This window comes from Esox lucius, chromosome 11, assembly GCF_011004845.1.
Source record: "Esox lucius isolate fEsoLuc1 chromosome 11, fEsoLuc1.pri, whole genome shotgun sequence".
Classification (NCBI taxonomy): domain Eukaryota; kingdom Metazoa; phylum Chordata; class Actinopteri; order Esociformes; family Esocidae; genus Esox; species Esox lucius.
In genome coordinates, this window is record NC_047579.1 from 14694154 (window position 1) to 14766242 (window position 72089).

Genomic DNA, 72089 nt, shown 5'->3' on the forward strand with positions numbered 1-72089 from the left:
TGGTTATTTTCAGGTCGGAGAGATTCCCTGGCTGCTGCCAAATGTTGTAAGTTGGACTGACCAGGAGATGAAGGTCAGAGACGCAACAGATTGTTACTGAATGTAATTGCTGAAGAAATGAGAAGGGAGGAATAAGAACTAAGAAAGAGATAGTGGAAGAGCTTGTTAGGAAACAGCTGAAGGTGAAAGGAGAATCCATGGAATCAAATCTTTTCTGGGACAGTTGGAAAGCACTAAACAAACAACACAAATAGCTACGAGGCTTTCTAAAATGGAAATGTATGGATAAAACGTTGCGCCAGCAGCCCCATAGCAGCCCCATTATAGAACACCGAAAAGAAATGATTATTTACAAGACTTAAGCTCACACTACCCATAAAAAAGGAGGAGGAAGAAGAGCTGCACTTCCAAGTCTCCAAGAGTACTACCAGAGATGCACTGTTCCCTTAAGATCATGCAGACCCAAAAATATTACAAACACAAATCAAACAAAGCTATTTTATGTGAAGTATGCGTATGAAGTCACAGAAGCACAATTTGGGATCCATTGCAGTGAGCAAAAACTACATTTTAAACACAGTCAGTATTTACCTAGTTATTCTCTTTCCCCAGCCTTTCATACTTTAACTATTTGCACGTTACAACATTACAAAATGTAATTCTCCTTTCGAAACAAATGTTTCCTAGCCTAAGAAACAAGAGAACGGGAGCAATATGTCAAGGCTATTTTTTATCTAACTTTCTAATGGCTGTGCATCGATTTAACAGTAAAAGAAGACAGGGATGACCCTGGATGATCTAGGTCTCCCTCTCCCCTCTAACTCCTACTAAATACATAAGACACAAACTGAGGCCCCTTTCAGCAGTCAGAAAGAAACACTGGCCAGTAGTCCTTGAAATGCAGTCTCTCCAGTCTCCCCAGTCTCTCCTGTCTCTCCTTCTTCTCTCTTTCCCTCTCCTCCCTCTCTCTCTGGAGGTCCTTACCTTCCACGCGCATATTTCTATTTTACATTGAATTCATTTACTTCACTATTTCTGTTGTTGCGCCATCGCAAGGGAACCAGCAAGTAAACATTGTGTTGAATGACCACTGTGTGTATTATGTTCATGTAATTGGCTGAAACTGGAAGCATTTCCACACACAGTGTCAGTCCTCGCTGCTGTACCAGGTTCATTGTACCAAGTTCAATTTATTTATTTTCGTGTTCACCTTTGTGTTCATTTCTGTGTTTTCTAAATTGAGTGAAAAACATACCAGACAGACTCCCGGTGGGTTTATAACTCACTGTCTTAGTGTGGAGATTTTTCAGGTACGGCTACTTTACTCAATCGACTGCATTGTTTAGGGGGCGAAGCACGAGTATTTTGTCACACCCGCAAATACATCTGCTTTGGTGTGTTTGCAACCAGTGAAATATTGAAACACACACAAACAGACACACGTGCACACACACAGACCGAGCGCAGCCCTGCATCACGGGTGTGAGAGACGTCAGGGGACCTCCCTGTGGCTGATGGCGCATCGTAACGGTCAGACTGCTCCGGGACACCAGAGATAACACTCACCCACTAATTGGGCTATTTCTCCTCGCTAACAAGGGCTAGTGTGTCTTTGTGAGTTTTACTTAACCATGTTTTCCACTGGTCGGTCAGTAGCTACAAAAAAGCGGATGTTAAGCACATGGAGACGTCCTTATAATGCACAGACCCATTTCAGTAATTCAGTCATGAGTCAAGAGTGAAATAGCGAGACAAGGACTACCTGTACGTTAATCTGTATGGACCCCATAGGGAACACATTCTTGTCTGGGAGCCTGCTGGAGACAAGGACAGTTGACCCATTCATGCTAACTGGATGAGAACGGAAAATCTATGAAGGAAACACACACACACGCACACGCACACAAGTAGATTGCATTCAATGGAAGGGCGCAATTTTGAGTAGACTAATGGTTCTGGCTAGCTAAAACGTTTTCCTATGTACAGAACTTGTATTGTACATATTTTTGCCCTAGGTCCATTAATCTCTGGCCCCTTTCAAAAAAGGGATGAAAATGGTTGCAGTGTGAGAACTACAGTATTGTGGAAAAGTCTTATGCTCTTTATCTGGGCAGTTAATGTTTATGTGCTTGTAAAAACACTATAAAAACAGTACAGATAAGCAATAGTAGATAACAAAAAGTTGTTTTTTAAAAGGTATTTCTGAGATCGAGAAAAAAAAAGAAATTTGAAGAAAGTTGTCAACAATACTTAAAGATCAACTCCTTGAAGGACAAAAGGAAATTCGGTGAAGTGCTTGCTCAGCATCTGGCAGAGTTATCTGGTACAACTTCGACTGTACAAGAAATGGCGATCATTGGCAAAAAGATAATGACCCCAAACACCCTGAAAATACACTTAGAACCGACTTGGAACGGAGGTCTCCAAAAAAGCAACCAAAAGTCAAAAGAAAGTCTTACGGCAAAACGTGTGTGAAACCTGAAAGCATTTACCACAGGACGACTAGTAAAACAAAATCCACGACAGTCTAACAAAACAAATCGCTTCAGTTTTGCATTCTGAGTTGGGCCACACGAAAACCTTGTTTTGAAACCACTGGCCAGGCGGTCTGAGCTCCCCACTCCGGACCACACATGCCACCTGGCGACAGGGGTCAGAGACATGGCTCTGATGACCGTCTGCACCCATCCTCTGCGTCTCCCTGTCCCCTGTTTCCTACAATCATATCATTAAGAATCATTAAAAAAATAAACCCTGAAAATGTTTTTGTTACTTCTCATTGTATTAATGTTTCATTGTGTTTATTTCGATGGTACACAGGGGTTTCCCCCCCACCAAACAAATCACAGCTTCTCTGAAAAATGGCTTTATACAATTCTCAGGTGGCCCGAGACGTTTTGCGCAACACTCTATCTCCGTGTAAACTGAGGTTAGCACCAACCCCTGACCGCACACACACACACACACACACACACACACACACGTACATGGATACAAACAGGCTGCCTCCTTAACCTCCCTTTCCCAAATCACTGTAATTCAAAACAACAACGTGGTCATTTCCTAAGGCAGGGAGCGCATGCCTGGAGAACTGTTGATTACGGCCTTGTTGTAGACTTATAAAGACTGTGGTTTCCTGAAGGGAGACCGCATCAGCTGTCACATTTATAATCACAGCCTTGCTCTCTGCTATTTCTGTCATAATCGTGTCATTATATAAGGACACATCTCTGCTATTTCTATCAATCGTATAATTATATGATTTGGCCGGTCCCGTGCGTCGTCCAAATGGAACCTTGTTCCCCACGTAGGGCACTACTTTAGAGCGGAATAGTACAGGCTGTAGGGGATAGGGTGTCATTTAGGACACGATCGAAGGCTAACACGAACCTCTACTTTTTATGCAATTTCCTACTTTTTCTCTCAAGCTAGCATGTGAAAAATTCATAACAGCCCATTCAATGTCCGTGTTGTCTTTTCTTTCCTTGGTCATCTGGCCGCAAGGCTCCTTGTAGAGGAGGCGGTTTAACTAAGTTTACTAGGAACCCCTGAGGGCCAGAGACAAAACGGCTACGTTCAATTAAAACCTTGTCACAGTGTTCGTGCAGGACATCCATTTCCACGGTTCAGACAAACTCAGGCTGGTCTTAGGGCGCAGTATGAAACCCCACAATTAGTACCAGCTCACAGGTATGCTTATCCATTTTTATTACTTGCCGTTTTGTCACGTGATGTACATTGTAAACGAAGAGACTGCGTAAAAATGGCTTCAGCCGTTTTGAATAAATTCCAGCCAGTGTTCCCAAAGCCACCCGATTGCCTACATATTGCCCTATTTTAGGCCCTAGTATATTAAGCCCAGGCCAAGAGGAATAGGGCACCATTTGACACTCTTACATCGAAAAAAAGCTGCACACTAGCACACGTGGCACATCAAAGAAATTCACATTTTATCAGGCTTAAAATTGTGTGTAAACCCATCAGCTGGATCGAGCGTGGATGAAGGCTGGATCTAGGGGAATGTACTTGAAAAGCACTTTTCAGTTTGGAAAGTTTGATTTCTTCAGCGTGACCAGGCCTGAGACGTATGTTGGTATCATAATGTCTTCGTTGGGCCTTTATTTGTTTGGCAGCTGGGAAAGTCTGAGTTATGGCAAACAGATTATTGCTCTGGGTTTAGGTGGACCTGTCGGTTGGCAGTAGCAGGGTTCTAATAAAGTTTGGTTACGGCCCAGGTCCTCTCTAATAGCTGTAAACGCTGGATAATTAGACCTTGCTAACCAACCTGGGATCATTACACACAGGCTAACGAGTTGACGATGCCATGTCTACTGCACCAGGTGCTAGAAAATAATAGGCCTACACGCACACGCGCACACACACACACACACTTGTGAGCCTAACACACATGTAGACACGCACAAATGCATGCAGATCTATTGTACTCAAGCGGGGGCGCTCACACACTCTCACAGACACACACACACTCTCACAAACACAGACACACACTCTCACAGACACTCACACACTCTCACAGACACACACACACACACAAACTCACACACACACACACTCACAGACACACACACACACACACACAAACTCACACACACACACACACACTCACAGACACACACACACACTCTCACAGACACACACACACAAACAAACTCACACACACACACACTCTCACAGACACACACACACAAACAAACTCACACACACACACACACTCTCATAGACACACACACACGCACACGCATAGGAAGTCTCAGCAGGGGCAACACGTGAGGATAATCACCCACCCCTCCACCTCCTTCATCTGTCACAGACGGGCCAGGCCACTCTCCACCTCCTTCATCTGTCACAGCCAGGCCAGGCCACTCTCCACCTCCTTCATCTGTCACAGACGGGCCAGGCCACCCTCCACCTCCTTCATCTGTCACAGACGGGCCAGGCCACTCTCCACCTCCTTCATCTGTCACAGCCAGGCCAGGCCACTCTCCACCTCCTTCATCTGTCACAGACAGGCCAGGCCACTCTCCACCTCCTTCATCTGTTACAGCCAGGCCAGGCCAGGCCACCCTCCACCTCCTTCATCTGTCACAGCCAGGCCAGGCCAGGCCAACCTCCACCTCCTTCATCTGTTACAGCCGGGCCAGGCCAGGCCACCCTCCACCTCCTTCATCTGTCACAGACAGGCCAGGCCACCCTCCACCTCCTTCATCTGTCACAGACAGGCCAGGCCAATCCCCACCTCCTTCATCTGTCACAGCTAGGCTAGGTCACCCTCCACCTCCTTTATCTGTCACAGCCGGGCCAGGCCAGGCCACCCTCCACCTCCTTCATCTGTCACAGCCAGGCCAGGCCACCCTCCACCTCCTTCATCTGTCACAGCCAGGCCAGGCCACCCTCCACCTCCTTCATCTGTCACAGCCAGGCCAGGCCACCCTCCACCTCCTTCATCTGTCACAGCCGAGCCAGGCCACCCTCCACCTCCTTCATCTGTCACAGCCAGGCCAGGCCACCCTCCACCTCCTTCATCTGTCACAGCCGAGCCACAGCCAGGCCACCCTCCACCTCCTTCATCCGGGCAAGGCCACACATGAGTGAACCTCTGGCCTCATCCCAAATGGCACCCTATTCTCTGAACAGTGCACTTCTTTTGGCCCTAGGGTCCCCTTATAAAGTACAACAATACATACAGTTATGGATGCCTTTTATGAAGCAGACATGGTCTCAGCCTTCGGATCCCACTACAGGGGCCAAGACCATTAGTCACTCACAGTCCACTTGAGTTTTATTGGGACCAGAAGAACTGTAATGTTATGGCCCGATTGGGCTGAGTCTGTGGGAATGATGCACGAGACACTTCACATGGTAGATATAACAATAGCCAGGCGCTGTGAAGACCACGCTAGTTGCAAGCTATGTTTTTGTCCATTTAATAAGGAAGCCAAACGCTAATCAATGCAGTGCCCTACAAAATATGATTCAGTGTTATGCAGGTTGGAAGGGATTCGTATTGACAATCAGAAGCTGTGCGTCCATGGACATTACTTTATTTAATAACCAGGAGGATGTATGGATCTTTAGTGAAGATAATCACATCATAGTAAAATGCCCAGTGGGGCAGAAATGTCCTAGCACAAACAGTGCTTGTCCCCACAGTAAGACCAGCATCTTTCGAGAAGGTAATGGGTGGTAAGAAAGAAATGAGTTTGATTAATCCCGCTTTTGTTTTCCTGATAAAAATCTCTGAATCATATGAGCACAATTCTAACTTCTCTTTCTCTCTCGCTATAACTGTCTCTCTCACTAAAATGTCAATATAAAGGGCTTCATGTGCATGGAAAACATTTGTTGACATTGCCAAAGAAATTGGAGCGGAAAACTGTAATATATAACAGAAGTCCAAATAAAATAAACAAATCCACAACTTTAAGTAGACGTCACATATGTTTTAAAAGAATAAAGGTATTTTAAATGTTCTATTAGAGACTATTTAAGGTGATAAACTAGCAAACATTTGCAAGTATTTACAAGTTAATATGGCAAAGAATAATAAAAACATTTATATGGGATATTTACACTGTTTATGCCCCACTGGCTGACCTTTCAGAAATCATGCTGCTGTGAATGGATGCTGTGCTGTTTTGACTAAGAAATATGGGACTTTCCTCATGTTAGATTTCTAATTACTTGTGGGTCTGTATGGTCTGAGGTAAATAGTTGGCTGTAACATGGTCATTAATTTGGAAGTGCATCTCTGTTTCCACCTCACATTGCATGGAGTGTGCACAAAGTCTGTCTTCTCACAAGAGCCAGGTCTGCCTTTGGAGGCCTCTCTCAAGCAAGGCCATGTTCACTGCGTCTGGTCAGGTATTCTGCCACTGATTCATCTTTGTTCAGGCCAAGAAAGCATTTCAATTTGATTGTTGTTTGGGGGATTCTTTCCAGTGTGTCAAATTTGTTGTTTTTCATTTTAGTTTTCTTGTGAGTTATTTTCATTCATTTGAATAGTAACTCCTGAGAGAGAGAGTGAGAGAGAGAGAGAGAGTGAAGTTGGTTTCTGAACAACACAAGGTCTCCCATTGTTCTCTTCCTACAGACCAGGCTCCTCTACAGACCCACACTGAAATGACCCAGGAGCTTACAGAGATATGACAAGAATTGAACATCATCTGTTCATTTCTCCTGTTATGCTGCCATGCAATGTGTGCATCAGGCTCAAAACTTCCCACTAACCAAGCCATTTTCCCAATGTGACTGATCACATATCAGTTATTGCATTAACCAAAAAGACTAAAATATTTACATTTTACAACTCGTTCATTACTTAGTCCATAATATGTCCATTGCTATGGTCACTAGTTAATCCTGTGATAATCAGAACACTGGAAAGTGCAAAGGAGGTATTTCCTAACATCACACCAAAGTACCACAGAGACTCATTGAGACCCCCCCCCCCACCATCAACCCCCTCTACCCGATTCTAAAAGGCCACCATTGTGCCAAAGCCATTGCCATGGCTACTGCCTGCGAACTGTAAACCTTCTAGATTTATCAGCATTCCTGCCTGCTTCGGAGCAGACCAGTAGCAAATCCGCTCAGTTCACCACCAACATGAGTGCATTATAAACACGCAGCGTTCATATAAAAAAAAAGAAACACGGGGATTATAGCATGGAATTGATTAAAGGAGAATTACCCGGGGGGGGTACGGAGAGATGGAGGGGAGGTGGGGCAAATACTGTACCTCTTCCTGACCGTACTCAACACCCAGGGAGGTTGGTGGGAACAAGCTGGTATACGTGTAACTCGGCAGTGCAGGGCGGCTTTCTTTCTCTGCTTTGTGCGCGTTGGAGTTGGATCGGGTCACCTGTTACCAGGCAGAGTAAAGGAAGAACCTGCTCACTGACTAAAGACAGACTACCTCCGGAGGAGCCAGCTGGTATTGAACCGTAGTGCATGCCGGCCGTCCAAGCGTATACGGAATATATATTTATATATTTTTATTTTATGTGTGTGTGTGTATTGGGGGGGGGGGGGGGGCATCACAACCAAGGCCCTGTGTCAGGGGTGGCGCCATTTCAAATTTTATAACACAGACAACATTTTCACATTACTTAATATGCTGCTACGATACAGATTTGATTGAGAGGAATTGAACGGTGCGTGGTTTGTCACTTGGAGACAATATACCTGACTGTTCCATCAGGACACCCAATTACAAATGAATGAAACATCTAAAATTCCACCGCCACACAGAATGAAGAAGCTGACCTCTCTGGGGGAAACAGCACACGGGCATCCCAGTGGATAACATCTGTCTTCACTGGGATTTCATAAATAACATGAAACTAACTCAACTGAAACCTTTTATGCAATGTGAGGAGGATTCCTGGCCTAAGGGATTCAGCTATAAAAAGACAAATAGCACACCTTTGTTGTTAGAAAGAGGTAAAAAGACAGGTAGAGAGACAGAGAGAAACCTACATTTACGAGTAGAGAGACAGCGAGAGAAAGCTCTCTGAGACAATTTGCCTGAAGTTGCGGCCTAACGAGCGAGAAGAGTATATTTCAGTATATTTCATGTATTTCACAGACGTATGTTGCCCCCTGCTGGAAGAATTACTGAATGGGGTCTTCAAAGTATACAGGGCCCCTATGGCTTGTTCTCGAGTAAATATGTATCGTGTCCCTTAGTTATCTTTCCATCACCAGGGGCGCCCATTATTCTTGACAGGTGGAGCACGGACGGGGCTAGGTGGAGCACCAGGGCACCGATGACTTGTGTACTGACTGGAGTCAACTGATGTGCAACAGATTGGCGTGAGCTCAACAGATATGCGTTGACACACTCCTGAATCATCCTTGGGGGTGCTAACAGGGGCGCTGGGCTTATTCTTAGGGGTGCTTGAGTCCCATCTTGACCTGGTATGGTGCCTTCAATGCTTTCGTTAGTGCAAGCTGTATGATGACTGATCATTTTCATAGAAAACACAAAAATGAACAAAATACTTTAGCAGAACCAGAGGATTACTGTGGCTGACCACAGAAATGGGATTCGCAAATGTAATGTTTTCAACTGTCAGAAAATATAAGCAACTTTATAAAAGCCCAACTCAGACGTGCAGACAGAAGACCACCAGATGGGGCCCCTGAGTGACATAACAGTTTAAATTGCTAATGATGCCTGGGGGTCCAGAAGAAGGCAGCGCAATTTGACTCAGTGCTGCCCAGGCTAGACTGTTGGTAGTCGGAGAGGGCTGCCTTATCACATTGCAATGTAGCGACACCTTGTGGTGGGTGGGGCATCTATGAGTGCAACCATTGTCAAGAAAATAGTTAGGCACTAGTGGAAACTTCCTGGTTGAGCAACCAGTACTTTAAGAATTAGAAGTGCTTAGAAAATGCCTAGATCTCCAACTATTGTGAACCTGCAATGGAGATGACGCCACGGTGCAAGGCCTTAATTGTGAATTGGACATCACGAAATTGGAAAGAAAATCTCTTTCAAATATGGTATGAAAACACAGAGTTGAAGACAGGCAGGACAGAGAAGCCAGTCCAGCAGTCTGACAGAGGAACAGCATAATATATTGGCTAGGCCTCATGTAGAAAGTTCCCCGGAGACCTCTCATATTTCTAACCACCAAGAAATTGATATTTATTCTGTAGTCATAACAAAGGAGGAACAACACACACACACACACTCCTAAAGGACAGGGGTTATGGTTGGGCAGTCATGTGCTGGAGTATTTTCCCAGGCCAGTCAAGCCATGGTGGATGAACCACAAGCGGATGTAAGAATACTGGCTTCATCCCATTGGTCATCAGAACACTGGCTCCTTCCCATTGGTCATCAGAACACTGGCTTCATCCCATTCGTCATCAGCACATTAGCGCCATCCCATTGGTCATCAGCACAATAGCGCCATCCCATTGGTCATCAGAACACTGCCTCCATCCCATTAGACATCAGAACACAGTGTCGTCCCATCCAGAAAACAACATCTGGTCCGTGAATGGCTCCCGATGGCACCCTATTCTGTTATTAAAGGTGTATTCTGGTCACATGATCATCCATCTGAAATCTCTTCGAAACTGAAAAATGCCACCTCACAAACAAATCATTGATTTAGAAGAGAAAATAGGAGGCATCTGATTCTATGGAATGGGAAACCACTATTGACACAGATGGTAACGTGAAAGCATTATCCAATCCTATTTAACATACATGGCCAGAATTAGAGGGTTATTTAGAGTTGGTCTTCAGGGAGCAGTCCTAGAGGTCAGGGCTGTTTCTATTCCCCAAGGTGTGACATGAACCCAGTTCAAACAGACTACCTATCAACATGAGAAAAAACACATGTGGACAAGGAAGAACTCTCCCATGACAGGAGTTGGATTAACAAAGACAAATCATGGCTAATTTTTTATTCTAATTTTTCACCAAGGACTGAAACCAAACTCCAGTAGCATCGCGGGGAAAGATTTGTTCTAATGTATAATCAGAGTCTCATTAGTGGCTACATCCCAGATAGCAGCCAATTTTCCGTAGAGGGAACTACTTTTGGACATAGTCCTATGAATCTGGGTAAATAGTAAGAAACTATGGCGAAAGGTGACATTTTGACACTTGAAAGACATTCAGTCTTTGTTGGACTTCATTTGTTATTAAAGTTGTTACCAGCCTGGCTAGGTCTTCCACTAACATTACACACTGCAGAGGTACATTCTTCCACTGAGAAACTACCATTTCTGTCACTCTCATCTTTTGTTTGCACCACCTAGACTTTGAGTTTCAGTTATTGCATTTGGTGCCATAGGGCTTGGATGTTGCATTGAGGACCTTTTGTATCTAGGGCAAAGACTGTTATTGTAATTACAGGGTGATACAACTCTAAGCGTCCACTCAGTTGCTCAGTCACTCTCAATCCTGGGATGCATGGACTTCTGCAGGACATCCCCTGGGAACATGCTGGAAATTAGGTGGTGGAATTGAAAGGTTCTGGGATGGCTGAATATCAGGATTTTAAAGGGACATCCGTGAACTTCACGTCTGGAGAAATCACCATCAAACACCTGACGAAGCAGTTCTGTTGGAAGTATGAGGCAGAGTATATGATTGGTGGGAAAATACCAATCTTTAAGCAGACACTGGAAGCGCTTGGTCAGTCATTGTTTCCTAAGGGGAGGGTCTGGACTGATTTCTTTCAGTTTTTCAGTCATGTTTCTATGTTTTTTGATGCATTCTCAAAACCATGTAAAATAGTAATATAAAATATCCCGGCCTGGAACCAGCCACACAGTTTTGTGAAGAGAAAGAGAGTGGAGATGATACCAAAATGAATAACTTACTTGATTGTACTAGACTTTCAATATAACCATCCCATCCAGCAGCTATCACTAAAACCCTGTTTATAACTGGTCCTAACATGCATCATTTGTCCACATTCTGATTTAAACAGGCGTAAAAAGATAAAAAGAAGCATTGTGATCTGACTGTGATCAAAAATCTAAAGAATGTAAATTGACAACATCAGGATGCTAAAGGCAGGAATAAACAGAGCTCATGATTTAAACTGAAAACAAACAGGGCATTAGCTTTTGTTTCGGCGATGATTATGACACTCTGTGGGTGACAGTTGTCTGTGTGTTCAGAGGACCACTGGTTCGAGCCTGGTGTGGGCTGGTCAGACATCGGAGGAAGCCGTGCTGTTACCCCACCAGATTGTATGTGAAACCATGTGACTCTCTGATATGTGACATACACCTCCACTTCCATCCACAGACCCATTATCACAACCTGAAATCACCTGTGAGTTGAACGGTAACCACAGCGACACTTCGATGCAGCATTGAGGGTCCGGAAGTAAAGTAACGATGGTTTAATCACCATGGAGACTCGTCTAGCCAGGACCAGACTGGACCGTCCTTTGGCCTCGACTCCCCAGAGTCAGACAACTATACACATGAGGTCAAAAAACCCAGGAATTCGACCTGTAGTAGCAGACTGCCACACAGGTAGTCAAGATCTGGGAAACATAGACAGTAATGTTCCAGTAGAGTGGCACATCGGCTTCATGGAATCCCACTGCAGGCTGAAATATTGGCCCCTTGCATGCTTCCTCCATTGGGCAAATACACCTCGCCTCATCAGCTCCATGTTGGCCTACACGGCATTAACCCAGTGTGGGCTGCAAATATCTGGTGAGGGCACTTTAATTGAAAGAAACCTCACAAACTGTAACAACACTAAGTAACGGCTTCTCAAAAATAACATTGCAACTTAGAATAATGAGGCTCTATCTGAAAAGCAATGATTCAGAGATAATTGACTTTTTCATTGGTTTGAATGGATTTATTTTTAACTTTTGGGAACATGAATTGGGGGTTTTAGCAAAACAAGCATCCCAATATTCCAATGAATCCATGCAAATGTTTTTTAAATAACTTGGTTTGCTGTGAGCTAACCCTTGCTGGGCTTTTCAGGGCAAGACAATGTTGAGTTAATGTTGGCTAGCCCATGTTGAAATGGTGTGGGCTTTGTGTGGTCTGGGGGACAACTGTGTCATGTTTCCTGGGAAGGATTAGGGTTTTGTGAGTGTTTAATTTTCACTGACCATGTGTCTGGACCTGTGTGTTTCTATTCATATGTCTTCATTAGTATTATGCCTGTAAAAGTCTTGCTGTTGTCAGTCTTAGCTCCTGATGTGGTCCTTTTCTTCAAGAGGCTTCGGAAGGGTAAGCCTATGTTTTGGGATACCTTATGGTTGTAGGGACATTGTATTTGTTTCATTGGAGTTGGTTGAAAGCAAATTCGTCACTTAATCTCAAATTCCTTTTCAGGTGATTTTTAACCTCACTGTGAATCCTTCATGTTTTACTGAACATGTTGCTTTTTAAAAATACTTGGGGATTTGGGTTACATGCGATAACAACTAATAGGAATACATTACAACTTTGCAAAAGTATAGGCTGTTTTTAGGTTACCTGCATGCAGGATTTAAAACCAAACAGTTGTGTAATACAGTAGATAGCACAAATATTAAGTAAAAAAAAAGATTTGTTGTTTGAATCCTGTTGCACAAAATATGCTGAAAGAAGAACTCATGGCTTCAAATTCAGGACATGGAAGCAATTCTTTGAATTGCAATGTTTCAACTGGATTGTACGGTAGTGCCTGGTAAAGTAGTTAAGGTGGAGTTGTACAATGCTATTTACATTATCCCCTGCTTTTGTATATTTGCCCACTGACAAAGAAATTATCAGTCTATAATTTTAATGGTAGGTTTATTTGAACAGCGAGAGACAGAATAACAAAAAATCCAGAAAAATGCATGTCATGAATTGTCAATGCAGGTGTCTTTTATACAGATAACGAGCTGTATAAAACATTATGATTTGGGGGTGTTTTTGTGCTAAGGGGACAGGACAACCGCATTAAAGGGACGATGAATGGGGCCATGTTCCGTCAAATCTTGGGCGAGAACCTCCTTCCCTCAGCCAGGGCATTGAAAATGGGTCGTGGATGGGTATTCCAGCATGACAATGACCCAAAACACACGGCCAAGGCAACAAAGGAGTAGCTCAAGAAGAAGCACATTAAGGTCCTGGAGTGGTCTAGCCAGTCTCCAGACCTTAATCCCATAGAAAATCTGAGGAAGGAGCTGAAGGTTTGAGTTGCCAAACTTCAGCCTCGAAACCTTAATGACTTGGAAAACATCTGCAAAGAAGAGTGGGACAAAATCCCTCCTGAGATGTGTGCAAACCTGGTGGCCAACTACAAGAAACATCTGACCTCTATGATTACCTACAAGGGTTTTGCCACCAAGTACTAAGTCACGTTTTGCAGATGGGTTGAATACTTATTTCACTCATTAAAATGGGTTTCTTTGTTGTTATTCTTTTTCTCACTGCTCAAATAAACCTACCATTAAAATTATAGACTGATAATTTCTTCGTCAGTGGGCAAACTTATAAAATCAGCAGGGGATCAAATAATGTTTTCCCTCACTGTACCTCCATTGACCTACTGTAGTTAATAACCAAACCAGTTAAGAGCTGAGCTAGCTAATGTTACTCTAAGTTATAAATTTAGGCTTTAACATTAGATAGTTTAGCTAATAACTAAATAAATATGGCTTGTTGTTACCCTAATACGAACCTCATCAATTTCAATTCTTCCAAGGCAAAATCCTATTCTGACGACAAGAAACTGACTACAGAGGAATTTATTTGCTTTTAGTCCAACTGAAATTGTTAAGATATAGAGAAAAGTTTATGAAAACATGTTTCCACTGTAAGCCCACTGTAATTTAACAGGGTGAACATTTGCAAGAACGTGTATCAGGTCTGTGGATTAATTAGATACTATACAGTACACATTTCACAGTACGGGGCATTGTTTCCATTAAATATATATTTACAATAAATGGATCGTTTTCTCCAAGAGAGGGCTTATGGGTGGACACCAACAAATTTTACTTTCACTTTTAGTGAAAAAAAAAGAGCATGCTATAAGCAGCCCTTGAAATAGTGTATGCATAGAATCCGTTACCTACCATATCAACATTTGACACATTTATTTAAAAACCAACAAGTATGCCTAATCTCATCACAACGTTGATCTTATTATGTCTGGCCATGACTGTGTTCTCCATAACAGGTAAGAGAGGGTTTTAATATGAATGAATATGCAGCCGAAACAGGCATACAGCACAGCACTGTACTAGCTCAGCAAATATTGTAATAGCTTGCTCTGTGAAAATCACCATAAAGTGCCTTTGAGACTTCATAATTTCCAAAATAAAAAGCTGGGATTTTCTATTTAACCCCTTATTCATTGTATAAAGTAGACCTTAGGCTGTTAGAAATGCATGTTGGTCAAGCTCCAACACTTCTAATAAATTAACAGCACTCAGACAATGTAGGTGCAAACTGCAACATGTGTCCATATCCTGTCATGGACAAATTCAAAGTAGAGTAAACATATTTTAATTGCACAGTGATTATAAAATATAGATTTTCAGAAAGATATTTAGTCCCTTTCGCAACAATATATTTTAGTTAATGGGAAGGTTTGATAATAATGACATTACTGAAAAAAATATTTGTTTCCCTATAAAATTTGTGTTAGTAGCACTTATCTAAATAAATTCTATCAACAAAGATATGTGGTCTAACGTTCAAACAATTCCATTTGGCCCTCATTTGTTTATAAAGAAATCCCAAAAGGTTTTGCCAACTTGTGAAAATAATTGGTTTATTTTCATAAAACATGAAGATGACTGGGTGAACAACAACATGATAGGGTGGACAACATTATGACAGGGAGGACAACATCTTGACAGGGAGGACAACAACATGAAAGGGAGGAAAACAACATGAAAGGGAGGACAACAACATGAAAGGGAGGACAACAACATGAAAGGGAGGACAACATCTTGACAGGGAGGACAACAACATGAAAGGGAGGACAACAACATGAAAGGGAGGACAACAACATGACAGGGTAGACCTTGGCATGACAGGGTTGGACAAACGCTTTAATGGGGGAGCTAGAAAATAATCCATAATTGATTAAAGCACAGGAAAATCTTAAGCAATATAAATAATTATTTCAGGAGTACATTTTCGACATTACTGTACTTGCTCTTCCAATTACTTCCAAACAGACCCCTCAATCTGTTGAGAGCGCCTGTTCAGAGCTTGAGGTTCTGACATTAGGCAAAGTATCTGCCCATCATGGTACCAACTGATGTCCTCCTGGGGACCTGGACAAAATAACTTGTTTGTGCCATTGTGGTGCAAACACTTGACTTTCACACCGTGCCCTTCAACATCCATGATGACACCTGGGTCACCTTCGTTGTCATAATTAACAATGCACCACTGTCCAATGTGTTTTCACTCAATCATTTCTGGTCTGCTTTGTTTATCTGGTGTCTTTTCACATGCTTGGGACAGATCATATGAAAGAGGAACATCAGATAGGGTGACCTCCTGAAGCTTAAAACCTCCTGAAGCTTAAGCATACCTCGGTTGTAACGAGTGGTTACTTCAGTCAAAGTTGCTCTTCTATCAGCTTGAATCAGTCGGCCCATTCTCCTCTAACCTCTAGCATCAACAAGGCATTTTCGCCCACAGGACTGCTGCATACTGGATGTTTTTTTCCCTTTTCACACCATTCTTTGTAAACCCTAGAAATGGTTGTGCGTGAAAATCCCAGTAACTGAGCAGATTGTGAAATACTCAGACCGGCCCATCTGGCACCAACAACCATGCCACGCTCAAAATTGCTTAAATCACCTTTCTTTCCCATTCTGACATTCAGTTTGGAGTTCAGGAGATTGTCTTGACCAGGATCACACCCCTAAATGCATTGAAGCAACTGCCATGTGATTGGTTGATTAGATAATTGCATTAATGAGAAATTGAACAGGTGTTCCTAATAATCCTTTAAGTGAGTGTAGATCATAAGGTGTGCCCAGGTGGCTACAGGGTCATGTCTTCTGGAGGGTGATATAGATCATAAGGTCTGCCCTGGTGGCTACAGGGTCATGTTTTCTGGAGGGTGATATGGATCATAAGGTGTGCCCTGGTGGCTACAGGGTCATGTCTTCTGGAGGGTGATTTGGAGCATGTGTGCGGCACCTTTTCACCTCCTGTGTACAGCACTCCCTGGTGTGAGCCTCCAAAATGCACAGACTGGATTTCTTTACTGTACTTGCATGAGTAATTGTCACTAAAACCCACATGAAGGAGGCACTTGTTGCGCTTCAGCTTCCTCCTGAGCTCCCTGTAGACGTCAAACTGCTACTTAATGTTAGAAACATGGCGTCTGAAATGGAGAAGCTTCATGGAGTAGGAATGGGCTACTTGGTGATGTACTTCCCATTTCCAATAACACTGCTCGCCAGAAAAATATATTTAAGAATGTATCTTTTATAAACAAGAAATATTCAGACCATTGCTCTGTACCTCGTGCACCTCATCTCCTAAATTCAATGGGGTTATTAATATGCATAGCTTCCCGTTTGACGTTGAGTTGAAGAAGCAGTGGTTAGGGCAAATACACCAGGACCACTTCACTATATTACAGTCCAATCTAAAATATGCAGCAGGCATTTCACCACAGACCAGCTAGGTCTGGGCTACCCAACCCTGTTCCTGGAGTCTACTGTCCTGTAGGTTCTCTCCAACTCTAATTTAGCACACCTGATTCCAATAAATGCAAAGTAAAAGAGGAGGGTAACTGATGGAAAAGTCAGTAATCGTCACCTACATTGACAGTTAATGTATCAATGTCATTGGCGACTGAAGGAAAAATGACCGTTGTTGTGGCATGAAATGACATAGCTTTGGCAGTGTAAAGTTCGTCTTCAGTCTCGCTCGCAATTGCAATTCTTATGACTATTCCAAGTAGTAAGATACTATTACTGGCTATAAGCCATTAAACTTCAGAGAAACGTTAGTCAGTTTAACTATGCTTAATGTTGTTTAGCTAAATATTCAAACTTGGCGTTATGTTAATGCGTGACAAAATTCTCATGTTGAGACGGAATTGTATGACGAGTGAATGTGTCCCAATCGGTCAAAATACTGGTATACTAATGAATGGGTAGAGAGGCTGGTTCCTATCGTGGAGCAGGCGTGTTATAAGGGAGACGAACTCCCAGTAAGGCAAGGCGAAGGACAGTTGTACAGGCTAGGGTCAGAATCATGAGATACGAAACAATACAAAATCACAGGGCTAGACACAATGTCGAGGAGCAGATCAGTCGAAGGTCAAAACACGAGAATCGATATCAGGACAACACTCGGTAACGGCGAAACCAGACCGTTTGTTACAGAATTGTTTGTCACTCAATAATGAGTGACAAACAATACCTCACAAAGAGCAGGGAGAACTGAACCAAACTAAATAGGGGCATAAACTAGACACAGGTGGAGGCACAGGTGCTCAGAATGAGGGTGATGGGATCCGATGACTGGGGTGCGTTCGTGTGCCGTGGAGCTAGGGGTGCGTTCATGAGAGGTGGAGCGCGGAAGAGGGTCTACGCCGGCGGAGGACGTCACATATACTAGCTTACTATATACTAAACAGTACGTACTTCACCATCATCCGCGAAGTACGTATTTGCAGTTTGTAGTATGCAAATTGAGATTCATCATTTATCTGGATCATGACTACTGTGCTGTCCCCGATCCAGCTTCACTGGTTATAATTTCAAGAAAATGAGTATCTTTGTAACTGTTCATGTTTGTCAATAAATACGTCTTAAATCTGTTCTCCAACTTGCAAATACGATTAACATTGTTCATTTTAGGTAACCCTTGTAAACACAACTTGAATAAATGAGCACCATTATTTTAATAACATAGCGGCACAAGCTGAAATGCAGGAGCAGTATTAAGGAGAACGCAGAAGCGGTTGTGCAGGGAGCCCATTGTGTGTTTGGGTCTTCTTGTGTTGTTATTTCCTATTTTACTGTGATTGTTGACATTTTCTCATCCTTCATGATCTTCTCCATTGAGATAAACAAATGTTCTCTTGCCCAGGAGGTTTCAGTATCGGGTGACCAGTGTGGAAGCATTCCCTGGCTGCACTCACCGTTAGCACAGACCTTGGCTTTGAGGTCGCACATGGTTCCTTCAGACATTTCCTCAATATTTCTTGAAGACAGCAACCCATGGTTCAGCAAAAGCACTGGCCATAAATTGCAAGTTGTCATGTTTTTTGCATAGACGTGTCACAGTCAGAGGAAGAGCGGTTAACCACTCATAAGGGTCTGGGACGGCAGAAGGAGGTGTATGATATGTGGTAAAGGTGGTTAGAGATAAACTTCCTATGCAAGTTTCTCATTGTATCAGTAAGAAACTTCTTCTGCATCTTGTTCTTCACCCATGTGACTGTTTGTTTTTCGGCCGGTCGTCATTCGACTGACATCTATTAGAAGAAAAACGTGTGCATCAAAAGAAGAGCTCTTTTGATGGGTGAATTCACTTTTTGATGGCCCAACAAAGCATTGACTGTGGCATGGGGCGATTTGGATGCACTTTCTTTCTTGGCTCTATGGAACCTCTTCTTATATTTTTCAGGGTTTTAGTGTTCTCTTTTGCCAGCTGTGCCTCCAATTTTTCAATCAGTTTTTTCAGTTTCCTCATCAAACTCCATCGAATGCTTTCCCCTTGATGCTGTTGCCTGAAAAACTAAATATTATGATTTTCAGTAAGATTTTATGGAGCTAGTTATAAATATGTCATTTTATGGGAAAAGTAACAGTTAGTAATTATCCTTCAAACACATCTAAACTTTCTAATACATCCAATAGCTATAGCTAACTCATTTCTGGAAAAAAGTTAAAAACATTCCCTTTCAAACTGCGGAGTCCCCCTTTAATTGGGGGTCCGGCTAAACTAGGCTAGCCTAGTCTTGTTCATTTACATCTGTACAGATGTATTTTTTCAAACAAGCAATGAAATCCATGTACTTTGTTATGCTTACAGTCCGTTGTTTTTAATACCTTGAAAACAAATTTGTAAAATATCGTCAAATTATCGTCAAAAAGCCATGCTGATACTGATACTGCCAAAAAAGTCCATATCGCCCACTCCTATGTATAGCATATACTGTTATAATATGTGTGTAATAACTGTTGTAATATGTGTAACATTATCAGAATGTGGCAAAAACTACCCACTTATCGTCCCTGTCATGTACCTCGCCCACCCTGTCATGTACCACGCCAACCCTGTCATGGACCACGCCCACCCTATCATGGACCACGCCCACCCTGTCATGTACCACGCCCACCCTGTCATGGACCACGCCCACCCTGTCATGTACCACGCCCACCCTGTCATGGACCACGTCCACCCTGTCATGTACCACGCCCACCCTGTCATGGACCACGCCCACCCTGTCATGGACCACGCCCACCCTGTCATGTACCACGCCCACCCTGTCATGGACCACGTCCACCCTGTCATGTACCACGCCCACCCTGTCATGGACCACGCCCACCCTGTCATGTACCACGTCCACCCTGTCATGGACCACGCCCACCCTGTCATGGACCACGTCTTCCCTTTCATATACCACGCCCACCCTGTCATGGACCACATCCACCCTGTCATGGACCACGCCCACCCTGTCATGTACCACGCCCACCCTGTCATGTACCACGCCCACCCTGTCATGGACCACGTCCACCCTGTCATGGACCACGCCCACCCTGTCATGTACCACGTCCACCCTGTCATGTACCACGCCCACCCTGTCATGTACCACACCCACCCTGTCATGTACCACGCCCACCCTGTCATGGACCACGCCCACCCTTTCATGTACCACGCCCACCCTGTCATGTACCACGCCCACCCTGTCATGGAAGGTTTGGTGACAGGGTGGACATTTTGGACTAAAGTAGGCATTTAAAGAACACATGGCGGACCTTCAGTTAGCAAAGTGATTCATTGTTGAATGTGACTGTGTACTGTTAAAAATATATATTTTACATTTCTGAAATGTCCATATTATTCATATTTCACAATGGCAGGGTGGACATATGAAGTTTGACAACTTCTAACTACAAACACAATGGGGGTATTTTAGAAAGCAGGGTTAACATGCTCTAAGTAGAAACCACAACTCAGAGTTGACGGTTTCAGAACAGGTGGTAAAAATTGGTTCTGTCAACTCTGAGTTAAGTTAACCCCAAGTAAAGCACGTGCACAATGAGATAAAAAGCTCTCATCAATGGAACGCAGATAACTTGATTCATCATGGCAACAGAAGAAAAATGTCACGGACCCCATACTTATGCTCAGCATCACCAATGTTATACAGAAAACTGCAACACAAAGAATTTATTTCCGAACTGAGAGCATGTCCACCATGTATCATAGGAACGATATGAGGGCTGAGAATATTGTTCAGATGAATCATCGATTATGCAGAAAAACTGTAATGCTTAAACAGATAATCATTAGGGAATGATAAAAAAAAAAACATGTGGGGTCTGATTACTCTCTCCTGACGGAGATTTTTCGAAGAGCCAGGAAGTATTTTGCTTCCTGGCTCTTTGAAAAAAGGACATGCCCTGTTTGACATATTCAGATGGCAGGTTTCAATTTAAGAGTAGAACAAACTGGCTCTTTGAAACCGTGAACCCAGCATTTCCATCAACTCTGGGTCAACTAACTCTGAATTTTCACTAAACCTGCTTTCTGAAATACCCCAATTATGATGAAAATGTTGAAATATAAGTGTAGATACTTACTGAACTTGCAGCAGTTATTTTAACCTCCACTGAAGAAAGACAAGAGAGTGGTGATTAAATCAGCTGGTTTCTTAAAGGGGCAGTTACCCCATAATTACAGGCTGGACAGCATTTTCAGGGACACGTAATATGTTTAATATTAATATGAAAATATAAAATAGATGATCAAAATCTATTGTTTTATCAAATAACTGAGGACAATAAGAACATTTTAAAATGAATTAACCACCTGTTACACTCATTGAAGTTAGCAGAGCAGCGTGTGGGACATGATAAAATTAGGTACACCCAATCAAACAAAATGGTATAAAATCGGGGAAACACATTTCAAAAGACCTATCATTGTACTGATATGTGTGTTTAAATGTTGGCCATATTTTGCAATATGTTCATGATGACTGAGTGATTCTGAGGACACCAAAGGCACTTTTTAGTGAGTTTGATCCAGCTAGATACTTTTAACCATTGTAATTCTTTACCAAAGGTTTATAATGTTACGGAAACATTTATAGCGACATTACATAAAATGAAGTTTTTCATGTTCACCATATAATGTCCAAATGTTGTTATTATTTCATAAAACCGGGCCACACCCAAAGTGAGTCATACAGTAAATGAGCTAGCTAGCTATCCTAGAGAAGGCTTAATCCCTATTAAATTCCATTTACAACCTCAATCTGTTCACACTTGGATGTACTGTACATTAAAGTAATGCAAATAAACTAAGGTGTAAAAAGTACAGAGAGATTACAGGGGAGAATAGAGGTGGGCAACTAGCTTCCTGCATGTACCTCTCCATCAACAGCCCCCACATCAATGAGCAGAACTGTTGGAGAGCTTTGGTAATAATTAAGTAATTGGACATGGTTTGCAGGTGTATGTCAGGGGGCTAATATTCTCTAAATTTTTATTTAATTAGACCAGAGGACATTTCTTCAAAAAGTACAATCTTTGTCCCCATGTGCAGTTGGAAACCATAATCTGTTTTATGGCATTTTTGGGCAGTGGCTTCTTCCTTACTGATCGGTCTTTTAGGTTATATTGATATAGGACTCGTTTTACTCTGGCTATAGATACTTTTGTACCTGTTTCTTCCAGCATCTTCAGCACCTTTACTGTTGTTCTGGGATTGATTTGCACATTTGCATTGTGGGTATATCATCACAAACTTCAGCACTTATTATCGCTCCTGCAGGATTCTGCATAATCTGTGAATCCCAACACCTTTCCTAGCCATTTTCTTGGCTGTTGTTAAAGACCTTGTGCCAAACTACAATGGCCAGACAACAACTATAGGAGTGATCATTGCTTAAATTGAGGCGTAGCAGTGTTAGGATTTTGAAAAGTTATGGTGTACACTTAATGACACATTTTTACATTAAAGACAATTAGCATACACACATCCGACTGTTGTATAAATCATCTTGCATCATAAATAACAAATCATTATGTCATCATCAGCCAGTAACAACTTACCAGTGATATTTTATGGTTTTGATCCTCTTTATTAAGGCAATGGATTGGCATTTTGGATGCACTATGACTCAGGGAGGATTCACAGTGACATCTTCTGAGGCTATTTATTAAAAAATATCCACCTGGATTACATTGATGATTGGACAGAATACATAGAAATAGAATTACTAAAACACTACACTCCAGCCAAGTAAATGATTCATATGTTTTTTTCACTCCATCCTGTATTTGTAATCTGAGTAGATACATTCTGAAAACTAGGGTGAAAATTAAGGATCCATTCCCACTACAGAGGTCAGGGGAAACTTCCTATGACAAGTGTGAAGCTCAGAAAGTTAATGTCACTTTAATGTCACTTTCAATGCCAATGGAAAAACATATTTATACCTTTCAAATAGTGTTACCTGATTTCTAACATGGATACTATAATATATGAAATGTTTTTTCCAGAGAATGTTCTTTGTAAATTGGGAGGTGATGTTGTGTTGATGCCAGACTCTGTGACACACTCCCCCATCCAATGGAGGTTGTACCAGAACAAGGTGACAGAGTTTGACTTAGATTTTGGCCTTGACGTAATCTACTATGGTGAATTCAAAGGACGCACAACCCTCAATACAACAACTGGAGAGCTGAGAATTACCGATTTGAGGAAAACAGATGAAGGAGTTTACTCTGTGGAGTTTAACAGCAAAACCCTTGAGAAGACATATACATTATCTGTTCTCAGTAAGTGATTATTTGTTTGCTTGTCACGGCAAGTGGCTTGAACAAAACTACAGGTTAAACAGTGTCTTACAGAAATGTTCTGACAATTCCTTAATTTGATCCCTTCTCTCATAGAAACAGTCCCCAAACCAAAAATCATTGTTACCTGCCAAGATTACCAAATCTCCTGCATTCTGACCTGTGAAGGTGACACATCTGATGCTGAACAAGTGACCTACTGGTGGAAAGTGGGAGAGGGAAACTGGGAAAAGACTGACAAGTTACTGGATGTCACTAAGAGTGACAGTAAACTGTATCAAAACGGTTACAAGTACACCTGCAAGTTGGAGAACTCTGTTAGTGAGGAAGTCAGTGATCCAGTTGGACCATTTGTCTCACGTGAGTGGACACTCATAAGTTTGATATTATCTAACTATGAATTATGTAATTAACACAGCTTATTTTTACAGTATCTCACAAAAGTGTGTACACCCTTCACATTTTTGCAATTATGATGGCTGTCAACAAAATGTCAAAATTGGGCCCAATTAGCCATGTTGCCTCCCCGGTGTCATGTGACTTGTTAGTGTTACAAGGTCTCAGGTGAGAATGGGGAGCAGGTATGTTACATTTGGTGTCATCGCTCACACATTCCCTTATACTGGTCACTGGAAGTTCAACATGGCACCTCATGGCAAAGAACTCTGAGGATCTGAAAAAAAGAATTGTTGCTCTACATAAAGATGGCCTAGGCTATGAGAAGATCGCCAAGACCCTGAAACTGAGCTGCAGCACGGTGGCCAAGACCATACAGCGGTTTAACAGGACAGGTTCCACTCAAAACAGGCCTTGCCATGGTCCACCAAAGAAGATGAGTGCCCATGCTCAGCGTCATATCCAGAGGTTGTCTTTGGGAAATAGACATATGAGTGCTGCCAGCATTGCTGCAGAGATTGAAGGGATGGGGGGTCAGCCTGTCAGTGCTCAGACCATACGCCGCACACTGCATCAAATTGGTCTGCATGCCTGTCATCCCAGAAGGAAGCCTCTTCTAAAGATGATGCATAAGAAAGCCTGCAAACAGTTTGCTGAAGACAAGCAGACTAAGGACATGGATTACTGGAACCATGTCCTGTGGTCTGATGAGACCAAGATAAACGTATTTAGTTCAGATGGTGTCAAGTGTGTGTGGTGGAAGCCAGGTGAGGAGTACAAAGACAAGTGTGTCTTGCCTACAGTCAAGCATGATTGTGGGAGTGTCATGGTCTGGGGCTGCATGAGTGCTGCCGGCACTGGTTGAGCTACAGTTAATTGAGGGAACCATGAATGCCAACATGTACTGTGACATTCTGAAGCAGAGCATGATCCCCTCCCTTCGGAGACTGGGCCGCATGGCAGTATTCCAACATGATAACGACCCCAAACACACCTCCAAGATGACCACTGTCTTGCTAAAGAAGCTGAGGGTAAAGGAGATGGCCTGGCCATGCATGTCTCCAGCCCTAAACACCATTGAGCATCTGTGGGACATCCTCAAACAGAAGGTGGAGTGCAAGGTCTGTAACATCCACCAACTCTGTGATGTTGTCATTGAGGTGTGGAAACGGACTCCAGTGGGAACCTGTGAAGCTCTGGTGAACTCCATGCCCAAGAGGGTTAAGGCAGTGCTGGAAAATAATGGTGGCCACACAAAATATTGACACTTTGGGCCCAATTTGTAAATTTTCACTTTTGTTGCCAGCGGTTTAGACATTAATGGCTGTGTGTTGAGTTATTTTGAGGGGACAGCAAATTTACATTTATACAAGCTGTACACTCACTACTTTACATTGTAGCAAAGTGTCATTTCTTCAGTGTTGTCACATGAAAAGATATAATCAAATATTAGCAAAAATGTGAGGGGTGTACTCACATTTGTGAGATACTGTAAGTGATTTCCAGAGGGATTTAATTATTAATAAATTATGACTTTTCAGAGTTTTCTGAAGTCGTTGGTGTTGTTATACGCAGCTTACTTGGCAGTGGTGCAATTGCCATCTCAGGTAAGAACATCCCATCTTTAGTTACAGAGTACTTCACATAGAACCAGATTAGTTAAGTGAAGAATATCTGTTTTTCTGTAATATATATGTAATGTAAATGGCCATTAAACTGAATGAACCAAATGTTACCAAATAACCTTTTTTGGTTGATAATTTTCACTGAATAATTAATGACACTGAATTCTTATTTATTTTACCAGAGTGTTTAGATTTCCTACTTCTCACACCTTTATTTTGAAATCTGTGAAAGTGCAGCGGCGTAGTGTGTACGCGGACGCCTTTTCTCTATCCTGATTAACGTTACCTGAGAGGAGAAATGTATGTTCTGTTACACGCTGTGCAAACGTAGAAAAGGTTTATTTACAACTTTTAGCTCCTGGCTGCTGAAGGGCAAAAGGAAGAGTTTTAACTTTATTCCGTGAGGTAAACTTTGAGGAACTTAAAAGTTTATCAATTTACTCAAAAGATGTTTGCTAACGTTAGTGTGTCGTTAGTATAGGTTTTGAATATCAGCGATGACAATTTAATTTGCTTATGTTCTTACGCATAGTGTGTGTAATGAATTTAGTTTAGTTTTTAATCACAACATTGCATTGTTGTGATTAAAAACAATTAATATTATTCAGGCTTGCTACAGTATAGTAAAACAATGTTATTACATTAGCCTTTATATTAGAATGTGATTTTATTATCACACTGTTTATGGTGTAGGCTAAATAGATTGCACAGGTGCATTCTGTTGTTTGTAAGTTTATGGGTATTTGCATGCAATATGCCTGAAGTTTGTCTGTTTGTTCATACAGGTCGTACGGTGTTTTATGGAAATTAAATCCTTTTATAAACATCAGTTCCTAAGAGTAAATTGCATCTGTTCAGCCGGGAATGTTACATGTAATATATGTATTCTGTATTATCTGTATTTAGCAACAATGGTGATCTGACTGCTGGTTTTAGCACCAGATGAACAATCAGAATTCCAGGGAATGATATCTGCCAGAGTGGGCGTGGCCAGGTGCCTGTGTGTGTTGTGCTGGGGAGAGAGGTGAGCACCAGAGGGAGACGTGGCTCTTAGTGTTAAAGTGAAACTTCAAAAAACGACATTCATCATTAGATGTTTTGGTAGCTCTAACAGTTAATGTAACTGATTGATTCCTAAATGTGAAATATATATTATACTGGATTATCAGTAAAGGAGTGTTTCATGCAATTTATCTGATTAGCATAATCTTGCATTTTTGTTAGCAGCTGAGGTCAATGGATTCAACAACTCTATGGCTAAATAATCTAATGATGAGAACATATGTACTGTATGTGGCATTTCTTTGGATTTTGAATGTTGTTGATTACCTTTTCGAAAATTCATAAACCAGGAAATTCCTTTTTCATTGTTGTAGCTTTCAATCTGTTTGTGAAGGGAGGCTAAAATGTGTACATGTTTTACTATTAGAAGTGTTAAACCCATGGCAAATCTGGTGAGGAGTGGACATTTTGCCAGTCCTCATGTATACAAAACGATCCTGTGTAATTCAGTTGGTATTGCATTTGGTTGCAATGCCCTCACTAATTTTGTTTGCTCGGGATAATAGCTAATGATTTATATTTGAATATGAAACGTTTAGGCTTGGGGTTAAAGTTTGGGTAAGAGTTGTATTAAGTTTAGGGTTATAAAGTGTGCAACCTTATTTGGAATACATTTTGGACCCAAAAGAAATCCTCACAAGAAAAGTTAAACAAGCATGGGTCTCAGATTAAATCTATGTTGTGTTTGCCTGCAGAACAAAACCAATTCATTTCAGAAGACAAGGTGTAGATGATCCAGTATTTCAGGATGGTAAGTAGCCAAACCAATGATACATTGACAAGTCCTTAGTCTCAGTGCTTAGTTTTAAGCTGTTATAGTTTTGAGTCGGGGGACTAGGGTCATTCTGTCCTGTTTTAGGGACAATTGTCTATGTTGCATAGGTTTATCTGACTGGGACAAGGGTCAGTCTGTCCCATCTTAAGTCCATATTGTTTATTTTGCATTCGTTTATTTGATGGGGTTCAAGGGTCAGTCTGAATCATATTCTCAGGTACCTTTTTGGATCCAAGGAATGCTCCCTCAAAATATTCTGCTGTTCTGTTTAACCTTAGGAGGACATGAGCCCTTGGACAACGCCTCAAGACTACCTGGCCTGACTACTCATAGTCCTTGTCCCAAGTCCTCCTGTTTGTGTTGCTGATTTAGTGACTCCTGCTGCCACTGCCTACAGCCCACCTGGTTGTCCCATGTCCTTGTCCACCTGGGCGTCCTTGTCCACCTGGTTGTGCAGCTGATCTGGATTCTGTCTAAAGACTCTGGATACAGCCAATCTGCATTTATTTCCCTGCTGGTGATCTGAATATAAGATCTGAACACTTATAATCGTCAACTGGCACAGCCAGAAGAAGACTGGCCACCCATCAGTCTGGCTCCTCTTTAATTTAAATTAGTAAAATTAGTTTATTTCCTCTAGCTTTCTATAAGCTAGCCAGTTAGCAATGTTAGCAGTTCAGTCAGGTACGTCACTCACTACGTGACTTGAGGTAGTTGTTTTCCTTGCTCCAGAAGGTCCTCTGCAGTTATCATTGTGATGAGAGGTTCACTGGTTCGGGCCCCACATGGGACAGTAGTAGAGCTGGGGATGCAATGCTGTTACACACAAACCAATTAAGTAAACTGAACATATTTTTGGCAAATAAGGCAATTATTTTCCAGTATTGAAGATCACATCTGCTAGAGCTTCTTTTTTAACTGGTAGGAGTGAAACCCAATGAGGTTGTGTGCAGAAACAAGACATTAATAATAAGGATGGTTGGGTTGTGCATGCCGTTCTGCACATGTTTTTTTGCACTGTTATTATTAATGAAAAGAATGAGCCTCTGTATGTAAGACAATAATTCTCTTCTGTTTATTTATAAAAAGCAGATTTATAGGAAAGTGTGTGCTTCAATAAATCACTGCTTGGTGAAGCAAGTAATTCAGTTTCTTCACAACCATGTACCGTTTAGTGATTCATCAGTCTTCAAATACTCAATAAACCAGTATTATAACCCCTAACTTGGTAAGACAACGGGTTCATACATGTGAATGCTAGTTCAATGCTAACTGTCACTAGCTTCAGTTCTCAAGCCAGTTCACTGGGGAAGATCCACACACTTCAGAAGTAATGTACAGATAATCAAATCAGGTTTTTAGACACATACTCACTCAAAAACATGTTGCAAAACGTACATTCAATCATAAACAGACGGCATGTATTTAATGGTTTAGTAAGAGGGGATTAGGTAAATTGAGACACAACCTTATAAATTATACATATTATAGACAAATGAAACAGTAAAATGTCCACTGGTTTTTAGATAATTTGGAGAGTTGGGATAGATTTCTTACTATTACATATTTTTTTACTTATTTTTAGAGTATTGTATTTCATCATCTAAATCATTTTATAATTTTTATTTGATTAGTAGGAAATCTGTTTCCTTTTTATAAAAATGTTCTGTCCATGAGCATAACAGTTAACCCTATTTGTTCCTGTTAATTGTGCTGTGTTAAACTGTCTGATAAATGACTAAAATGTTAAGGGTTCAGAGGTAGGGGATCTGGTACAAATGACTTTCAGCATCCCTAGCAAGGAAAGACTGTCTTTCATAGATAATCCTGAAGAGGAAGACTCCCCTCATAGATGATTTTCAAGAGGAAGACAAGCATTGGGTCAATATTGAGAGGTAATACATGTTTAACATTGTTTCATTTGAGTCTTTGGAATTACACATCATCCAAGAATTTTGAAAAGGTTTCACAATTCTGCTGATTAGAAAATCTGTAAAGATTTTAGAAATACAATTTACATCCACAGCTTCATTAATCAGAAGTGTTATCACACAAACATCTGTTACATGCATAAATTTTAAAGTCTTTGTTGTCAGCATTTAAAAAGTTTATACATGAAGTTGTTTAGAGTATATGTTTCAACTCCTTATGACACCAATTGCGGCCAATCATCAGATGTGTTCCTGACGATTTCCATATGCTTGTTCAGATTATAAAAATGCTTTATACTGGCATGGTCTTGGTTATAAAAACGTCTACAACCATCAAATACACTCTTGCAAGCTTTGTGCATCAACTGTTTAATCATTAAAGCCACATAGGATTTGTTTAGATAAATGTAAACACAACAACTGAAGTTAGCCAAACTTAGACAGCAGTCTCTTTGCTTTCGTCGCACCAAGACGCTAATGCTCTGGTTCGGGTGGTCCACTTCACATCCGATGTATGCTTTGTGGAGTATAGCCGCAACAGCGTTTTCCATGATGACAACCAATGTTGCTTTGATAATCTTTAAAACCTGTGGTGCAAGTCTTTTGTCCATTTTGTGATTACTCTTGTCAGCATTTGTAAGGTATGATAGATTAAGAGATCCTAGCCGAGCACCAAGCCGGTCAAGACAATGCTAGTTTCTTGTTGGGTAAAACAGTCGGGTCAAGCTGTCAGGGTCTGGGGTACCATAGCAGGGTTCAGCATTTTAATCCTAGGCGTCACACAGCCAGTCCACACCCTTGGGTTCTTCAAACTCCGATTGGTTGTATTCTTGAGAAGTTTCATAAAGTCTACAGGCAGCTTGATACTCACAGACTGTCTGTTTTAATGCTGTGCTGAGGACTCTGTTAGCTTAAGGCGGGGCTTCAGGGTTGTACGTCCGTCGAACAGTCCGCAGTCGCAGGCACACTCTAACACCGACATTGTCAGGAAATAGTTCCAATCCGACAGAGTCACACTATTCAATTCCGTCAATTACTTTAAACAGTACATCTACCGTATTATGTGTCCTGTTTTGGGTCCAAATAAAACACTTTTGAAAGGTGTTCCATAAACTGGCATTAAAGACCATGCGATCAGTCAAACCAGCCTTAAACTCTTGGCCTTTGGATAATTCATCAAATGCAACCTCCAGTATCTCAGGATTGAAAATGTATCTACCGATCCGCCCATCTTCCAACTTCCACTCCTGTGCCAACATATCCTGGTGTAGTTGATGAATTTGGGTTGAACTCGTTATTTCGGGGCTGGCATGTTGATCACGTCTTTGCCCTTCCATTTGTAATCTCTTGCCGACTCACTGAGCAGCGGTTAAGCAGGTAGCTTTCAGCTGTTTCACCCAAAACTTTTATCGCTGCACACTCCGCCATGGTGTATAATGTGTACGTAAGTTTACTCTGGCAGGACTGAATGACCATCACCGGGGTCTGCGTGGTTTAAATACATAGACCACACCAACCACCTATCACCTCATGAAACATGAAAAGTTAACACCCACTGGTTGTAAGACATCTGTTGTAGCACTTAGTACTTAGTATTGCTGACACATTTGTTAAACATCAAACATCTTACTACTGTTAACACTTGTCTGGGGTGTTTATCAATTATTGTAAAACATCAAACATGAGCCCATCAATGCAATCATAAATTACAAAGTCACCGGACATGCATACGTCATTCCGGAAGTTCCACTCAAACACACGTCATACAGGAAGTACATATATCACACAGGAAGCCCCACCCAGCAAACTGGAAGTCCCACCCCCCTGTCAAATATAACCAGAAGCCCCGCCCACCAGGGTCATATATCAGTGACAGAACATACCCTACATTTACTACTAGCATTCACGTCTTCATAGAGATGCACTATACATTTAAATGCACATTTCTCCAAAATGCTACAGTAAAATTGCTTATTTTATGGTGTACACAGAGGGGACCGGCTTTCACTCAAATCAAGTGGAATCCTTAAGTAATTATGGGAATTGAGGCAGTAATGTAGCTTTCAGTGTGACAACATCCACATCTCCACAGAGGCACTTTGCCTTTACATGCAAATTTCTCAAAAATGCTACAGTAAATATTATGCATATGTTATGTACACATATGTAAATACATTTATTTTGAAAAATGCCACGTTGTATGTTGTCATATCCCGGTTGGTGATGGAGGCATTCTCATTCATTCTTTCACAACGAGCAGTGTGTAGGCTGGCTGTGTGCATTACTATATGTTTGTTTTTCACGATAAGTACATTTTCATAACTATAGAACAAACTGACAGGATAAATAAAGCTCTCTTCTATCTAGAAATGTTTAGCTGGCTTTATTTTCAAGGTTTTATCTAACAAGTTAGACCTTGGTTGCTAGCACTGAGTAGTAGTGATTTGTTGTTCACAAATGATTTGTTCTTTTTGAAGGAATCATTTTGGTGAATCGTTATTCATGATTCATCTCAGAAGAATCTTCGGAACTTTGAATCTTGTTCACTGGAAGGAACTATGAACAAAATTAACGGTGATCATAGCTCTTTCGGAATCTCATTCACCGGACAGAATGATGAATTAAATGAATGATGATCCACGGATCTTCTAATCTGGCTCACGGAATGGAAAAATTAACAAAATAAACGATGATCCATGGTGACACTAGATGCTTTGAGGTAGCTTGTTTCACTTTTATTTGACAGTGGGCTGCATATAATATAGCTACTTCAACTAAATGTGCCTTAATCTCAGTACAAATAACTTGTTTTATAGATTAGTCTTACATCCATTCAAACTGTTTTGGACCAGAATGTTAATGTGTCCTTCATCAGAGTATAATTAAATACTCATACAATGTTAATTTGTCTTAAAAACATACATTCTAGATTTAACTGATTCTGGCATAATTAGCTTTTTTAATTTAACAAATGGACCAGGAGATTCAGGTTAAACAGAGAATGTGCTTTGTGTAAACTATACACTTAGTCAGAAATTAAAAGATGTATTTAAGATTATTAATATTGTGTTCTCAGGCAATAGAAACTGAGACTACAGACAGCTCAAGCTGGACAGCTGTACAATCTTTTTTTTATGTAACCTTTATTTAACCAGGTAAGCACGTTGAGAACAGTTTCTCATTTGAAACGTCGACCTGGCCAAGATAAAGCGCCAAGGTGCAGAAGACAGAGTTACACATGAATACACAACATAGTAATAAACAAATTAAGGGTTTGTACAGTTAGTGCAACAAATGGCATCATATGGAGGTAGATATTTTGTAAGTATAACGGCATGGCAATATACTATACAGTAAATGACACAGAGTCTGGGAGAGAGAGAGGTAGATTTATGTTAGTACAAAGTGGCAGTACAAAAATAAAACTAGAGTAGGTAGCATAATAAGACTATGGGCAAGGCAATGTGCAAAACATACAAAGACAGCTGTATGGTTGAGTGTGCAAAATGCGCTAACGGCACATGAACAATGGTCTGTCAACAGATTTGATAAAATAACTTGGAAGGTAGTTAAAGGGAAATAGAGTCAAGCTTCAATGATTTCTGCAGTGCGTTCCAATCGTTAGCAGCAGAGAATCGGAAGGAGAGGCGGCCGAAGGAGGTGCAGGCTTTTGAGGCAATCAGAGAGTTATACCTACTTGAACGCAGATTTAGGGAGGGTGTAGCTCTGGAGATGAATGATTTTAGGTAAGGTGGGGTTTTGCCTAGTAGACACTTGTAAATGAGGTGATACCAGTGTGATTGTCGCCAGGTGTGTAGTGAAGTCCATCCGATTAGACTATAGAGGTTGCAGTGATGAGTGTTATATTGGTGACAAACCGGATGGCGCTGTGGTTCACAACATCTCATTTTCTAAAGAGAGAATTGGATGCAGATCTGTAAATTACATCACCAAAGTCTAGTATAGGGAGGATGGTCATTTTCACGCATGCTTGGCAGGAAGAGTGAAGGAGGCTTTATTACGGAATAGGAAGCCAATCCTGGATTTAATTTTGGAGTGGAGCTGGTTGATGTGGGTCTGGAAGGAAAGTGAAGAGTCTAACCAGACCCCTGGGTATTTGGAGTTTTCTACATATTCAAGTACAGACCAGTCGAGTGTGGTGACGCTTGTTGGGCAGGCAGGTGCAGAGTGTGATCGATTGAAGAGTATACATTTTGTTTTGCTAGAGTTTAAAAGTAATTGGAGACCAAGGAAGGAATGTTGTATGTTATCAAAGCTTTCTTGGAGATTTTTTAACACAGTGTCCAACATCTGGCCGGACGTATAGAGAATGGTGTCATCTGCAGCAAAGTGCGACATCATTGATATATACAGAAAATAGAGTCGGCCCGAGAATTGAACCCATAGAGACAGCCAGAGGGCAGGCCCTCCGACTTAACACAGTGGAATCTGTCTGAGAAATAATTTGTGAACCAGGCCATGCAGTCCTTTGAAAAACCCAGGCTCTTTAATATGCCAATGAGGATGTGGTGACTATCAGAGTTGAAGGCCTTGGCGATGAAATTTGCTGCGCAGTAATATTTTTGATCAATGGTAATTATGATATCGTTTAGGACTTTGAGTGTGGCTGAAGTGCACCTGCGACCAGATCGAAAACCGGATTGCATGTCAGAGAGACTGCGATAGGATTCGAAATGGTTGACGATTTGCTTATTAACACGGCTTTTCGAAGACCTTTGAGAGGCAAGACAGGATGGAAATCGGTCAGTAGCAGTTTGGGTCTAAGCTGTCCCCCCCTTTGAATAGGGGGATAACTGCAGCCGCTTTCCAATCTTTAGGGATCTCGGATGAGTCAAAGAAGAGGTTGAAAAGGCTGGTGATGGGGGCAGCAATAATATCCGCAGACAGTTTTAGAAATGAAGGGTCCAGATTGTCTAAACCAGCAGATTTGAACGGGTCAAGGTTTTGCAGCTCCCTCAGAACATCGGCTGTCTGGATATGGGCAAAGGAGAAATGTGGGGTGCTTTGTCTGGATGCTGCAGAGGGTGAGCCAGTAATAACATCTATTGTAGGCTTGGACTGAGTCCCCCACCTTTAAGATTTTACAATCCACCCTTGCTGTGTTGACCAGATCAGTTTATTTCCAACCCTGCTCCAGGAGGAACCCCTGTATGTTTTAGATCTCTCCCTGCTCGATCACACCTGATTCAAATGATCAGCTCATTATCAAGTCTCTCTGAACTACATCGTGGCAACTGCTGATGTAAAAAGGGGTTTATGAAATAAAGTTAATTGGTTGAACTAAGCATTTCTGTGAATGGAGAGAGGAAGGTGCCTGTGTAACAGGGTTTCCTTTTGACATTGTACTCACGGTCACACAGACAAAGGTGAGTAAGAGATCCCAGTAGCTCCTCTTCTGGACACTTTTCCCTCTTTTACCATTCATTTATTTCAGAGTTTGCCCCCACCTGGTATGTGTGATTAGAGATGAAAGTATCCCTCTCTTTGATAATTGATATTGCAGTGACTTTTTTTTATATTTGTCATTTAGAAACACCTCTTGCCAGGAATGTTTTGTGCACCCATGTAAACACTGTTTTTATAATTCTACTGTGGTTTCAGACTCTGAAAGTTCAGGAAATAATTAACCACACTATCATTATTACTACTAAAACTGAATAAGAAAAAACAACATGAAGGATTACTGAAATTAATAATATTATTAATAACATTTAGAATTACAGATCAGGTAGACCCGCTGGTAAACACACTGGATATGGCATTTCTGACATCTGAAAATCCCTTTGAGAAGAATCGCTTCTTTGATTTCTTCGAAGATACATTCTCTGTATTGCCAGTGTTTTGATCGTTGACATTTGCTTAAAAATAATAAAATGAATCTCTAATAAATCCAGTTACCTTGGATATTAAACATAACTTCCTAATTTAGGCACATGTAATTCAGTAAAATGTAGAATTTTAAGTATATGATGGAAGTTACATCTTTAACATGGGACAACAAGTATATTTAAGGCGTTGACAGACCTTTATTGACTGCAGGGTCTGGTTCTGGGAGGGTCTTGGAGCACAGTGGACCTTCTTTGAATGCTGTATAAATGTCAATTGCAAGGTTGGTGGAATTGCACACAAAAAAAGGTGTAGAATTAAGGTTAACCATCACACTACATAATTAAACTGTTTTTATAATTAGTGTTATCTCAAATACCTTTGAGAAGAGAGGAAACCTAACCGGGTTGGTCTTGTCATTTCCAAGTGCATTTTCTGCATTCATCTTGGTCACGGAGGGACGTGAAGAGCTGGCCTTGGTGCATTTCTTTAAACGTTCCCTGGTTAATGACTTCACCAAGGCATTGTGAAATGCAAAATCCTTTGACTCCAATGCCACCTGGAGCAACTGTTTTGACCCAAATTCTTTAAGAATTATATCAATAATGATTTACAAATGAGGTAAAAAAAATAAACTTACAGGGTCCATATTACCAACTTGTAACACCTCACATTGCCTGCAGAAAGAAAATATAATTTAGCACAAACATGAACCCAAAAACCCAAAGATGCAGACCATCACACAACTAAACACAAAAGAAGCTTGGACTTACTCCACTGTTAATATTTCAAGAAAACGGACAATAACAGAAAAATCTGGATTGAAGGTACAGAGTTCTGACTGGAGCCGGGAGTCTGGCTGGTGCCGGGGGTCTGGCTGGAGCCGGGAGTCTGACTGGTGCCGGGAGTCTGGCTGGTGCCGGGGGTCTGGCTGGAGCCGGGAGTCTGACTGGTGCCGGGAGTCTGGCTGGAGCCGGGGGTCTGGCTGGTGCCGGGAGTCTGGCTGGTGCCGGGGGTCTGGCTGGTGCCGGGGGTCTGGCTGGTGCCGGGGGTCTGGCTGGAGCCGGGGGTCTGGCTGGAGCCGGGGGTCTGGCTGGTGCCGGGAGTCTGGCTGGTGCCGGGGGTCTGGCTGGTGCCGGGGGTCTGATTCAGGACATTCCCAGATTGTACATGTTGAGCTCCAATTCCAAGTGATCCTTTAGATGTGGAGGGACCTGTGTGCAAAGTAGCATTTACTGGGTAAATATGTTATAATCATGTGACCTGAAGCAAGTATGTGCCAACTTTGAGCCTGGCAATTTTAGGTATCTAATAAAAGGATAACATTTACTCTACTATTATGGCTCTGCTCAAATCATATCACTAAATCACATTTAAATGCAAGTGGATTACCTGCAGTTGAAGGAGAGTTTAACTTTGGACCTCGATCTCTGTCTGCCTTCATCCTCTTGGTCTTCAGTCAATACAGTCAATTACGTTCCATTTGAAGACAGTTCAATACAGCCCCTTTAGGAGAGCAGTAAGATTGATTATTTCATATAACAAAAAAAGATGTATAGTATGGACAATTTACTGTCCCCAGAACAACTTGTCAAGACTGAAAATGCATCACAAAAATATCCATGTCACCTCCAATCTGTTTTCTCACCTTGACTCTCTTTTTCTTGAAAACCTTCTGCTCAGTCTGAGGCAAATCCTCCTCCACCTTACAATGAGCTCCTGGTCCTCCCACACCACTTCCAACATAATCTGTCCTCCCTGAGAAAATAACCAGAGTTTTAACTTGTGTAGTTCCACAGGAGAGTTTGTGACACTACACACTGAGCCACCGCTGAACTTCACTCATGGCTGTAGTAGCCTACTGAAATTGGTATTAAGGTGTTCAGTAAACGCTGTGATGCGTACTGAAAGACTTATTGCTTTAGTTGATAGAAGATGTTTATGGTTACTACCAACTACACTAACTTCCAACAAAGTGACGCCACTCATTCAATGTTGTTGGTATTGCACCTGGTTATCAATACCTGAGTCAACAGGGACATCTGTTGGACACAATCTAATATGACATGTTTGGTTTAGACGTTTTGTATTTAGCCCGGAGCGGTGTATTCGAAGTAATGTTAAGGATGAATGAATAATGAAGACCAGTGATATGGGTAACCACAATAAAACAGGAATTTGTGGAGGGAGAAAGGATGGATTATGCCTTCAAAAAAATCCTATTGACTGCAATAGGGAGAATTTAACCTGTGACCACGTAAACAGCCTGTGACCACGTAAACTTTGATATTTGGTCATTTGTGCCATGTGGGATGGCACAAATGACCATCATGTCATGCTAAACTATCCCATTCATATAATTTAAATAATGATTGAGCAATTTTAGTCAACAAAACCCAATTATGTTCATGCAGTTTAATTTAAACGGATGGCAATATCAGTTTGAAATGTAACAACGAGGGGCGAATAGAAGATAAAAAAATGTTTTGATAGTTTACAAGTTAGGGTATAGCCACGTTTCCAGGCACCATACCACAGCCTTTCCCTATTCGTATATATTGGGATGAGACGCTTTCAGTCTTTTGATCACATCTGAAAGCATCTTGAAAAACAAGAAACCAGGAAAGCCTAATTCAGCTGGCCCCCAATAGAATGTGTTGATCGTGGCTGTCCTCTCAAGAATCAAACCCGGGTCACCCACATGAAAGGCTGTGTCATTAACCACTATGCCACAGAGCTGTGCATTTGCCAGGTGTCAGTATAGTGTCTTGACATTATATAATTGTTTCACTCATCACACCAAGTTTGAATATTTCGTTAGACACCATTAACCATTGTGTTAAACTGAGTAATGTTTATTATCTATGAACTGTATAATGTTTGCCACTGGCTGTTTTAAAATCTTTTTAGCAAGTAATATGTCGCTAGATGCCATTAAGCATTGTGTAAAACTGATGCGTCTCTAACCACTACGCTATTTAACAAGGGGTACTCAGTCAGTCAGTAAGATCCATTTGCTCTTCTAGGCTGGCTCCAATTATGCGGTCCGGCAAAAACACAGAGAACCTCTCTTTTCAAAAACCTCCTTTCCAACTATGGTAGTTAAAAAAGAATATTGTCACAAAGATAATTTTGTCTAGTCTCGCCTCTAAAAAATAGGTATTTAACCTGTTATAAATCAGGCAATAAATGTCAATTTCCGCCTAAAAATATGTACCAAAATCTAAATGCTTGTAGCTTATTACCTGAATATAGTAGAAACATATGTTTGGTTCCATTTGAAAGGAGACACTGTGTAGTTTGTAGGAATTTTAAATGAATGAAGGAAAGTATAACAATTGATTTGGCAGAAGAACAAACCAAAAACAATTTTGTAAAAAAATAAAGATCATCATCATGTTTGAAATGCAGAGGGGAAGGCCAAACACATTGTATGAAGCTGGAGACACTTCCACTAGATCCACTAGATGGCAGCAGAGTCTGGGTAAAATGTTGTGACCTACATACTCATTTGTAAAGCAAGACCAAAGTGTCCTTTACAATTTGGCCACTTTATGAATTTTCTAATTCATACCTACACAGAACATACAACAATGCAAAGTGATTAAAAATCAGGGTTACACACTCCCAGGAATGTTACACATGATGGAAAATTAGCTTTCCTACATAAAGGTACAGGAGGCGCGACAAAGAGGCAGATCCAATTCCTCCTTACACATAGATTTTACAATAAGGGCCAAGTTAGCAGCCAACAGTGATCTAACATCAAATGTGCAAACACCACAGTCAACACACAAAGTGGAAACAATACTATTTACACACCATTTACATTTACACTATTTAGATTGTTCTAATGATTCCAAGTCCCACAGCCGTGTCTTTCTGTACTGTCTTTTCTCACTGGTAAGCAAACAGTTGGCAGGAGTAGAAAGGAAAAGAGTAGCAAGGAATACACACAAAAAATGGAGGTATGAAACAAGAAAAGTTCTGTACTTAAAAGGTACAATTCTGATTTTTATGGGGACAGAAGAGCACCTTTTGACTAACAGAAATTATAAGTGAATTAAAACAAAAGAAAGAACACTAAAAGGTACACAATTGTCTCTCAAAAAGGTACCCCCCCAGCGACAAGCATTTGTACCCTTTTAAGTACACCCCGGTCCTTCTGTTTCTGAGTGTAGGAGAAAGAGGGGGGAGATTTATTGACTTCTGAGAAAGCTCTGAAATGGCCAGCCAGGTGATGACATCACAGTAGGGTGGGGGGTCAAGAGCTAGAGAGACCCCCTGAATCACTGTTAAGGACGACCCAAGACGCTCAGAAACCATATGACTCGCTTAGCCTAATATGTTCATGCTAATATAGCATATTAGGCTACACTCGTGGCTACGCTCGATGTCTATGCTGACGTGATGTGAAGCATATAGGCAACGTAGAAGGATAAAGTATGTCCCAATCCCAATGTCCCCCCTTAACCCTATGCCCTGAACCCTCAGATTTAACTGATGTCACCTGATAAGTGACTGAGCAAAATTCCCTCAGGCAAATTCAGCAGAAATGCATATGGGCCCAAAATGTCTGCGAGAGAGCCCTTGCACACGATTTGACAGTGAGACAGCCCTAAGCCACTTAGCTAGAACACACGTCAAAGTCTGTGAGTCTGTGGGTGTGGACATTGGGCCTATGTCTGGTTAAATGCTAGAGACTCTCTTTTTTTCAGAAATACCCATTATTGCTGGGTTAAAAGAGTTTTGAATATCATGAATAGTTTTGCTCCAAGTTGATCGAGCTGGATTTCGTTCTACAATGCTGTGAAGAACATGAATTGTTTTCGATTATAAAACCAGATGTCATCAAACAAAACAAGGCTTTATCTCTGGGACCATCAAGATAAGAAATCAGAAGAAGGCTCATTCTAAGTACAAAACTTACCATCAGACCTGAAACTAGCAACCCCGGTGCCCTACTAAATGTGTTGTGTGGTTGTTGACCACACTCAAACACTTGCATAGCACTTAGTCAACGATATTTTAAATTGTATACTGCAGTTAGATTAACGAGATTCTAATCTTTCTGTGCATATATTAAAAAGGTCTCCTTTATAAGGGCACCACATAAAGAATTTTTACTGAACCATTTTTCAGAAATGTGCATAAAAAGGGATAGTGCATTTTCATGGAGACGTAGATGCTGTCACACTTAAAGCTACATTACAGGCGCAATTCCTATAATGAATGAATCCACTTGATTTCTTTTAAAGGTCTCCTTTATATGTACAGTGGGGAGAACAAGTATTTGATACACTGCTGATTTTGCAGGTTTTCCCACTTACAAAGCATGTACAGGGCTGATTTGTATCATAGGTACTCTTCAACTGTGAGTGACGGAATCTAAAACAAAAATCCAGAAAATCAGATTTTTAAATAATTAATATGTATTTGTATTTGACATAAGTATTTGATCACCTACCAACCAGTAAGAATTCCGGCTCTCACAGACCTGTTCGTTTTTCTTTAAGAAGCCCTCCTGTTCTCCACTCATTACCTGTATTAACTGCACCTGTTTGAACTCATTACCTGTATAAAAGACACCTGTCCACACACTCAATCAAACTGACTCCAACCTCTCCACAATGGCCAAGACCTGTGTAAGGATGTCAGGGATACAATTGTAGACCTGCACAAGGCTGGGATGGGCTACAGGACAATAGGCAAGCAGCTTGGTGAGAAGGCAACAACTGTTGGCGCAATTATTAGAAAATGGAAGAAGTTCAAGATAACGGTCAATCTCCCTCAGTCTGGGGCTCCATGCAAGATCTCACCTCGAGGGGCATTAATGATCATGAGAAAGGTGAGGGATCAGCCCAGAACTACATGACCTGGTCAATGAACTGAAGAGAACTGGGACCACAGTCTCAAAGAAAACCATTAGTAACACACTATGCCGTCATGGATTAAAATCCTGTAAGTAGGAAACACTGCCGATTTTGCAGGTTATAAAATACTTGTTCTCCCCACTGTACACCACATGAAGAATTCTTGCTGTAGAATTGATGAGAATTACATTTAAAGGTATAGTGCATCTCTATAGTCCAGAGACGTGGATGCTGCCACACTTGAAGCTACATTACAGACTCCATTCCCATAATTAGTTGATGATTATACTATATTTGGGTTAAGGTACAGTGGATATAAAGTCTACACACCCCAGTTAAAATGCCAGGTTTGTGTGATGTAAACGATTGAGACAAAGAGAGTTCATGTCAGAACTTCTTCCACTTTTAATGTGACCTATAATGTGAACAATTTTGAAGGGGGAAATGAAAAATAAAAACCTTACAATAACCTGGTTTCATAAGTGTGCACACCTTCAATTATTTGAAGCACCATTTGATTTTATTACAGCACTCAGTCTTTTTGGGTAGGAGTCTATTAGCATGGCACATCTTGACATGGCAATATTTGCCACATCAAGGGGTATGTGGACTTTTTATATCCATTGTAAGTCCCCTCTATATGTACACCACATATAGAACAATTTTACTGTAGAATTTTGGAGAGATTCACATTCAAAGTATGATGCATGTCTATGGCTCCTACACTTAAAGCAGCATCACAGGCTCAGTTCCAATAATTAGTTGATGATTATATTAGATTTGGGTTAAGGTTGGTCCCCTCTAGATATACAACACATAGAGAATTCTTACTGGATCATTGTTGATAACTAGTTAATTAATCCTCCTGAGTTGAGTTAAGGTAGGTGCCCTCAATAAGAACACCACAAAGAGCAATTTTAATGTAGCATTTTAGAGAAATCTACATTGAAAGGTATGACTCTATGGCGATCTGAATGCTGCTACTGTACACTTAAAGCTTAAGGAAATGCTCAATTCCCATAATTAGTTGACAGTTCTTCTTGATATGAATTAAGGTAGGTGCCCTCTATTTGCACACCACATAGAGCAATTTTACTTTAGCATTTTTGAGAAATTCACATTTAAAGGTATATCTCTATTGAGACGTGGCTGTTGTCACACTTGAATATACATTACATGCTAAAATCCCATAATTAAAGATTCTACTTGATTTGAGTTTGAGCCATTTAGCACTTAACCCTTATGTTATGTTAGGGTCAAGTTCACCTGTTTTAAGACTTTGTTTTGTCTGAAATAGCATTTAGGTTTTTTGATCTGAATGAAACTTAGTTGTCACTATGATCATAATATTTAGACATATTATTAAGCAGAACATTGTCTAGAAAATAAAAAAGTATTGTTTAAATAACTTCTCATCCGGTCAATGCCAGTGAAGGACGTTATGTGTCCTTCACTGGCACTTGCCTATTTTTATCAAAATGAACTGCCACCTTAACGTGGTGGAGGGGTTTTAGTACCCGAGTGACCCTAGGAGCTATGTTGTCTGGGGCTATATGCCCCTGGTAGGGTCTCCCAAGGCAAACAGGTCCTAGGCGACGGGTCAGATTAAGAGCGGTTCAAAACCCCTTAATGGAAAATGTTGAGGTCCGTGACGTCGCCCGGTATGGCGCAGCCGGGGCCCCACCCTGGAGCCAGGCCCGGGGTTGGGTCACGTACGCGAGCGCCTGGTGGCCGGGCCTTTCCCCATGGGGCCCGGCCGGGCTCAGCCCGAAGGAGCGACGTGGGGCCGCCTTCCTGTGGGCTCACCACCCATAGGAGGGACCATTGCGGAGAGGATCAGGCGGTAGTCGAAGGCGGGGGCCTAGACAACCCGATCCCTGGACACGGAAACTAGCTCTATGGACGTGGAACGTCACCTCGCTGGCGGGGAAGGAGTCTGAGATCACCAAGCTCCAGGCCAAGGTTTAAACTAGACTTAGGTTTCTCTACCATAATCGTTAATCATTTTAACCTGATCTGCTGAACTCACCCTGATTCAGAAGGACAATGAAGTCAATTCACCAATCAAAAGCAGTATTGGTGTAGAACCTGCACTTCCAACTTTGATGTGTTAAAGTAACAGATTCAATAATGACAGATATCACAATGACTGCAGTGCAACCATGAAATAAATACAGCTCTGGAAAAAATGAAGAGACCACTGCACCTTTTCTTTCCTTTCCAAAAAAGGCAAAAAGGAAGGTTTTGAGTAAGGAACAGAAGGGTTAAAATTTAGAGACCACTGCAAATTGAACGCTTCTGTTCCTCACTCAAAACATTCCTTTTCAACTTTTTTGGAAAGGAAAGAAAAAGGTGCAATGGTCTCTTAACTTTTTGTATAACGTAAAATATGAAATTGTGAAATAAATCATTTAATGCAGAAATACAACATTAAATATTGTGTCAACCCTGTGTTCATTTAAAGTGCTGTTCTAAGTTGTTCAGTTATGTTTCTTACAGTTAGGTGGAGCTGTTTTACCGGGTGGGACGTCCCACAGTGAGGGGGGCATCTCTGGGGGGCTAGGGGACAGCAGGGCTGTGTCCAGGGGTCTCTGGCCGTAGCTTATATGAGGTGGGGTTTTGGCAGGTCTTTCTCAATTGGCTCCACTCCTGTGTGTGTAACAAAGAACCGTAACGTGAGATACCTGTTGAGCTAGCTACAGATCTAAGCGAGAGTTTGTCAAGTGTCTATGGAGTTAGCTGATATTGTTGGGCGTAGACAGTGGCCAAACAGCTATCTGTGTTAGGGTTAATTAATTCTACCTGGTGCTCTCTGACTCAGATTCTGACTCTTGATTTATCATCCCGCCCAGGTGGTGTTACAATGTTTTTTTTATAATATTTTATTTTATTCCAACTTTGACATATATCACTCAAATGATATCTCACACTTTATATGTAATTATTTCATGGTGTATATATTTATTTAATAAAGTCCTCCATATACAAGGAGCTATATCCACAATCTGGATACGCCAAGCACAAAAAGGGACTGACCGAATAGCCAGTAGAAAAGTGATATAGAAATAAGATGTTCTGCCAGTTAATACGTAAATTCCCAAAGTCTGACAGATGTGTAATCATTAATGTATACAGTGGTGTGTGCTGAACAATTCGTTTTTTTCTCCATTTAACAAAACTCTGCCGTAGTATTTCAGTCAACACCTGCATTATCGTAGACCCTGCGCTCGCGACTTAGTACAAGTCGTGGCAAAAACAGTGAAATTATGTACTCATCCGAGCGAAATGGCTAAATTAAACTTCAGCAAATGTTAATGTAGTTACAGTACCTCAAATCCGAAATTGTCTTCGGTTATAAAGAAAGGTTGGAGTGAAACCCATCATGAAAGTACAAGTTAACTGACGTTACCTGTCATAACTCAGACGCAGACGAAGTAGGCAGAATATTAACGTTGGCTGGCTAACGTGTTACTGTTAGCTAGTGGTAGTACTGTACAACACTAGATCGCCGAGTAGAAGCTGGCAATTGCAAACAATCTAAAAATACGTTTTCTATAAATGAATGAACAATTACTTCACTGAATTACCTGGAGATTAAATAAGGTAAGAATAGATGTCTGGATGATACCACTGCTGGGCACTGCACTTGGGGTCGGTTGTCTAGAATTTCTCCGGCAGGGAGCAGCAAGGAAGACCTTCAGTATCCAATATATTTAAATATCTACATATTTGTATTAATATAAGGCATAAAAACAATAACCAAAACAATAAATAGTTGCGACAGTTAAAAGCGTTTGGATCACTTTTTCTCAATTTTTCCAAGCGAGAAAATGGGTAACCATGGGTTACGAATTGTGCGTCCCCGGCGTTCCCCCAAACAGTGGGTGGAGTTTATAACTCGGGGGCGTGGTCAACATGGCGAGCGCCTTTATGACGTCATCGCTTACTGACTGGGTATAAATAAGGTAAACTCGGCTACTTGGCCATTACTATTCAATTACACGTGGAAAGCACTGTAGGCATCGAAGTTTACGTCTATAAATATAATGTATTATTATAATTATTATTATGTATATTCCAAGGAGTATGAAAAGGTAAGTCGATATGCTATAAGAGTTAGAAGAATCCCAATGCTGTGAGTGATTCTGGTAATGGCAGGGGTCTATGCACGGTGTCAAAATAAGTAACCTAGGCGATAATCTAATTTAATCCCTTGTGTCTTCTCTTATCTTTCTCCAAACATGTTGATTGAGAAATCCTGACGTACCTGGCTTCTAATTTTCTTTTTAATTTCCTGGTTGAATTTGCTTCTAAGGCTCCCCTTTCCTTCTATGATTTGCTCCCTACGTCCTTACCTGCTTTTCTAACTTCCTTAGCCCCTTACCTGGTTCCTTTTATTTACTTGCCTTATTTCCTTTTCTACTTTCCTAGCTTTGAGTCTCAGTGACAGGTCAGGCCACAGCTGGATGTCATAGGGCATAGCACTGTTGTACATGTATAAAAAAAAAAAAATCAATTTTAATGAAAATGAATCCTGAATGCTGATTGGCTGATGCCATGATATAGGAGACTTTATACCACGAGTATGTTATGAGTTTAATCCAAACTGACCCGAACCAATGTAAAACCAGTGGTTTATATCCTTCAGCTTACCAGGTGAACAAGTCTGTTCCTGTGTCTTTGAGCAAGGCACTTGAATCTTCTTGCATTTGTATGCTGCTAAGGATAACAGCATCTGTTAAATGACTAAAATGTAAATGTAAAAAGTAGATTATCATTAATAGTAGGCTAAATGTGTGCTCTGTGTTGTTTGTAGAAAATGTGTGTAATGGTGATGAAATGTATAACCTATCTGTGTCTGGAGTAAAACAAGGCCTTCAGAGGGCATGCTAACAAAGACATAAGTACATACCTTGGAGGTTGTGCCACATACATGTATAATACATGTTCTTTTTCCCCAGGAGATGTCAACCAAAAAGGATCACAAAAATACTCGACAGGTCCGGAAAGCAAAGACCTATTTTCTGACAACAAATAAACAAAAAGGTGGTCAACAAAAGGATCACCTTCCTGAGCAGGAGGCTGAGAAGAGACCAAAGGTCAAGGTGAGAAAGAGGATTTGGGGTAAATTGTCCTTGCAATACACATTTATGTAATATTAAATGATAATAGGCCCTAGCTTTTCTCATTCTGAATGATTTATGTATTTGACTGTAATACAGCATAGCAACCTGCATGCACCTGGCTGGTTCCTGACCCTGCTTAGCCTGTTTGGTATCATTTGGCCCAAGAATGGGAGGACGGATTCTGTTGGAAGTGGTGTGGGAGGACCAGGAGCTCATTGTAAGGTGGAGGAGGATCTTCCTCCAACTGAGCTGACATTTTTCAACACAAAGAAAGTCAAGGTGAGAAAACAGATTGGAGGTGACATGGACATTTTTGTGATGCGTCTCGACAAGTTGTTCTGAGGACACTAAATTGTCCATACTAAATGTATTTTTTCTGTTATATGAAATAATCAATTATACTGCTCTCCTTAAAAGGGCTGAAATTGAAGTGTCTTTAAAAATTGTTATTGACTGTATTGACTTTTAAGACCAAGAGGATGAAGGGAACCACAGAGGAGTGGATCACAGACAGAGATCGAGGTCCAAAGTTAAACTCTCCTTCAACTGCAGGTAATCCACTTGCATTTAAACATGATTTAGTGATATGATTTGAGCAGAGCCATAATAGTAGAGTATATCTTATCCTTTTATTAGATACCTAAAATAGCCAGGCTCAAAGTTGGCACATACTTGCTTCAGGTCACATGATTATAACATATTTACCCAGTAAATGCTGCTTTGCACACAGGTCCCTCCACATCTAAAGGATCACTTGGAATTGGAGCTCAACATGTACAATCTGGGAATGTCCAGAATCAGACCCCCGGCACCAGCCAGACCCCCGGCTCCAGCCAGACCCCCGGCACCAGCCAGACCCCCGGCACCAGCCAGACCCCCGGCACCAGCCAGACCCCCGGCACCAGCCAGACCATCACTGTTGAACTCTGTACCATCAATCCAGATTCTTTCAATTCTGTTATCGTCCGTTTTCTCAAAAAACTAACAGTGGAGTAAGTCCAAGCTTCTTTTGTGTTTAGTTGTATGATGGTCTCCATCTTTGGGTTTTTGGGTTCATGTTTGTGCTAAATTATATATTTTTTCTGCAGGCAATGTGAGGTGTTTCGAGTTGGCAATATGGACCCTGTAAGTTTTTTTTATTCCTTTATTTTTTTTACCTCACTTATAATGCATAAACCTTTTTTGATACAAGCCCTTGATTTAAAAATCATCCACATCATCATTAGGGTGTCAGGGTAGCCTTGGTTAGAGCATCTACCTGACCAGTAGGGTGGCAGGGTAGCCTTGGTTAGAACATCTACCTGACCAGTAGGGTGGCAGGGTAGCCTTGGTTAGAACATCTACCTGACCAGTAGGGTGGCTGGGTAGCCTAGGTGATAAATCTGTAGTTCAGCCCTGAGCCAAGGCAGGTAACCCTAATTGCTCCTAAGTCATTGTTAACAGTGTGTTCAGTCATACCTACCTGGTTAATGAATAAGAAAAAAAATAACTACTTCCATCAGTATCTTTTATGTGGCCTATTTTCACGCAGTGATATGTGATAATGAATTCAAATTAAATTATGTTAGATTGCTTTGTCTTTGAGGAGCTTTGCTGTAGAGATCTGTTTTGGTTTACCTCAGTTATCTCTGTCCCACAGGTGATGAAGACACTACTCGCAGGGATGATTTCGAAGTGTGTACAGTTTGTGTCAGAGGCCGTCCTGGAGGTCATCATGCCTGCAGTTGACCGTTTTCTTAAAATACACGGGCCTGTGCCTCCAGTGTCGACCAAACGAAGCAGTCATGTCAAGGTCTGCCAGACAGGCAAAAAGAAGTCACATTGTACAGATTTTATAGGTTCTATACCAGGCACTCCAATCCCAAATGAATGTCCTGTTGACCGTTTTCTTAAAATACATGGGCCTGTGCCTCCAGTGTCAACCGAACGAAGCAGCCATATCAAGGTCTGCCAGACAGGCAAAAACAAGTCAGATTGTGCGTATTTTATGGGTTCTATACCAGGCACTCCAATCCCAAATGAGTGGCCTGTTGAACGTGATCTCCCTATCATTAGGAGTTCGGTCATTGACATGGGTAATTCCTCAACCTCTTCCACAGTGCCACCATCTGTGTCAAGCCAAACCATCACTGCCATAGTAGACACAGTTATGGAGGTCAATCAAAGAGGAGAAAATGATCAGATGGACATTGCAGCACTCAGGTCCAGTCTTCACAACTTTTCACGTGAGCTCACTGACAAAGTTTATGAACTCATAAAGGGTCACAACAGACCCCAGGAACTGTTTGTGCCTGCTGGAAAGGCAGTGTCAAATTCAACTCTTTTGAAGCTGAAGACCAGATTGAAGACTCCTCAACAACCCTGGGAAATTGAGCTGGTGAACTCCTTTACTAGGGAGTTAGTAAGACGTCTGCTACAGGATCAAATCTTCTGTCTTCCCCCACCACCTCAAGTAACAGATTTCTGCCAAACTATTGTCTCTGATGCTTCTCTGCAGGACAGAAGGGTGCTCACCCACAGTAGTTCAGCCACTTCCACTAGTTCCTCAGAGGTTTATAGAGAAACAGAGAACCTGTTTGTCAATATAATGGTCAGTCAGGTTCTGGAGAAGTTATCTGTGATGTCCAACTTACCAACTATGTTCAACTTGAACTCTGTTAAGGATACATCTTCCACACATCTGACATTTGACTCCTTTGGCAATGACTACACCTCTTTAATCAGTTTATTGATTCGTAGACTGCTGTCCAAGATCAACCTAGACACGTCAATTGAATCCTCTGACATTGGTGAAATATCAAGAGTTCTCACCAAGAGGATACTATCTGATTTCTGCGACACCTCAGGTCTTGAAGAATCTCAAGCTTACCCAGGGAATCTGAAAATAGAAAACATTATGAAGAGTGTCTACAAAGAGCTTCTTAAAAAATTTGGGTCAAAACAGTTGCTCCAGGTGGCAATGGAGTCAAAGGATTGTGCATTTAACAATGCCTTGGTGAAGTCATTAACCAAGGAACTTTTAAAGAAATGCACCAAGGCCAGCTCTTCACGTCCCTCCGTGACCAAGATGAATGCAGAAAATGCACTTGGAAATGACAAGACCAACCCGGTTAGGTGTTGGGCCAGTGAAGAGGAAAAGAAGTCGAAATTCCGTTTTCAGTTTCCATTCTTCTCAAAGGTATTTGTCATACAGATAACACTAAATATAACGATTGTGTTGATTAATTATGTAGTGTGATGGTTAACCTTAATTCTACACCTTTTTTGTGCAATTCCACCCACCCTGCAAAAACTTTTATCCAGCATTCAAAGAAGGTCAACTGTGCTCCAAGATCTTCCCGGTACCGGATCCCTGCTGTCAATAAACAAGGTATGTCAACGCATTAAATATACTTGTTGTCCCACGTTAAAGATAACTTACATCATATACTTAAAATCCAACATTTTATTGAATTATACTTGCCTAAATTGGGAAGGTATGCTAAATATCAGAAGGAACTGGCTTTAATAGAAAATTATTTTTATTATTTTATTTTTCAGCAATTGTCAACGATCAAAACATTGGCAAAACAGAGAATGTATCCTCCAAGAAATCAAGGAAGCAGTTCTTCTCAAAGGGATTTTCAGATGTCAGAAATGCCATATCCAGTGTGTTTACCAGCGGGTCTACCTGATCTGTAATTCTAAATGTTATTAATAATATAATAAATATTATTAATTTCAGTAATTCTTCATGTTGTTTTTTCTTATACAGTTTTAGTAGTTATAACGATAGTATGGTTAATTATTTCCTGAACTTTCAGAGTCTGAAACCACTGTAGAATTAGAAATAAAAACAGTGTTTATATAGGTGCACAAACAATTCCTGGCAAGAGGCATTTCTAAAATGACAAATATAAATAGAAAGGTAACTGCAATACCAATGATCAAAGAGAGGGGTACATTCATCTCTAATCACACATACCAGGTGGGGGCAAACTCTGAAATAAATGAATGGTAAAAGAGGGAAAAGTGGAGAAGAGGAGGAAGCTACTGGGATCTCTTACCTTAGCTTTCTGTAATGACAGACTTAGAAGAACACATGTATATGTCTGTGTGACCGTGAGTACAATGTCAAAAGGAAACCCTGTTACACAGGCACCTTCCTCTCTCCATTGACAGAAATGCTTAGTTCAACCAATTAAAAGTTACAAAAGGTTTTTATGTTAAACTTTAAACTTGTATTGTTGTGAATCTTCGGTGTAAACTCTCCTTAAGTTTCAAGGTACAAGTGGGGCATCATTTTAATTAAAAATGGCTTGCGCCATTCAATGACATAAAATGCTAGACTAGAAATAGTCAGAAAAGGCGATATTATTATTATTTTTTTTTATATACTTCCACGTAATGTATGTTTAAGCGCAATTAATACCATATAGGACCAGATGTTTATTTATGCCAGTTGTTATTTTTCAGTTTCGTTGTGAAATGAGGTTACAGTAGTAAAATAAAAGAGGACACCTGTTTTGGTGCTTTTTTGAGGCTATGGAATTTTAAGCTTCATTCAGGTTAGAGGCTGAACGAAGGTTCGTTTCAATTCACTTGCTATGGGGACGCGCTAGCGTTCCAGCTCAGCCAGCGTTCTTTTGCCGTTTTTGAGGCTAGGGTGAATTTTTATGCGTTCTATTGTCCTGCCTAATACTACACTAAAAGGAACATGTCGCTAACTAGCTTAGCCGATAGCCGGCTGGCACACCACAGTAAACTACTTACCCTCGTAGTTGTGCAGATAACTCGATACGTAGAGTTTGAATCCCTTGTTCCGCTTGCTTGTTGGAGCAGGGGACCAGGCATCAACAATTCGATGGACATCACTAATGCTTATTTTAGGCAGGTCTTGGAGACATCTACTAAAAACTGAAATTTTGGGCGACCTTGGTGATCGCCTTAAGTAAACCGGAAACTGATATGCCGACATCTGGCTAAAGCGGAAGTTCGTCCATACGCTTGTGCACAGAGCCTATAGGAAGCCTAAAAGAAAACAGTTCTGGTGGATATTAGGATTTGTTCAGGATGGACAAAGCCATCATTGAACTATATTAGTTAATATAGTTAACAATCTAGCCTGTACATTTTATGTTTAATGTCCGTTCCTATGTTATTATTGCCTGTTATTTTTCACAGTCTAGATTGTTAACTATATTTCCTTACACATTTCAATGATGGCATTATTGTGAAAAAAGAAAATATGAGTGCTGCCAACTTCGAGAAGAAAAATGTCAGTCGAGAGAGCAGAATCACAAGTGGCGTGAAAAGGACCAGTCGCGTGTGGCAAGCCATTTTGACATTTATTCGCTATATTTGACTATCAGGAATTAACATGACAGATGTCAACACCATAATTTTGACTGGTCGTAATTACATTGTGACTGCTCAGAATTTTGTTTCAAGATATCTGTAATGTCATTCTGACTAGTCAAAAGTGAATTACAGATGTCAGCAATGACCTCGCTGAACACGACACTCGACTCGTTACACATCCCAAATGGAAATTGAAGATATCTGTAATTTAGTTTTGACTAGTCAAAATAATAGTTGCAGATATCTCAAATGTCATTATGACTATTTCGAATTGTTTTGCATGACATTTCTCATGCGAGGCATCAGATCATATTGGCCCAGCAACGCATTTCGGTGTTAGCAGGACTGGCGGTTTCAGTTGTGGATAAAATAGTTAAAACATGTCATGAAATAGAACAAGCTTATCATCAGGGATATTGTGGCGACAAATAGTTTTTTGAAAGAAAGTAAATCGTCTGTATTTCTTGCTAAAAGTGCCTGTCGTGCACTGTCTGCAGCCATAAAAATTCTGTCAAAAACTAGAACTTCGGCCTCACGCTGGTCTGACATGGCGGTTAATGCTTGCCATACGGTGGAAAAGTAGTTACATGTTTGAATACAAGCAAGCCACTCACTCCTATGGCAAGCCGTTTTAACATGTATTTGCTATACTTGACTATCCAGAATTAACAAGACAATATCAACACCGTCATTTTGACTGGTGTGACCACTGTTAGTGGTCAAACTAACAGCAACTTTCAGCTGTGGCAACAGGACTGTTAGATGTTTCATTTTTATGTGCCTGTGGAGGTTTTTGGTGGAGCCAGAACAAATTCAAAGTGTTGCTTTGCAAATACTGCATACTGGATTTTCCTAGTTTTTTTGTTGTTGTAAAACTTTAGGAATGTCACTCATGTTGACATCCCAGCCACTGAGTCTTTTCGCGGGTGCCATGCAGTTTTTTTCCAGACCGCTTAAGCGTAGCCGGCTAAGGAAAGCGAATGACACTGACTGAGCGAGTGAATGACACTGACTGAGCGAGTGAATGACACTGACTGAGCGAGTGAATGACACTGACTGAGCGAGCGAGTGAATGACACTGACTGAGCGAGCGAGCGAGCGACCGACCCTTGTTAAATAGAGTAGTGGTTAGAGATGCAGGTTCCGGAGAGAAAAAACATTGCTGGTTACAACTTTATGTAGCTACGTAATAGGAAGCCTAAAATAAAACAGTTCTGGTGGATATTAGGATTTGTTCAGGATGGACAAAGCCATCATTGAACTATATAAGTTAATATAGTTAACAATGTAGTCTGTACATTTTATGTTTAATGTCCGTTCCAATGTTATTCTTTCCTGTTATTTTTCACAGTCTAGATGAACTACATTGCCTTATACATTTCAATGATAGCTTTTATTGTGATAAAGAAAATGAGTGCTGCCAGCATAATATCCTGCTGATAAAATTACACTAATGAAGCTTCGAATGGCCATCACTAGTTATCATCACCTATATTGATAGATACTGTATCTATGTCATTCACGAATGGCTAATTAGCTGTTAAAACGGCCAGTGGCAAAAGAGGATTTGTTCAGGATAGACACATTTTGCTGGCTTACAAACTTCAGTAGCTACGCTATGGGAAGCCTAAAATCAAACTGTTTACTATTATATTGCGACTATTTCTGGTGGATTTTCGAATTATGTCTCAGAACTTGTTCAGGATAGACTGAGATGTTACTAACATCATTGTAGTATTACAATGATGGGGAGGGGGGGGGGTTCAGTGGACAATGGGGGCGCTGGAAGCAATGTTTTGGAAAGGGGGGCGTTGAGGTGCCCTTGGGGGAACTTTGTTTTAAATGAGTCACGTACATTATATATTTTTTTCGCCGTACAACAGCATCACTCATCTTGTTGTGCGTTTAGGTGTTTACTAATGCGAATGAGTATTAGTAAGTAAACCGGAAACTGCAATGCCGACTTCTAGACAAAAGCGGAAGTTCGTCACTACGCAGGTGCACAGAGCAGATTACCTAACTACATAAAGTTGTAGCCAGCAAAGTTTTTTCTCTCCTGTACCTCAGGCATAACGTGAAAGGGGAACTGTGTGGCACCTGCGAAAAGACTCAGTAGCTAGGATACCAACATGAGTGACACTCCTAAAAAAATCTCAAATCTGGATGTTTTTTTTACAACAAAAGAAACCTAGGAAAATCCAGTATGCAGTATTTGCAAAGCAACACTTTGAATTTGTTCTGGCTCCACCAAAAACCTCCACAGGCACATAAAAATGAAACATCTAACAGTCCTGTTGCCACAGCTGAAAGTTGCAGTTAGTTTGACCACTAGTGGTCACACTAGTCAATAGGAGTGAGTGGCTTACTTGTATTCAAACATGTTACTACTTTTCCACCGTATGGCAAGCATTAACCGCCATGTCAGACCTGCGTGGCCGAAGTTCTAGTTTTTGACAATTTTTTTATGGCTGCAGGCAGTGCACGACAGGCACTTTTAGCAAGAAATACAAAAGATTTACTTTCTTTCAAAAAACTATCGTTCGCCACAATATCCCAGACGAAGCTCGTTCTATTTCATGACATGTTTTAACTATTTTATCCACAACTGAAACCGCCATTCCTGCTAACAACGAAATGCGTTGCTGGGCCAATATGATCTGATGCCTCGCATGAGAAACGTCATGCAAAACAATTCGAAATAGTCATAATGACGTTTGAGATATCTGCAACTATTATTTTGACTAGTCAAAACTAAATTACAGATATATTCAATTTCCATTTGGGATGTGTAACGAGTCGAGTGTCGTGTTCAGCGAGGTCATTGCTGATCAGTAATTCACTTTTGACTAGTCAGAATGACATTACAGATATCTTGAATCAAAATTCTAAGCAGTCACAATATAATTACGACTAGTCAAAATTACGTTATTGATATCTGTCATGTTAATTCCAAATAGTCAAGTATAGCGAATAAATATTAAAATGGCTTGCCATACGCGGCTTGTGTTTCTGCTCTCTCAACGTCACATTTTGCTTTCTCGACTGAAAATTTTCTTCTCAAAATGGCACCGGCGTGTGCGCGCGTTTGATCCTCTGCTCGCGCAGCTTGTGTTTCTGCTCCCTCGACTCAACATATTCTTCTCGAATTGGCAAGTGCGTGCGCGTGAGTTTTGAGACTGGTGTGACGCCATACGTTTCGGTACGTTTAGGTTGCTGAGTGTAAACTGTTAAACTTGGTAACCAAGCGTTAAATAAATTAAATTAGATTCTTATTGCATGTTACGCAGAGTTTTTATTGCATGTGTGTGGGAGTTCTTTTGTTTACATTATTATATCCAAACAAGGATCTTGCCATTGTTCAGCTGACATTGTTTCTTAAACTTTGCAATAACATCAAATTCCTTGTGAATCTGAATTCTCAAACAGTCTTTTTATAAAGGCTTTCATTCAATGACTCCTTTGTTATTAAATGTTTCCTTTGTTGTAATGGTAAACATCCACACACCTAACAACAATAAACATATTATTAAATAAAAAAAATTCCGATACCGCTCTAAAACTGATCCGTGCATGCATTTTACCCTCACAGCAAAAACTTTGTCCCGGTAAAGGCTCTTATTGTAAATTTGAAAATAAAATATGCTTGATGTTTGAGTTGAATTTACAGTAGGGCGAACAAGTATTTGATACACTGCCGATTTTGCAGGTTTTCCTACTTACAAAGCATGTAGAGGTCTATAATTTTTATCATAGGTACAAAAACTGTGAAAGACAGAATCTAAAACAAAAATTCAGAAATTCACATTCTATCACAGACTCCAACCTCTCTACAATGGCCAAGACCAGAGAGCTGTGTAAGGACATCAGGGATATTATTGTAGACCTGCACAAGGCTTGGATGGGCTACAGGACAATAGCCAAGCAGCTTGGTGAGAAGGCAACAACTGTTGGCGCAATTATTATAAAATGGAAGAAGTTCAAGATGACGGTCAATCTCCCTCGGTCTGGGGCTCCATGCAAGATCTCACCTCGTGGGGCATCAACGATCATGAGGAAGGTGAGGGGTCAGCCCAGAACTACATGACCTGGTCAATGAACTGTAGAGAGCTGGGACCACAGTCTCAAAGAAAACCATTAGTAACACACTACGCCGTCATGGATTATCGGCGTAGTGTGTTAATCCTGCAGCACACGCAAGGTCCCCCTGCTCAAGCCAGTGTATGTCCAGGCCCGTCTGAAGTTTGCCAATGACCATCTGGATGATCCAGAGGAGGAATGGGAGAAGTTCATGTGGTCTGATGAGACAAAAATAGAGCTTTTTGGTCTAAACTCCACTCGCCATGTTTGGAGGAAGAAGAAAGATGAGTACAACCCCAAGAACACCATCCCAACCGTGAAGCATGGAGGGAGCTGAAAGTCTGTATTGCCCAGTGACAGCTGTTGTGGAAATGTCTTTAATAATGTATTCTAACTGATTAAACAACTGAGCAACTGTTTAGATGAGAAAAGGAATGTTGGTTGTGCTGTGGGAAAGGAAGTATGAGGTGTTGAGGTAAACATGAAGCTCCAGCAGGATGGGGGTAGATGCAGATCAATGGGTTTTAGGACAGGATAGGAGAAGATACACAACAGGGGGCAGTAAGGATAAGGTAGGGGAGGACAGCATTTGACTTGTATGATAGAACTAAGGGAATGTGTTTGATTGACATAGGACAGCATTTTACCACACCCCTTATTCTATGTGATATATACGGTTGAATGAGCTATATTGAGTCAGAGACTCCTCAGATGATAATGTGTGTGTAAGCGGTTGACGCGTCTCTCATATGTGCATAATAGTTAATAAAACTGTAGAATGTACAGAGAGAACTTTGTCTCTGTGTCCCCTACTCCGAGTGTCGATACATGGAATTTCCATCACACAGCCCTGAAACCTGAAGGATCTGGAGAAGGTCTGTATGGAGGAGTGGATCAAAATCCCTGCTGCAGTGTGTGCAAACCTGGTCAAGAACTACAGGAAACGTATGATCTCTAACTGCAAACAAAGATTTCTGAATCAAATATTAAGTTCTGCTTTTCTGATTTATCAAATACTTGTCATGCAATAAAATGGAAATTAATTACTTAAAAATCATACAATGTGATTTTCTGGATTTTTGTTTTAGATTCTGTCACTCACAGTTGAAGAGTACCTATGATAAAATTACAGACCTCTACATGCTTTATAAGTGGGAAAACCTGCAAAATCGGCAGTGTATCAAATACTTGTTCTCCTCACTGTATATGAATGTTTTGTTACAGAATTGCGAGTTTGTAAAATGTGTTCAAACGATCATTGTACAAGCTTGTCAAATATTTATTGCAAGCACAAACTAAATGTACAAACTTGCGAAGATAAGTTTGCAAGCACGTATCTAAATGTACAAGGCAGAAAAACGTAATTACAGATTTGAGCATCAGACTTCCCAGATAGTACACTGTTATCGGTCCGCTGGCTATTGAAGAGCGGCACGCCTCCAGTCGTTTTGTTATGAGCGGTCCTCCAGCAGGACACGGGCGGCAAAACAACTCTTATGATACAGCTATCGGTCCAGCTGCGGACCGCGAGCTGAAAGCTCTTAAACGGCTTATGGGCAAAATATGGAATTTGAGGCTGATCGACTGAGCAACCAGCCCCATTTGTCTGAATGCCGATCGGCCCACCCCCGGTAGTTTTTGTCAACCAAATAGGCTAACTACAGAAACACTTCCTATTTTGTTAATTCTTCAATTCCTCTTATCTCACAAAATTATGCCTGTTTTTCCTGTTTAAGTAAATCGTATTGTAATTTGTAAACTGTGTAGTCAAGCGGAGACTGAAATCATTATAGTCCCATCACTTTTTTCATAGCATATTGAAATGAACATTTAGAAATATTTTTTATATTGAACAAAATGCATGTGTATATATTATGACCTTCACATTGCTATACCATACCATCATACTTATTACCAAAGTCTGGAGTGCTCAACTTCTGTTAATCATGGGACAATTGTATGTATGTGTTTGTACTAAAAAGGATAAATATAAAGCTATCCATAATTATTATCCAGTTATTTATAACTTAAATAAAATTCAAAAAGACAGCAGCTTACGTTTAAACATTTATTTGCCGGGCTGACACATTGAGTATGAAGTTCAATATGCAGAAATGAAATACACACCAAAATGTATAAATGCAACCAATTACAATCCTTCCCAAGGGGGTAATGGAGGTACCTATTTGAAAGGTGCAGAATCTTTGTTAACTTTTTAATATTGGGGCTATTATTTTCATTTTCTACATTATTTCATTAAGATCTTCAGCTGGAAACAGAAAGCATTCATTATTACTGAATGCTTTCACATTCAGTAATGTGACACACACCTTTCTGCTATTGTGTGTGAGGACCCAGTCCATGCATTTATAAGAAAAACAAAAGGTCACAGTGGCTTCCAGCATGTTTCATCGAGGGAGGTGCATTATTTGGTGTGGATAAAGTTCCTTTAAGGTACAGCAGCTCCGAGATGTGACCAAGATGTGGTCATCAAGACGACGTTCAGGTTGCTGTGAAGATATCAAAACGTCATGCTCCTATGTGCAGCCATGACCATCTTCTGGAGAGTTTCTCTCTGAACGTCCACTACCCTGACAGCCTGCTAGGTTTATTTGTATTACACAACTTTAGGAAACTGTACGGCAGAAAACATTACACATAACATGCATGGCCTACTCCACCTCTGTGATGATCCTCGAACATATGGTGTTCTGGATAACACCTCATGCTCGACCATTCAAGTACTTTCTGTGACAACTGAAGATGGTCCGCAAATCTAACAACATCAGGAGATTCCTCTCCTGTCCTTTCCTCTTGTCCCATGCTTTTCTAAGCAGATACTTTCACAGGGGAAAGGGACCTTTCAGACATAGCAGCTGTGGGCAAAGTCCCACACCCATTTCTGAGTATGAGGAGAGTCCACCACACAAACATCCACCTGGCCCTCGTAGGAGCACCTAGAGACAGGGAGAAACGGGGAGAAATTAACTGAGAATGAGCTACAGACAAAAAATAAGATTGTTAGAAACAATATTTTCGAAAATGTGACCCACATAGAAACAAGAGTAGGTCAACCTAGTGCATGCTAGGGATTGGATGTCTAAACTCTGGAATGGGTCCCTCATCCTACCATAACCGCTTATTATGCATCCATGATCACAACCTGTAGGCTATTCAATAAGTCTGGAAAATGCATGCAAGTAAACAGTCTGTGCATATCACTACTCCAAAACCTGTATGTATTGTTCAGCATTTATGGTGCCTTCACAGAAGACCCAGTCACCCATGCCATGTGCACTAATGCACCCCCAAACCATCAGGGATGCTGACTTGTGCACTGTCCACTGATAAACAATTGTCACCCTATTTGTCTGTGCAGTCTTTCACAGAGTGGTGAACCCCTCCCCATCAACACTTTGAAAAGTAAGCAGCACCCACAGAAGTGTGTAAAATGTAAACGCACAAGATGTATGATATTGTGTAGATCAATATGCCTTCTCTGCAATTGTAACCTTAATTTTGATGTCAAATCAGCAAGTCTTTGATTGGCTCACAAGAGGCACAACAGGAGATCAAGATAAAGTGGAGAAAATATATCTGATCTTTACAACAACGGATGAGGAGTTCTTACCTCAAAGTGGTCCTCAGCGAAGATGAGACCAGCAGGACAGCAGATCTCTGGGAGGTAAGTACCAAAGCTAGATGTAGTCATCTGTTTGACACAAGGTGAATAACAGTTACCACAACGCCAACAACAATAACTGTACTTCCAGTAGCCTGAAACAATCTAGCCATGTCATGAATAAACAATCTAACCATGAATAAAATAAATCCTTATTGCAACTTCCCAAATAAACAGTGTAATCAGGGGTTGAATTAATGGTTCATTTGAGAGATCAGCATAGTGTCTCGAGCACAATATAGTTTATCGAGCATTTATAGTGTTCGCTCGAGCACAATCTCCAACGGATGAAAACTGTTTGTTAAGTGAGCTTTTTACCATTGGAAACCGTCGAAGCATCTTCAGAACGAGAGTATATAGAGATATTTATTAAGTAAAATAATTGAAATCAACTAATAATTTTGTAAATAGCTGTATATGTCAAATGAGTTATTGGTTTATATAGATTGTATATTTTAGTGTTGAGGGTCGAATTGCTAGCTACCACAGCTAGCTTTATTTTGCTAAATTCAGTTTTTCCAGTTTTTACTCCCATTTACAACACGGAAGTATTCTAAGGTACAAATATTTACTGGATTCTTTCAGAAAAACTTACATCCAGTGTTAAAAACAAAAAAACTTAACGTAGAGTCGAGTCTTGACTTACGCCAACTAGCGTTCTTAAGGGTTTTAAACCGTTGATAACTGGCTAGCTAGTCGGTTATAGCACAGTGCTAACTAACGTCAAAGAGCTAACGTTGCTAACGTCAGCGCTATGACAAAGGTCAGTTGGTGTTAGCCACCAGATAATCATCTAAAATGCTTGGCCAAATCATAATCTTGCAAAACTCAACTTTTAGTATGAGGAAACAAACGGATTCCTTTAGAGCTTGACAAAGGAGAAGCACCAGACAAATTCGGCTGCATGTTTGTATTTTTCTTCTTTTTTCTTCATTGGTGTTTAGTGGCAGGTAGCATCCAACTTTAGTTCAATTGTGCATTAACGCCACCTACTGTACTGGAGTCTGGGTCAGAGACACGACAGACCGATATCCGACCAACTAGCCCCGTAGCCTTCAAGTAAATATACAATACGCTAAAACTAATATGTTCACACTAATCTTCTGAGTACCATACTCTCTTTAACTGTCCCTCATACTCACCTTCTATTCTCATAATGTGCACACTGCATCAACACTTTCTTTTTGAACACTTTTTTGGTCAAACTCTTATGTTTTATACTTATTCCGACAGAAAACCTTATCTGTCAAATGATGTAGATACATGTCCCAATAGGTACAGGATAAGAGTCGCCAAGTTCCGGATCTGGAGTCCATTTTCGTTTAATAGTACAGTTCACAATAAATTAACAAGTTATACATCCTTGTGCAATTCACCAATATGGTGAAGCCTTTTTGAAATGTCCCACTTCTGCCTATACCTGGTAATTGTACTAATGGTAATGGTACTTCTTCTGTCTTTTCCCATATGGGACATTCCTGTCCGTTGGACTGGTCGATCTTCTCCCATACTGGACCTATCTTGATGTGGCTGGAATAAAATCACCAGGTAATAATAAAAAGTTTTATAATAAAAAGTTTTTTATTTTGTAATGAGATGTCTAGTTACTGGAGTAAACGTCGGAGAATTCAGCAAGGGGTGGATCAGGATTTAAACAAAATAGTGTCAGGACCTGTGGAGAGGGAGGAAGAGAGGGAAGAAGGTTTTCATCCCTTGTTAAATTTTGCTGAACTGGCAGAGACTTCCCCTCAAGATGAATCAGATTTTGATAAAGTGGCAGATGATACTGAGGTGGAATTTGAAAAAAGCAGTGGGGAAGAACCACGGGACAGCTCGAAGGACAGTGTAGAAAAGGAAGATTTTAAAGTGCTTCTCTCTAACTGGGCAGTTAAAAAACAAGTCCCACACTCAACATTGGCTGAACTCCTAAATATTCTCTCCAGAATACTCCCTGAACTACCAAAAGATCCAAGAACGTTGTTTGGAACAAAAACCAATCTGACTACAAAACACGTCTCTAAGGGAATTTATTTCCACTCAGGAATGAAACATGGGCTCTTAAATCAACTTGCCAACTCTGAAAACCTGGGTGTGCCGGAGAAGGTGACGCTGCAAATTAACATTGATGGTCTTCCATTACATAAAAGTTCCAATGCACAGTTTTGGCCTATTTTAGGTCTCATAGAAAACTATGAAAATGAGTACCAATCGAATAAGTCACCATTTGTAATTGGGATATTTTTTGGCAAGAAGAAACCAGAGAATCTTGATTTTCTCCATGATTTCGTTGAGGAACCTCTTCAGCTTGTAGCCGAAGGCATTCATTATCAAGACAAACACCTGTCTGTGGCAATTTCTGCGATTTTGTGCGATGCCCCAGCCCGTGCATTTGTAAGAAATGCAAAAGGACACAGTGGCTTCCACTGTTGCCATAAGTGCTAGGCAAGGGGGGTGCATTATATGGGGCGGATAACGTTTCCTCAAGGTACAGCAGCTCCGAGATGTGACCAAGATGTGTTTATCGATGGAGAAGAAGACCAGCATTACTGTGGGGAAACCCCATTATCCTTGCTTTCGATAGGCCTGGTGACACAGTTTCCCTTAGACTACATGCACCTTGTGTGTTTGGGTGTCACTAAGAAGTTAGTGTATTTCTGGGTGAAAGGACCTCTCAGAACCAGATTAGGACCAGCAACAGTGAGGGAAATATCTTCAGAGCTAACAAAGTATGCACCTCAAATGCCATCCAAGTTCAACCGGAAAACCCAGACCCCTTTCCGAGTATGAAAGGTGGAAGGCAACAGAATTTAGGTCATTCTTACTCTACACGGGGCCAGTTTGTTTGAAAGGTCGCATCCCTATGGAGATATATCAAATGGTCCGCAAACCTAACCAGCCTCTTGAGCAGGTGATGCGCCGCCTTTCTGAGAATGAACGCAGAGCAATACAGGCCACCAAGGACGAGAAGTTTTCATGTGAAATGGCACACAGTAATGGCCCTGTTCCAGCAACAGCATCCAGAGTAAAACAGTACAAGAAAATTAACTTCCGCCATTTCTCAGTGCAACTTTTAAATGGTAATGATAACGTGCAACTGAAGAACATGGAGGTGGTCCGTGTGCTGAACATCCTAATGGATAACCACGGACACTCTTTTATAGCTTACAAAACATTTAGGAACAAGGCAGATATTTACTCTTACCCCTTGTTATCATCAAACATGGACATTTTCCACCTGTCCGGTTTGAGGGATGATGTATTTCTGTATTTCTCGGTGCCGTCCTTTATCCCTGCCTTTTTTTTCTGGTTGGCTGGAGAATAATTTAGTATGGTCATCCACACTATACACCAGGGCCCCATCTACATCCACACTACACACCAGGGCCCCATCTACATCCACACTACACACCAGGGCCCCATCTACATCCACACTACACACCAGGGCCCCATCTACATCCACACTACACACCAGGGCAGGCAGGCCCCATCTAGCAACCCGAACCATCAAAGCGCCCCTACCCAAGTCCCTCCTGCACTGCCAGCAGCCTACAATCTCCCAAGTTGTCCCCAACAACCTTTTGCATCCAGCCACCAGCCTTGCTCTGCAAACCATCTCCATCATTTTCCAGCCCTAAATAAAAGTCAACGGCAACTACACTCTCCCGATTTGTATTGGACATGCCACTGTGACAATTTTTGTCACTAGCTAGCTACTTAATAGTACGTGTTGGTAATAAATAACATGATAATAAAATATAACCATTTTGAAAATCTTTACTTAATTCTATAGGGAATAAATAGTTTATTTTTTTTGCAGGTTAAATATGTATTTTGTTGTTGAGTTCCCAGAGGAAAACAACTTCACAGCTGTTGTCCCCCAGACCTGGTGCACAGGCAAAACCTGCTACTGGCCTCCCTACCCAAACACAGATAGAATTAGAAAGGCATCAATAAATCAGGAGACACCTGACCTGTGTACCTGGACTAACCATCCCATCATCATAAAGAAAAGAAAAGGTGAATACAGCTATTCTTCTTCATACAATCACATTATAAAAATATAATATTCTTACAATGTACATGTTATTTATTGGTTTTAGATAACTATACAAAAGCCCATGCCTTTTACATTCGGGCAAAAAAAGGTGAAAGCCTGGACACTGAGCCGGAGGATGGGGATAAGAAGCCACAGAGAAAGTAGGCATTCATTGAATACAAATCTTCCTGATGCTGCTCCTTTTACCCTTTTATCAAAGTACTTTTACTGATTACATATGCCCTTCATATTTATTATATTCAAATTATTCGGTTAGATAGAATAGGCAAACACAAACTAGATGATTTTGTTTTTTGTTTGTGTAATGAGAGTGGGGGAGAGAGAGCGGGAGAGAGGGAGAGGGGGTTGAGAGAGGGAGAGAGAGAGGGAGGGAGAGAGAGGGGGGTGAGAGAGGGAGAGGGTGGGAGAGAGAAAGGGAGAGAGAGGGGGGTGAGAGAGGGAGAGGGTGGGAGAGAGAAAGGGAGAGAGGGGGGGAGAGAGTGTGGGAAGAGAGAGATCCGTTGTTCATGCTTATGGGTTTTTCTAATAAATACACACACACACACATATATATATATATATATATATATATATATATATATATATATATATATATATATGTATATGTGTGTGTAGGATAAAATCATTAAAAATGCAGAAGCATGTACAATATCTTTTTTCTTTTCCATGAGAAAAGAAAAATTGAAGAATGATACCCTGTCTCTTTCTTGTGATCAATTGTTTGTCCTATAATAATTTAATTCCAATATTATTCATAGGAAGAATTTGAAATATCACTTGGATTGCGATGATGAGGAAGAAGAGGTTGGGCGGTTTCCCTGTGCACCGAAACCAACAAGATTTGATGGCCCCCCAAAAAAGAGCAAGTTGAAAAATGTTTTTGTATATGACTGTTCTACTATTTCTATATGTAACAAAGTGTGTAATCAGCCATTTACTGTAATTATTTAACAGAATCAAAACAACTTCCTTCTGCCCAACCCCTGGGCTTGAACTTTAAAAAAGCCACTGACCAATCTGAAGGTAACTGCCAGATATCAACTGCCAGATAACAACTCAAAATTACCCTGCTTAAAAAAACACAATCTGAACTCACACCCACAAAAATGCCTGGTCATCTGTCACTATAAATGGAAAGAAAATCTAAACCTTTTTCTTTCATTGAAACAGATTCAGTCCAGTTCCATGCCCCTCCAACCCCCATGACCACTTCAGGTCACCAATCTGGAGGTAACTGTGTTGTCTTGTGTATCCAGCATTCAGCATCAAAGATATATAAATAAGAAATCTAATGTATGTCTCTCTATAATAATATACAATGACAAGGAGGATATAGGTTCTCCACAGACCCGACATCTCAGGGCAAGTACAGTGCAAATTCAAGTCAAAATGGCAATGGTTTCCTCCTCCAACACATAGTAAACCCTTTTTCTTTCATTAAAACAGATTCAGTCCAGTTCCATGCCCCTCCAACCCCCATGACCACTTCAGGTCACCAATCTGGAGGTAACTGTGTTGTCTTGTGTATCCAGCATTCAGCATCATAGATATATAAATAAGAAATCTAATGTATGTCTCTCTATAATAATATACAATGACAAGGAGGATATAGGTTCCCCACAGACAGTGCTAAATGCTAGTCAAAGTTGCTCTCTTCAGTATAATAATAATTTTTATAAAGGACCAAATAGGCCAAATGGTACAAATTCAGTCGTACTGCCAGACTATTAATGCACTAAAATTCCTGGATCAAGACTGTTACGTAATTCTTGCAATCCTCTTTACTTGTCCTCGCACCAAAAATCACTGTATTCTTATGGAAATATGATGTTTGTTATGATTTTAAGCAGGCTATGGATGCTCATCATTGGGGCCTGCTTTTCAGCATCCTGAAAGTAAATACAAATTCATCATTACATCATTAACAGAATCATTGGTGTCCAGAGTTGATATGAATTGTATTAAGATGCAGCTTCATTGGAAATGTCAAACATTATCATCAGAGGTCATGTATCACAGCATAAAGTGTTTATCTTTGTTGTATTTTTAGACTTCTACAGATTAATACTGCAGCATCTGAGGGAGTTGGCCGAAGAACTGAGGGATGTGAAACAGCAGGTTTCTTTAAACACAGCCATATTACAGAGCCTGACAGCTGGAACCAACGTGGACATGTCCATCCCATCAGACGTCATCCTTCCTCTGGAGGATAGAAGCATGCTGGAGGACATTGAGAGAGAGCTTGGACAAAATCTGGAATTAACAGAGAAATTGGTAATTTAAAAAAATCTGTTTTATTTTAGATACCCTTATACCTAATGCAGTGTGTGAAATCTGCATATCCCTCTCTTTGAAGAGGCCCTTTGAAGAGCTTGAAGACAAGATGGGGAGACAGGCAATAACTTTGCCATTGGCTTATCATAAAATCATGGAGATAGCAATTGGTTAAGTGTGATTTAGTTTCAGCAAACTAATCAGCAGACTACTTTCGATTGTAACAAAAACATCAGATTCTTAGTTTAACATACTTTAGTTAACCTGGCATGCTGCCAACAAAAAGTTGCACTTTCCTGTACAAATTACAGAACTGACAATTTTTTATTCTACAGGTTGCTTACTTAGCCTCAAGAGGAGGCAGGAACCTAAAGGACTCCGTAAAAAGAATATTTCAGAGCCTTTTCACTAACAACCTCACCATCGGGATGAACTGGACAGGGTCGGGACAGAAGGTGTCCTTCAACAACCTCCACCTGAAGAGAGTCATCCACAGTAAGTTAAAGTCCAAACTGATCTCTCTCTGTGAAATCAATCATATGAATTGGGGGACAGCAGCCCCCTGCTACTTGCAGCCTCAGACTAGATAGCTTGAGAGGACGCATGTATCTGGAAATGTAGGAGTTATACATTTGATAAACAACTTTAAAAGTAGGACTAAACTTTAAAGTAGGACTAAATTGAACAAATTCTCAGCATTAAATTGTACTCTAAGCCGCTTGACACTACGGTCCAAGGGCTAACGTCTATAATCTTCTCACTTAGGAGCGGTAAGGAAGAACCCTGCAACAAGGGAGACAACCGAAGAGGCTCTCCAGAAAGAAGTGAGCCGATTCCTAAAGGGGGCATCAGACCGAGAGGGGGGAAGAAGACAGCGCCAGAGGCAGGGGGAGCCCAGAGCAGAGAATTGAAAAGTTACAATAAAACAATAAAAAAAAAAAATTCACTTTGAAAAATTGTTTGACTTTTTTCTTAGAACTTTATTACATTTTTAATTTAAAAATTAACTCAAATGTGCTTTGTATTATATTTGAAGGTCATTTTTAACCAATTTTCAAAATTAGTTTCAAAATTAAGTTATTATTTTATTTATGAAAATTAGAATAAGCCTAGGCCTGTAGGTCTAAGATATCGCCTATATGCAGCTGGTGGACCGACTGGAACAACAGCGGGAGTCCGTCGGATTACCAGCGGACCACTGTCTAAAACGCTGCTCACCCGCCGGTGGACCGCTCGTTAAACGATGAGCAAAACGCTAGCGCACCGCCAGCTTTAACCGCCGGCGGGCCGCAAACTCTGCCGCCGCTGGTCCACCTGTGCCCCGCCAGCTCTTTGCTATCTGGGTTGCAACCACGGCTCTCAATATGCAACAACAAATTTGCACGGATTATTCACATTTGATATTCCATACTTGTGAGGCTAGATAGCCGCGAAAAGGGGAGCCTACCAAGAACATTGCTGCGTAACATTGCCCTCCATCGACAACTCCACAAATTTGACTAGTTATACTTCAAAATGCTAGATAGTTGCAGTTCCATTGTGCAATTCGCCTAGAATTCGCCTTGTAAGCATGTTTCAGTAATATTTTGCCCGCCAGGCTGTCAGAGCAACCACGTGACTGAAAATTATGAATTGAGCTCACTTGCTCCATTGGTGGGTACTACACTTTATGTGCCTACTGGCCCGTGGATAATAAAAGCTAAGCAATAACTGACCACACAGTTTTGTTAGTACATGAATGTGCGCATCATACGCTCGATTTCAAACCTACTAACAAACTACCAAAAATTACCAGTCATCCATTAAGCAAACAACAAAAACATTTATTGAATTGGTTAACTAAAATGTTACGATGAATGCGGCTTAAAATTGATGTAATTAGACAAATAACAATACAGAATTAGGATGTAATAAGGTTTTACACTTTTTCAGAAGAAAAATGTTGGGCCCGCTTAGGGAGTTTTTTATAGCCACTGTGCTTCAACATTGTTGTTGCTTGCTTACGAGGGTTTCAAGCTGAGTGTTTTGTAAAAGGACTTAGACAAGTGGTGATGTAAAAAGGGCTTTATAAATACATTTGATTAATTGATTGATTGAATGAAGAAATATTTGTAACCACGAGTAGAAAAGGATTTGCTTTTGATCGTGCTAGAAAGCTCAGGAGAACAACGATAAGATATTTAGTAGCCAGTTTGTTGAAGGAAATGTAAAGGCATTTCCTACGGTGCATTGAAACGTCGTTGACTCTATGGGCTAGTACAGCATTGTGACGTGGGTTAATCGGCATGTTTGTAACTCGTTATGAAGAGTTGGTGCCGTAGTCAGAGATTTAGATACATCAAAGCGTATTTTTAAATAAAATACCAAATAGCTTTTACCTGTATCAAAATAAACTGCAATATACAGCAGCCATGTATCAATATAAACTTTTGTATTTTTATATTTTAACAATACTGAAATACTTTTAAAAGGGAGCATGGAATCACTTGGCAAACCTTCCATCTATTGGCCTATTTGATCTATCCCTTCACCAGTACACAGACTTACTTGATCAAGTAGAATTTTTTTTATTGCAATAGCTTTTCTCTGCCTAACGAGTTATGTGATAAATCTGAAATATTTATGCGATAAATCGAATATTCAACCATCCATGTGATCGCCCAGATTAAGTAACGTTTTAAAGTAACCAACGGTTTAATGTTTAACTAACAGTTCGCTCATAATTGTATCCTAATTTAATTACTTGGTGTTTGGTAATGAAGATACAATAAGTTGCATCAAGTAATTCATAAGAAGACAACTGATGGCACATTTATTCATAGCAACTAGTTTCTAAGTAATTAATCATTTGATTGTTGATCATAAATACTCAAAAGTGCTCAAAAAATAAGGGAACACTTAATCACACATTGAGTCTCGATAAAGGACATTTATTAAATATCTAAATCTTTCCTGGATATTGTGTAATTCGTTGAGAACAAAGTGAACTGAACTCGAACTTGACTTGAACGTAACAACGGTCAATGGAAACCAAAAGGGCCGATTGAGGGCTGGATTCGAACTCACACCGAAAATCTAAGTAAACAGTTAAAATCACGGCAACTCATAATGTGACTCAGTAGTGTGTATGGCCCCACGTGCCTGTATGCACTTCCGACAACATCTAGGAATGCTCCTGATCAGACGGTGGATGGTGTCCTGGGGGATCTCCACCCAGACCTGGATAAAGGCATCAGTGAGCTCCTGGACAGTCTGTGGTGCTACTTGGTGGCATCGGATGCACCGATACATAACGTCCCAGAGGTTAACAATTGAATTCAGGTCTGGGGAACATGAGGGCCAGTCAATGGCATCAATATTTACATCATCCAGGAACTGCCTACACACTCTGGCCACATGAGGCCGGGCAATTTCCTGCACCAGGGGGAATCCAGGGCCCACTGCACCAGCTTACGGTCTGATGATGGGTCTGAGGATTTCATCCCGGTACTGTTATGGAAATTTTGAACTAACATTTGAGAAATGTCTGTCTTTCCTTTGGCTGGTATGTAGATCTTTACTTTGATTGTGACACACATGTCTGTATAATATCAGAGGATTATTAGGTATTTGGACCATGTCCTCCTGCCTAGACAAAGAAGTGTGTCGGTCTTCTGTTCCTTAGGAATGTGGTCCTTGGGGGGAAGTAAGGTCACTTGGCCCCTTTAGGTAAACACAAGAGTAAACATTATGGCAGGAAGGATAAGGTGGGGGGGACAGCCCGCCCTTTGGGTAAAAACCTATATGACACGAGACAGATGGGCAACAACTTACCACACCCCTTTTAACTGTTATAAATACGGATTGTTCATGTATTAAGTTAGAGACTCCTCGGATGATTATGTTTGTAAGCATTTGATGCGTCTCTCTTATTTGCAAATAATAAATGGTTCAATTGTGCCAAGAGAATTTTGTCTCTGTACTTCCTTCTTTAAGAGTTCTGATCGATGAAATTGCCATCACAGTACCTAACAGTAGTCAGGTTACCATTGGATTGCACATAGAGGTCTGTGTAACCCTCCAGTGATATGCCTCCCTAGACCATGACTGACCCACTGCCAAACCGGTCATGCTGGATGATGTTGCAGGCAGCATAACGTTCACTACGGCGTCTCCAGAGTCTTTCACATCTGTTACATGTGCTCAGTGTGAACCTGCGTTAATCTGTGAAGAGAACTGGGCGCCAGTGGTGGACCGGACAATTCTGGTGTTCTCTGGCAAAAGCCAATTGAGCTGCATGGTGCTGGGCCCTGATGCCACCCTCATGGGTCTGTTTCTAACTGTCTGGATGCATTTCTGACAGTTTGGTCAGAAACATGCACACCAGTAGCCTCCTGGAAGTCATTTTGTAGGGCTCTGGCAGTGCTCCTCCTGTTCCTCCTCGCACAAAGGAGCAAATACCAGTCCTGCTGCTGGGTTAATGCCCCTTCTACAGCCCTGTCCAGCACTCCTTGTGGAATATCCTGGTATCTCTTCTATGCTCTTGAGACTGTACTGGGAGACACAGCAAACCTTCTCGTGATGGCACGTTTGGATGTGCCATCCTAGAGGAGCTGGACTACCTGTGCAACCTGAATGGGCTGCAGGTACCGCCTCATGCTACCAGTAGTGACAAGGACACTAGCAAAATGCAAAACTAGACAAGAATCAGTCAGGAAGGATAAGGAGAGAGCAATTGTCTGTGGCCACCCCCTGCAAAACCATTACATTTTTAGGAGTTGTATGGCTGTTGCCTCTGCAGTGCACCTATTTTGATTTTCATTTGCACCAGAACAGGTGACATTGATTCACAATCGCTTATGCTCCCTGACTGGACAGATTGATATCCCATGAAGTTTTATTTACTTGCTGTTATACTGTGATGATTTTGTGTTCCCTTTATTTTTTTGAGCAGTGTATAATAATAGTGTCCGGCAGTTAGTGCTAATCACTGCGCAAGTAATTTAGAAACGTATATGCACATGTAAAGTCGATCGATTGGCGTTAATCTGTGATGATTGAAACGTGTTGACTATGATGATCAGACAGGGTCAAATTCATATACAATCGGCTGTGGGGAAACTAAACTGACCACTGAATCTGTTGAGAGCCTCCGGATATAGATATAGAAGACACAAACACAATAATAGAGAGGCCACAAACCTAATAGAGAATACTACAGAACAGTTATTCCAAAACAGTGTCCTTATGTGTTAACAAGTTACACCATATCGTGGCATTAAAATGTAATGTTGTACAACACTGAAACACATTATTTAATTATTTTTGTGCACAACCAACAAAAACTTAACATAAACTGTAAGTAGCAAGCTAACGGGTCAAATAGTTAGCTAGAACATTACATAAATTGGTAAACGATTCCAATAAGGTATTCACTGTAGACCGCTGGGGGCGTTCCTTAATATGGGGGTTTCTGAATATTAAGTTACGCCCACTGAATATTAAGTTACACCAACTGATGTTCGCCATTGGTCAGTTTGGGGACATCCTGGTTTGACACACAGTTCGATGCTACATGTCATGTATGGATGTAACATCATTACTAATGTACTAATGGAGGAAGAAGAGTTAACTAACGTTACAACTTTATCTCAGAGTCCATGTGATTTCATTCAATATCTTTTGTCAAGATATAACATTAGGTTCAATACCATTTAATTGCATTTTTTTTCAGGATTCATATTGTTTGATATACAACTGAAAAATATTAATTTGAAGACTGAAGTGTCTCTAAAAATAGTTTTAAATGTTTTGGTTACAGTCAAGAATGAGACACTGGTGGCTTCGAAAGCTGCTGAGTGCAGTTATAATACAGACACATGCATACATACACATGCACAGTCATACTCAATATGCCTGCCATGATCAGTTTTTCTTTGAGTAGCCATTGGTTATACACTCACCTAAAGGATTATTAGGAACACCTGTTCAATTTCTCATTAATGCAATTATCTAATTAACCAATCACATGGAAGTTGCTTCAGTGCATTTAGGGGTGTGGTCCTGGTCAAGACAATCTCCTGAACTCCAAACTGAATGTCAGAATGGGAAAGAAAGGTGATTTAAGCAATTTTGAGCGTGGCATGGTTTTTGGTGCCAGACAGGCCGGTCTGAGTATTTCACAATCTGCTCAGTTACTGGGATTTTCACGCACAACCATTTCTAGGGTTTACAAAGAATGGTGTGAAAAGGGAAAAACATCCAGTATGCGGCAGTCCTGTGGGCGAAAATGCCTTGTTGATGCTAGAGGTCAGAGGAGAATGGGCCGACTGATTCAAGCTGATAGAAGAGGAACTTTGACTGAAATAACCACTCGTTACAACCAAGGTATGCAGCAAAGCATTTGTGAAGCCACAACACGCACAAACTTGAGGCGGATGGGCTACAACAGCAGAAGACCCCACCGGGTACCACTCATCTCCACTACAAATAGGAAAAAGAGGCTACAATTTGCACAAGCTCACCA

The 72089-nt window shown here is 40.9% G+C and overlaps 3 protein-coding genes and 1 long non-coding RNA gene across 6 annotated transcripts; 3 read left to right on the forward strand and 1 right to left on the reverse strand.

Annotated features, from left to right (window-relative positions):
* The first annotated feature begins 14568 nt into the window (after positions 1-14568).
* Positions 14569-28779, forward strand: LOC105008378. 3 transcript variants are annotated; one of them, XR_004576402.1, is made up of 6 exons: positions 14569-14677; positions 23223-23501; positions 23616-23879; positions 25457-25522; positions 26447-26564; positions 27298-27339. XR_004576402.1 is itself a non-coding variant. In XM_020050679.2 (6 exons), the coding sequence occupies exons 1-5, from the start codon at positions 14614-14616 to the stop codon at positions 27330-27332; spliced, it is 708 nt and encodes a 235-aa protein (XP_019906238.1). In that variant the 5' UTR covers positions 14569-14613; the 3' UTR covers positions 27333-27353; positions 27656-28779. The 3 variants fall into 3 exon arrangements, 2 of the variants coding, with proteins under 2 accessions (XP_019906238.1, XP_034150936.1); XM_020050679.2 differs by lacking the exon at positions 26447-26564 and adding an exon at positions 27656-28779 and having other exon boundaries at positions 27298-27353; XM_034295045.1 differs by lacking the exons at positions 26447-26564; positions 27298-27339 and having other exon boundaries at positions 25457-25628.
* Positions 28780-36234: 7455 nt separating this feature from the next.
* On the reverse strand, positions 36235-43671 carry LOC109616311. Its single transcript, XR_004576403.1, has 4 exons — positions 43526-43671; positions 36804-36913; positions 36548-36661; positions 36235-36369 (listed from the first exon to the last, which is right to left on the reverse strand). It is a non-coding gene; the product is annotated as an uncharacterized LOC109616311 (long non-coding RNA).
* A 1335-nt stretch (positions 43672-45006) lies between these two features.
* On the forward strand, positions 45007-49828 carry LOC105008377. The gene is made up of 9 exons (XM_020050749.2): positions 45007-45122; positions 45990-46133; positions 46251-46433; positions 46625-46706; positions 46885-47146; positions 47243-47279; positions 47794-49332; positions 49458-49524; positions 49695-49828. Exons 1-9 carry the CDS (start codon positions 45075-45077, stop codon positions 49826-49828), a joined length of 2496 nt encoding a protein of 831 aa, XP_019906308.2. The 5' UTR covers positions 45007-45074.
* An 8759-nt stretch (positions 49829-58587) lies between these two features.
* On the forward strand, positions 58588-66495 carry LOC106023743. The gene is made up of 12 exons (XM_034294935.1): positions 58588-59256; positions 63071-63270; positions 63354-63450; positions 64069-64172; positions 64265-64333; positions 64481-64540; positions 64637-64672; positions 64757-64816; positions 65161-65205; positions 65361-65584; positions 65920-66079; positions 66350-66495. Exons 1-12 carry the CDS (start codon positions 59225-59227, stop codon positions 66493-66495), a joined length of 1233 nt encoding a protein of 410 aa, XP_034150826.1. The 5' UTR covers positions 58588-59224.
* Positions 66496-72089: the final 5594 nt, after the last annotated feature.

Coding starts and splice junctions, on each gene's coding strand:
- LOC105008377 (XM_020050749.2), top strand. CDS start 45,075: ATGTATTATTATAATTATTATTATGTATATTCCAAGGAGTATGAAAAG. Junction 47,280..47,793: donor GAGTTGGCAATATGGACCCT/GTAAGTTTTTTT, acceptor TCTGTCCCACAG/GTGATGAAGACACTACTCGC. Junction 49,525..49,694: donor CCCTGCTGTCAATAAACAAG/GTATGTCAACGC, acceptor TTTATTTTTCAG/CAATTGTCAACGATCAAAAC.
- LOC106023743 (XM_034294935.1), top strand. CDS start 59,225: ATGAGACCAGCAGGACAGCAGATCTCTGGGAG. Junction 64,541..64,636: donor TTCAGGTCACCAATCTGGAG/GTAACTGTGTTG, acceptor TACAATGACAAG/GAGGATATAGGTTCTCCACA. Junction 64,673..64,756: donor CACAGACCCGACATCTCAGG/GCAAGTACAGTG, acceptor TCATTAAAACAG/ATTCAGTCCAGTTCCATGCC.
- LOC105008378 (XM_034295045.1), top strand. CDS start 14,614: ATGCCTAATCTCATCACAACGTTGATCTTATTATGTCTGGCCATGACT. Junction 14,678..23,222: donor GACTGTGTTCTCCATAACAG/GTAAGAGAGGGT, acceptor TGTTTTTTCCAG/AGAATGTTCTTTGTAAATTG. Junction 23,880..25,456: donor AGTTGGACCATTTGTCTCAC/GTGAGTGGACAC, acceptor ATGACTTTTCAG/AGTTTTCTGAAGTCGTTGGT.